Here is a 72089-nt window from a genome sequence, read left to right on the forward strand (position 1 = left end):
CTTATATTATTTAAAAGACCTTGATGCATTTTACAAGTAACATGTACTTGACAATTCAAGACAAAAATCACAAAGACTCAATAGTCTTTGTCAGTTAATTTATTTTAAAATCCTTTAATACTCTTGCACTAAATTGCATTATAGGATATTAAAAAATTACATCCTATCTCTGTACTGTTTAATAATTTACAATTTGATAAGGACAATAAACATTATCATTATCATATAATTGCAAAACAAAGAAGATAAAGTTTAATTGTACCGTATAAAGCAAAGTTAACAAATACTCTCTCACACACAATCTTCAGTAAACAAGTAATGTCTTATGAATCGGTTCAAAGTCAGAACAATGAAATTATGAGAAATGTGCTTACCTTAACTTGTTGTAACGAGACTTTATGGGTTTCTACTGGCGAAACTCGTTTAGGAAAACATGTGCCCATCTCTATTCAAAGATGGTTAAAAGGATGACAATACGATACCTCTTTCTAGTTTTGTGTTACTTACAAAATATTTTGTAAAAGAATGCAAATTGTTATAACGTAAAATAAACAATCGAATAAAATTGGTCAAAGTTGGAAAATCTCATAAAAAATGATTTAATTATACAAAATCTGACTGATCATTTTAATCCATAGAATATTATTATAGGAACTCGTCTGGGTGAGATGCAGTCGCTGGCTGGTCTGGCGGCCGTGTTGCACAAGTTCACCGTAGAACCGTCACATAAGACGCAACGGGATCTCAAGGTCAACCATTGGATGAACGTCGTGCAGGGAGTAGTCGGCGGTATACCACTAAAGCTTACACTGAGAAAGAATTTGAATAAGAAAGAATAAAAATAATACGAATAACATTGAAAATAATCGGCAAATCGTGTACGCCGCTCGTTTGTTTTTTCCTGGCACATCGTCGTAAAGACTGTGAATCTGTCGTGTTTTCCGGTTTGCCCGGGCAAATTACAAATGGATGGCGTACGCAATTTGCCGCCAAAAAAGATAACAGAAATGGTACATATTGGAATGTGTAGAAAGCTTATAAATTTTGCAATATATATTCCCATATAATATTTTATATGTATAACTATGTATGTAAATAATACATTTATAGTATACAATATATCCCTAGTAAATAACATTAAGTAACAGTAATAGATCCATATGAGGAACCGAATCGTAATTGACAAGATTAAATAAGTAAAGACATCTTCAATTTGTAATTTAATGATTTTTCCGAAATAGATTATTATAATTATTAAAAAAACATTTTGTGCATTTCATTATTAAATAATACGAATTCTTAACTATAAACATTCTTCTTCTACTTCTAATGTATAATTAGGTACTAATATAAAATTTCCTTTAATATTGCGTATTAAATGTGTTTTTATTTTGATGTCTCACTATTTTGTATTCGTGAGAAATAAATCGGTACCAATTCTATATAATTGAATCACTGATATCTATAAAGAGTAATGTATCTATTATCTATGGAGGTCAGTGAGTTTATTAAATATTTTAATCTATGATAAATATTGTTTTTGTTTACAAACTGTCAATTTTATCATTTTCTTTCAATATTGATTTTATATAAAGATATATGTAAAAAAATGTTTTGAGAATTAAAGCGATTATTTAATAATTTTTAATTCATTTACTATGTCTCTTAATTATGTAAGGATTTACTATGGACCCTATGACGCATTTCACACTGTCTCTCACAAACCGCAAAAACTGAGAGGACTCAGAGGTTTGTAATAAAAAGTACCTATTTTAGTATCTTCTTCATCTTCAGGTAATGCGTACAAAGGACTACCTAAAAATATTGTTTGTAGGAAGGATTGTGTCCTAGCAACCATTATTTTTAATAGTTGGCCAATCCTATTAGTGTTTTAAACTAAAATTTTGACGATAAACAAGACGATAGTAGAATTATATTATAGATCTTGAGTACTAATTTTCTACAATGACAAGATTAATACATTCTGCAGATCACCTACACAAGCTGGGCTATCGCGTGGACCTAGTCCCAGTCGAATTCGTTAACTACTGTATGCTGGAGATGTGTGGCCATGAGGTATGATGAAATATTTCTAATAAATTGATCATACAACGGACTACAAAATTAAAAAAAAAAACTTATTAAAACAGCAGAGCTCGATTTTAACTCAACTTTAATAGGGATCTCAGTTTGCTTTACCATTGTGTGAATTACATGAATTAAATTGACTTCAAAACGCCTAGTACCCGCAGTTTATGATAAATCTCACTAATTAAACGGAATATTATCCAGGTATTTAGATGCAACATCCAGAACCTTTTATTCAACACGCCAGCGGAACTAGACCCGGTTTGCATGCGGGCTGTTGAGGCGGTGGTAGACGCTTCCGCCAAATTTCTACGCGCTAGGAACTACCTTTGGTTCTGGTCCCTTATAGACAACCAGCTGTTCAGGAGAAGCGAGTTCGCACCAAAAGACCATTGGCCTTTCGATGTGGACAAAGATAGCTACGATACGTGTATGGAATGCACCTACTGTTGCGGTAGTTTGAAGAAAAATAAAAATTGATTTTTTTAATAAATATTATTTATTTAAACATACAAAGATTTTTTGCGCTTTGTTATTTGGTATTGACTAATTGCTTTTAAATAGTTTCGTACGTAATTACCCTAACATTGTTTATTCCAACGCATTCGATTTACTACGTTTAAATTTATAAGTTTTGCATGATAATGACAATAAAGAGCTCCACCTACAGTCTGATGTTATTGTGATTGTGACTTGAATTAATTTCAGTCATAACAAACGTTTGTAAACGTCGTTACCATGATGTGATGACATGCGATATCTAAAGATCTATCACAAATTACAGACGCAATTGACACGGTTATTTGATTTCTTCCGTTAAGATATGTATTTACACTAGTATAACTTTAGAGCAACACTAACTATTACCCGCAACACCGTCCGTGCGAAATTAAAACATTAATAGCCTAGATTTTCCAGACTATGATCTAAATCTATGCCAACTTTCATCGAAATCTATCCTTTCTGGAAATACCTTTTAACAAACATCCATCCATACATTCGCATTTATAATACTAGCTGTCGCCTGCGTGGAATTAAATAAAAAACATGATAAATAGCCTATGTGTTCTTCCCGACTATGTTCCACATCAGGGATCCCCAAATTATTTTGACCCCTTTTCCAAAATGAACTGTTACCTCAGACCCCCATGGCCTAATTACCTACTTTTAAGATCAATTATTATTATTTTCATTCTGACTTAGGTCAATAGAAGAAGATAGAGTGAGAATTAGCAATGCTTTAATATCGACCCCTTTGGGAATCCTTGTTCTACATCTGTGCCGAATTTCATCGAGATCCATTAAGCCGTTCTAGAGATACCTTCAAACAAACATCCATCCATCCATCTAAACATTCGCTTTTATAATATTAGTATGAAGTAAGATTACGTCACTCCATCGATCTAGTATTCCGTCTCTTTGGTTTATACTATGTGCATGCATTGTTTACTCATCACAAAGTACTATATGTCAGTGTAATTAATGTTCTGCATATTAATGATGCAACGCATTAGACATTGTTAAGTACGATCTATATTTACCTCCGCTCCCTTTACAAATTATATTGTATCATTGAGCATTTTCACTGAAGAAACACACGTATAGTATCTCTGTTTTTCAGGCCAAACTCACGGGAGCTAGTCTAGTAGGCGACAGCTAGTCTAATATATAAAATTCTCGTGTCACAGTTTTCGTTGCCATACTCCTCCGAAACGGCTTGACCGATTCTCATGAAATTTTGTGAGCATATTCAGTAGGTCTGAGAATCGGCCAACATCTGTTTTTCATAACCCCCCCCCCCCCATTTTTTAACTGCGTGCGGACGGAGTCGCGGGCGACAGCAAGTCAATATATCAACATATCATCCCTGTTATTATATTTGACAAAACAGAGTTTTCAATATGTTTTTTCTGGAGATTTTGATTTCAGAAATCCAAGGTTACTGAAATTGTAAAATTTAAAATGTTACTATGACATTTGCAACGGATTCCTCAACATTCCTTTGATGGTTACTCAATTTTATATGAATCTTTTTCACGAATATGATTTTAAAAGAAACAATATTGTGATTTTTAATATGATTTATATTTAAATAATAAGTTACAAGGCTGGTTCGTCGCTGGTTCAGTCCGTCGACGTGAGACTGGAGCGAAAGAAAAACTCGCAAACACTACCCTTACACGATAACCCCCTACATCCAACAGATGAAACATTTCATTAGACGATTCGATATTTTTCTTTTACTCCAAACTCTTATACAATATAAATAAACTGGTTACTTCTCGAAATACATAGTATCTAATAATTCCAATCCGAAACCAATCTCGCTACACACTAGCGATATTTACTAACTTCATTTTTTATATAAAAATTCATATTCGATAGTGTATAACAAGCTTTATTTAAAGTATGGCGTAATAATCGGCTACTTGTAAATCACACAAACATTCCGATATATTTTTATATATATTTTTTAAGTTTCACATACTATTCGTTAGCCGTTTTATTGCGCCATGAAGTTTGTGTCGTATAACCTTAAATTAGTTTGGAACTTACAATTTTCGTAAACGTAGTAAAACAATACATCCAATTAAATACAATTTATCAACTAAAGGTAAAAAAGTTACTTAAACATTAAACATGCATTTTTTTACCTTTTATTTTTTAATATTGGACTTCTGTAAACATTTATCCAATTTCTAATAATAATAATTTGGTCAAACGCCACATCTTATTGCTATACGACTAAATCACAGAATATGTTAATCGTAGAGTCATACTGTAATTATATTTTACAAAAACATTGCTTTGTGATGTGAAAACAAATTAGGGATCGAAAATTAATCAAGTGACGTTCAAAGGGGGAAAAGGTTCGGATAAAATCCCGAAATATCACAAGAGGGGAAGGAGAATTAGATGTCACGTGATGGAAAATCACTTACGATTTTCGTCTGTTAAACTTTAGATACATTTTGAAAACATAACCACGTTTACATATTTACCCTACCAGAAACAATAGTAACGGCATGAGTCTTTCCTATACAAGGTATCGTAAATCTTTAAAACCGACAATTTTAGTCGCTTCGTTTTACGCAATGTATTGTCATAGTTTCGTACAAAGGAATACGTTGCCGACATCTGATCGAATACGATCGTCGTGAGAATAGTAACTGGGATTTTCAAAATGGCGCTGTGACTATACTGACCTAAAAGACGTTCGCTTCGATGTTCAACGTTGAGTTAACGAAACGCGCAACGATATAATCGCGACGCAAGAATGTAAGATTTACGTTGCCTTATGTAGGAAGGGACTTAGTCACTAAAAAAACACCTATACAAAACATTGTTGTCTCTATTTTTTTCAAACAGTATGAAATGGGGTGAGAATATGTTTTTGTATATATATTTTAGTAATGAAAACTTCGCAATAAAACCGTTACATAATTATTTAAACAAATTTACAATCGAAACTATAGTAATATAAATACGAACAATTACAGAACTAATATAGATACACCTAATACCGTATTAATATAACAAATAATGTTATTGCATATGTTTTTTATTTAGTGATTTGTTTCTGTTCCTTTCACGACACGACCCGGGACCAAATGTATTATAATATTCAAACTTTATGGGGGTCGATGTTACCTGCGAGCGCATGTGACACGACGCACAGTGAGTGGTGGATAGCGAGCGCAGTGTTCCACCCAACATCTCTATATGTCCCCACTCATGTCATTTTGTTTTGTAATCCGGATTAAGTATCTATCTAAACTAATATTACAAATAGGAAAGACTTGTAATTGTTTGAGTAGGAAATATTTGCATTGAATAAGCTACACTATCCCCAGGAGCCATAAGCTATATTGTTTACTAGATTTTTTAAATTAAATTTCACGCGAACATATTGGGCAACTGCTAATAGGTTATATATCGATGCCCGTCAATATCTAAGAATGTGTTCAGCGCAGTGTCTCGTTTAAAATTGCGAGCCCCCATAAAGTTTGGATAGCATTGTATCTGGCTGTCAAATACTAGGAATATATTAACAATTTTAAACATGTTACCAAACAAAATCTTTTTGATATTGTGCCTTTTTTTACTGCGTATATCATACGATAATATCGTATATCAGTAAATTTCGTTCATCATTCCGACTATCGTCAGTACAGTCGCCAATAAAATAATATTATTTATATCTAATTTTTATATTTTAATAATAATTGCTATCAACTGTACAAACTAGGTTACATTTTTTATATTATTTATTTTCTTAGCAACAGTACATAAATTAAAGTTTGGATAATTTTCAGCCATTTTCAAATATTTCATACTCTGTATACTAAATGCAGATCAAAATAATGTAAAGCTTTTTTTATATGAAATATGTCTTATGTACATAATGGTAATGTAATTTCATACAATTTGATATAAAATTTTTAAACATGACACTTACCATTTGTTCTATTTTCACTTCTTACGATCGAGTTTAATATCGAATTTATTTTAGGCTATTTTCGGCAGTTGATTTTTTCATTGGATTTCAGTGCATTATTTCATCCTTATTAATTTGTATATTTTAAAATACCTAATTTTTTCTTTATTTCTTTCCATAACTAATCTTATAATTTGTAATCGTTCCAAAAAAACTCATTATTTTTAAATAAAAAATTATTTTATTCTAAGCATTATTTACCTGTATATTTAAAAATTTTGAATAGCCTCAATCAAATAACTTATATTCGAAATATTTTGAATTCATAGATAAAACATCTTCCAGAATTATTCGACAACTAAAAAATTATAAAACATTTTTGAAAACTGTAACATTTTATTGATAACAAATGTATTTATATATATATTAAAGCGATTCACAAGAAAGCTATATTTTAGAACAATAGCTATGTACCGTATTACATATATGTATTATATATTATTGTCTCTGTCATGTCAACAAGAACAAAAGAGACAATAATATTGTTACAAGTGACTACAGTGGAGTAAGGTAAGGGCAGTGTCGTGAGGCGTTACATATCACTATAGAGTCCGCTTCCGCCAGCACTAGTTCCAGTGTCCGGCGATAGATGGCGCTGTGAGAACTCACTCACTACTCACTCTCGACTCATTTCACTTGGTTCTTAACGTGTTGTAAGAACTCGTAGTAGGAGAACGCGGACTCAACCCTGTCGTCGACCAGGCGTTCCGTGAACAGCTGCCGTGATGGTGACGTATCCCTGAAATTAAATATTTAGTTAAAATATAATATTACTAGCTGTCGCCCGCGACTCCGTCCACGCGCAGTTAAAAAAAAATGAAAAATAGATGTTGGCCGATTCTCAGACCTACTGAATATGCTCACAAAATTTCATGAGAATCGGTCAAGTCGTTTCGGAGGAGTACGGGAACGAACATTGTGACACGAGAATTTTATATATTAGATAAATGCGAATGTTTGGATGTATGGATGGATGGATGGATGTTTGTTAGTAGGTATCTCCATAACGGCTGATCTCGCTGACATTTAACATAGATGTAAAACATAGCCTGGAAGAACACATATGCACATATTTAGTAAGTTTTTTTTAATTACACGCGGACTGAGTTGCAGGTAAAAATCTGTGCAAAATGTATGAGCGTACCTGAGGATGTGCACGCCGGAGGGGTACGGCCGGTCATCATTGAGCTTGTCTATGAAGGCGTGCAGCATCCGGCTGGTGGGGGTGTCCAGTCGCGGCAGACTGCGCGCCTCATCCGGCAGCTGCGCGTGCACACCCACACCGAACACCTCCGACAGGAAGGCGGGGCTCACGTTGGAGCACACGTATATCATTAGTGTACTCCCATCGTCCAGGAGGTACGCTCCGTTTGAGTTTATACTAAAACATAAAGTTAACACCTTATTTTTCCATTTTTATAACAGCGCCATCTAGTTTTAAATATTTTCAGATATCTTGGCGAAAATCATGGTTCATAGTGACACATACAAGTCAAGATATGTGAAAAGAGTTATACCACATGTGATGTACACCAGAAGTAACAAACTCACCGTTCAGCTGTAAGCTGGAGTCGAGGCGGATCAGGCGCATCGTCCTCCTCTTCATCGTGTTCCGCGTCGTGATCCTGTTGGTCGTTATGGTCGTGTGTGTCATGACGCATGTGTAAATGCAGGTCATGCACGGGGTACAGGTCGGGGTAGACGGCGCGGAGCAGCTGTCCCAGTGGTAACGTCTTCATGTCACACATGTCCGCCACGCGCTCGTCCAGACGGGTCGATGTGCCGGTACGGAATGCTTTCTACAATACAGACAAAGGTGTCAATATTATGGAAAGAATGACTATCGGATGAGTGAAAATGTCATTAGACTTAACAGTGGTAGATCCCACAACAACAATATTTGTTGGGTGCATGCATGGGGAGGGTTGACCGGTGCAATACCACGACCTCACAGAAGAAAGGCATCAAGTGGAAGCAATTCCAAATACAGTTTGATGAGTGTTGTGCCCAAGGCCTAATTTTAGTCCTTCTTCCCTTCCCATCCTTTCCTAATAGGAAAAGGATGAGAAGTGGAAGTGGATTTGGCGAAAGAAGGGACGCAAAGAAAGGGTAAATATTCTCTTCTTGTGCGTTCCCTTCTCCGTTGATTAAAGGTGCAACGCGTCCGCATTTGCGGATGTCTATGGGCAACGGTCGCCGCTCTTTCGGCGAATTCAGGTGGCTGTTTGCTCGTTGGCCACCTTTTAATATAAAAAAATAGATGGCCATAGATTTGTCTATAGTACAATTACTAATTCCAGTCATTAAAATGACAAGTGCAACTGTCACTGATACAAAAAAAAGTGAACCCGCTACAATAGTAAATAAAGGCAATTTAATATTGAATAAAAAAATGTAATCTCAACTAAGTTTGTTGTATTTACATTAATATTTGTTACTAGCTTTTACCCGCGACTTCGTCCGCGCGTAATAAAAAAAATTCACACAAGATAAAAAAGTTCCTATGTCCATCTCCTAGTTCTAAGCTATCTCCTCAGCAATTTTCAGCTAAATCAGTTCGACCGATCTTGAGTTATAAATAGTGTAACTAACACGATTATTTATTTATTTATATTATAACTAGGTTTTACCCGCGACTCCGTCCGCGCGGAGTAAAAAAATGCACACAAGATAAATAAGTTCCTATGTCCGTCTCCTAGTTCTAAGCTACCTCCCCATGAAATTTCAGCTAAATCAGTTCCACCAGTCTTGAGTTATAAATAGTGTAACTAACACGACTTTCTTTTATATATATAGATGATAACCTAAAATAGAACTATGTCCAACAAAATTATATAAAATAATTTGACTGTGGGATCAAAAATTTAAATTTAAATTAATATAAAATAAAAGTAAATAAGTTATGATAATTAAAATTAAAATAACGACTTTCTTTTATATAGATAGATTGTAAAAACGACGATTTTACACATTTACTGACTGGTATTAATAATCTTACACTAGCAACATCAGTGGTAGGAAATTTACTAAGGACAAAGTTTTTTTTTTTTGGTGGGACTATGCTTCTTGAAACTGTCATATGAGGCATTCAATGTATAGTACGTACCCGTTTGAGAAGCGCCAGTAGATATAGTGGCAAGAGCCGCAGCGAGGCGGGCGCGTGCAGTGCGCTGCTGACGGCGCCGGCGGGCAGGTTGCGCGCCAGTCTGTGAGCCGAGAGCGTGTCCACCGCCACGTTCATCAACGCCTCGCGCGCCTCCGACATTGACGCGGACGCGCAACGATCCACCGCTAGACATACATACAGTAATAAAAAATAATTAGGTATATTGATGTCTAACTTGAAAAAAAGATCCTAAAAAAATTCTTCATATAGGAAAAATATTTTTTATTGTTTTTGGAACGAAGTTCCTTATCGCACGTTGTGAAAGGGGGCTAGACGGAAAAAATTCTTACGAAAAGTTGTCACGACACTTTTTGCTATAGTAAGTATGTTAACGACGAATGAGCGCTACTTCACCATGGCAACGACGTGACAATATATAACGAAAATTCATAGAAATAAAATGTACTTCTTGTGAAGACTTAAGTTTTTTATTCATAGAATAAACATTGGTTCCTTCACTAATTAATCGAAACGAACTTCGTTCCATCCGGGTGTCCCTTGACACCTCTCAAGTTATTTTTTTATTTCAATAGATTTTTTACTAAGCCATTTGTATAATTCAAATTGCAATATTGTAGCTTTTTTCGTAATAATGTAAAAATTAGAGTTACCCATTTTGCTGAGGAGTCCTATGATGCACTGCTGGTCTGCGGAGTGCAGTACATCCGTCAGGTTGGTGGCGATGGGTAGCGCCAGCGTGTGTACACGGATACGACGCTCACCTGAAAATGTTAACTTTTATAAATAATAGATATATTTTGCTCTCTGAAGAACACTTAGGCTACTAATTAACTTTTTTTTAATTCCGCGACGACGGAGTCGCGAGCGAAAGCAAGTCTTACTAATATTATAAATGCGAATGTTTAGATGGATAGATGGATATTTGTTTGAAGATATCTCCAGAACTGCTCAACGGATCTCGATGAAATCGCATAGATGTAGATCATAATCTGGAGGAACACACAGCTACTTAGTTTTTTTTTAATTCCGCGACGACGGAGTCGAGGGCGAAAGCTAGTAATTAAACAATCAGTATAATCGTACCTTTACTACTAGTATACAACAAGGCAGCCTGGAAGCAGACATGTTGTAAATCTGACATAGATTCTTCTATAGTTAGCTGCATACCGAAGCCCGCGTCCGGAGATACGTTGGGCAAAGACAGTAAATCCGTAGATCTCACGAAGAAGTTGCCGTGGAACGTGTGTATCGCAATACCCCTAATAATTAGACAATATTTACCACAAATTGTATAAAAAGAGTCTTAAAATAATAAATTCTACACTATCTTTCACATATAAAATATATAATTATCTTAAATAAATAATGGATGTGGGGAACATAAAGAAATAGAAATGTGTATTAGATACATTTCGTTACATGAGAGAGAAGAAAGATATAATTCAAATATTTTGATAGTTTTTTTACGTTTTATAAGGTCATTTATCGATGTTCTAGAGAAGGGACAAGTAACCCCTTATCCAAAATGAACTGTTACCACAGTCCTCTAAGGTCAAATTACCTACTTTTAAGATCAATTATTATTATTAATTCTGACTTAGGTCAATAACAGAGTGAGAATTAGCAATGCTTTAAGTTCGATATCGACCATTTTGAGAATCCCTGTTTTAAAGATTTTCAATATAAATGTATATACATACTTGGTGCAGCGCACGCGCATGACAGCCTCGAAGCCGATCTTCCTGGTGAGATATCTGGTGAGCATGCGCGTGAGTTGTTCAGCCTGCCAGGAGCGCGCAGCACGGAACAGCGGGATGTGGTACACCGTGCCAGCACTGAACTTGCTCATACCACCTAGATAGAATTATTTTAGACAATTAAATATTTTAAGAAAAAAATTCATCCCCTATTGTTGGCACCTTGAAGGTTAAATAAAAAAAATCATATTTATTCATATCAAATTAGCAGCTTTAAAAATAAGTTTAAAGCTTCTAACTGTAAAAATGACGATAATTCCATACAAACTTTAACCCCCACTTTCAACCCCTTACAACCCCTTTTTAGCGTTAAAATGTAGCCTATGTCCATCCTCAGACTCTAGACTATCCGTGTACCAAATTTCATTTAAATCGGTTCAGTAGTTTTAGCGTGAAAGCGAGACATACAGACAGAGTTATTTACGCATTTATAATATTAAGTAAGGATTGTTCAGTAACCATGGTCTTTCGCAGATGAAATGTATACTGACTGAGTGTGGCGAGGTCGCAGTACTGTGAGCTGAGCAGGAAGAGGTCGACAGCGACCTGAGCGCCGCTGCAGTCCAGCGCCAGCCTCTTGTAGAAGTCACTCGCGGGGTTCAAATGTGCCACCTCCTTTGATGAACGACTGTTTGGATCTTCCCTGAAATTAGATTATATTGCACTAGTTGTCGCCCGCGACTCCGTCTCCGTGGAATGTATGATTTATTTAGAAGCATATATGTTCTTGTTGAGACCGTTGAGCCATAACTTCAATCAAACATATATCCATCCATACATACTTTCACATAAATGTGTTATACAGTTGAGGACATTTTCTTTTCTATCCATTTTCATAAAACTGTAGCTCTTATGGTGATAGCTCTAAAGTGGGAAGTAAAATTTTTCGTACAATTTTAGAAAACAGTCCCGATTGTGAAATCAGAAATTAATGAGTGAATCGAATAAATAGTGAAAGACTTTTAACACATCAAAAGTAACAGTTACCTGGATTGTAACGCTCCAGGTCCAATGTTAGGCAAACATGTTTGGAAGACAGTGATTCGTCCTCCAGTCGGTGCCTGAAATAACGAAAAATAATAATTACAACATAAATTCTAGATTAAGATCAATTTATCTTCTATCTAGTCTACATTTTGCTGGATTTCATTATAGACATTAAAAAAAAATCCTAAAATGGGTGTTAACTTCTTTTTTTTAATCTCCACTAATCTTAATTTCGCGCTATCTAGACCTATTAATGGGATACTTAAATCATTATAAAAGTTTTTTGCCTGACCATAAGTTTATAAGCTGCCTGCAGCGCGGCACCTAGCGCAGAGACAGGCACACCGGGAGCTGAGTGTCTGCGAGGCAGCGCCGTCAGCAGCTCCATGATCATGTCGCGGCACTCGCCCAGATTCACCAGCAGCGATTCCGGCGATGGCAGGAACACGTCTGCAATAATCGCACATTAAAACCCCCTAAATACTTCTAGTCTACCCAATCTAGTATCAATCTTTAACTAACTAGATGGATGGGTAGGTTAAAAGGACTAGAATGTAGTCTCCAACATCACAATCATCAGACGAAACGCAGAAAATTTCTACATGTCGCTTGTCTTATGTGAGGTCGCCTGACTACGACCCATGTGGCAAAAAATGGCGGATTCGTTCGTCCATTCATACAAAAATAGTCTTACAGTAGTATACAGTGGTGATGATGATAGTTACCATCAATATCGATGACGGTGAGCTCCTTGGGTCGCGCGAGACCGTCCGCCATCAGGTAGTAGTGCACGTGAGCATCATAGCAGATGAAGCCGACCTGCGTACGCGCATCACCCGGCAATTCATCCAGCTTCTCCTTCAGCGTGTCACAAACCACCTAACAAACGTACCGACAAACAGACATTTAATTTATTCCATGTTGCTACAAGTATAAAACTAAGATATTCGAAAACCAATAAATTTGACTAACCATAACATTGCAACACTAGAAAGAATTCTAAACGATTTCATCTCTTAGAAATTTCCCTCAGTCACACACAAATAACCTACTACATGTTAAATTAAATAAAAAAAACAACACAAAACAAGAATGTATTGCCAGTTTGAAAAGTAAACAAGGAAAGAGACAAGCTACAAACTCAATCATTAAATTGACACTGAGTTATTGAACGAAATGAACGTACTGAAGGAAAGAATGAACTAGTATACCTGTAAATAACCCGAGTCCCTTGCGATCTGTGAGACATCAAATAGGAAGAGGTATACTGCAGGCTGCGGGGGACGCAGCATGTATTCTCCGGGCGCAATGAACTCTATCGTTGCAGACTTGATCTCAGGTCTACGTGTTGGCTCACCGTATGACTTACTGACTGGATCGTACTGGAACTCTTCGGGTACTGGAGAATGTATAAGTATTAAAAAACACATTGAATAACACACGACTTTTTAGCTAAAATAAAAACTTCCGCCTGACTGTCACATGACAATCCTGGAAGAAGTAGAATCAAAAGGAACTCGTCAAAAACGGTTCAGTCGTTTAGACTCTAGTGGTCACAAAAACTCCAGTCGTAAAAAATATTTTTTTTTTTTACTTTTTAGGAACAAAATCTTATATATAATCACTTTATTTTTTTTTTACCTTTTAGTTTAAATTCAGTTTATCTTTATTGATATTTGTTTTTTTTTTAGTTTAATATATTAAAAACTAGCTTTTACCCGCGACTCCGTCCGCGCGGAATAAAAAATAGAAAACGGGCCAAAAATTATCCTATGTCCGTTTCCTGGTTCTAAGCTACCTGCCCACCAATTTTCAGTCAAATCGAATCAGCCGTTCTTGAGTTATAAATAGTGTAACTAACACGACTTTCTTTTATATATATAGATATCATCATAATTATTTTAAAGCAATTTATTTAACGTATATTCTGCAAATCGATATTAACACTTCGAATTCATTTGTACTTACAAATAAAATAAAACATTCACGCAAATGATAAACTGAAGATAATTTGAACAAGGTATACCTGACGTGCTTTTAAACAAGTTCTAAATGCAAAAAAAAATTGGATGGATGAATTGCAATGCCTTTGAGACCGTAAAAACAAGATATTGAGTATATATTTATTTATCATCATCATTAGCTCACTATATGTCCCCACTAAGGGGTTCAGAGTCTACCCTAAGTTAGGGGTGGCTAGAGTGTCGGTGGCTCAGGGGTTAAGCACTTGACTTGCAATCTGAAGGTCCTGGGTTCAAATCCCGCAATGTGCCAATGAGTTTTTGATTTTCGATCTACATATGTACATTTATCCGACGTTCTTACGGTTAAGGAATCGTGATGCAACTTGCACATATCTGAGAAGAATGAAACCTAAGTACAAAGGTCCTTATTGAGGAATAGCCTGAGTCATTTTTAGAAACACAAAGATCGATTTCATAAGATTGTCTGACTGACGGTGATTCATTATTTAGTATTTGCAATATCTATACATATGTATGTAAAACGTGTTTTTCAAATCTGTTAAGACATTTATGTTTCAGAAATCACAATTGAACGACATACATAGCCCATTTCCACTAGCGCGACTAGGCGCTCGACTGATCGGTATGCAAAGTATGTACTATTTTCTCTTTTCTGTTACTATGTTTCTATTTTCATAGAAATGCAATAGCTTGAGGAACATTCGGGTGACTAGTCGCGCTAGTGGAAATAGGGCTTACGTTAACTTACGGTCATTGACACGATAGCAGAGGTTGCACTTCCATCGCTTGGCGTCCACGAAGTATACGAAAGGGTTGATGTATGTACGGCAAGCGCGACAACGAACTATCGTACTGCACTGGATCACTGGCAGGTTCTGCAAACAATGACCAACTATAAATATGTCAAGCAAACTTAGGGATTATTTTCAAGAATATTAGTCGCAAAGATATCACTCAGATGAAGAAGATATTTCACAGCAATAGTGTACAAATTGTAGGTCGTAATAAGTCGGAGGTCGCGACCCATCCGAAAAATTAATAACCTTTTTTCTCGACATCCGTACGAGTTTGTGTTGCAAACTCTACATTATATTTTCCCTTAATTTTATTAAATATCATCTGAACATTTAATCAAATTTACAAAATAAAAATATATTAAGTTGTTGTAACTTACATTAAGATCTTTAAATGGGTGAATAAGGATACCCAAGGGTAATCGACACTTTTGTAGCAACGAATTGGTATCCGGTAACCGGTTTACCGTACATCGGAAGATACTGCAAACAAAAACATCATTATTAATTAAATCATTTATATAATTTTTCTATCTCATCAATTTACGGTAATTAACAAAGCTATAAAATGTTTTAATTTATCGTGGGAAAGGACCCTGCTTATAGTAACTCAAAATATATTTGATGCAATGGACATAATAAATGCAAATTTATTTAAATTACACAGTTTGAGAATTATCAAGACGCTACCAAGAAATATAATACACATTTATTATTATTTATTGGTTAATTTTTTATTTGTAACTGTATTAATTAGACATGATATAATTTTTATTCAATTTTATTATTATAATTATTTTTTTTGTATTAAAATTATTTATTTTCCTGATTAAAAATAATCTCTTTAAAGGCATAAAAAACCCAATTAAAAAAGATGAGATCTATATTAAACTAGCTTTTACCCGCGACTTCGTCCGCGCGGAATAAAAAAATGCACACAAGATAAAAAAGTTCCTATATCCGTCTCCTAGTTCTAAGCTACCTCCCCATCAATTTACAGCTAAATCAGTTCGACCGATCTTTAGTTATAAATAGTGTAACTAACACGACTTTCTTTTATATATATAGATGAAAAATAATGATAAATATCACTAATGTAAACTTGTTAATTGAAAATGAATAAAATCAGCTCATAAAATACAACTCTTTCATGAATAAAGCTCTTAATTAGGTAGTTAAGATAAAATTACATTTCAATGATTTGTACACAATGTTTATCAAAGTTCATGCTTATTACATGACGTGTTTACATTATGCCAGTAAAGTAGGACTTTAGCACTGGCCTGACATATACTATATGAGCTCAGTGACGCCAGTTAATTTTTACATTACGCCAGTTGTATGCCAGCGCTGTAGCACTACTGGCATAATGTAAACCAGACATTATGCAGACAAACAACTTTTAATACATCGTAATTTTTTAAGTGACATTGATACGTAGATGGTCATATTTGAAGGTGAATCGTTCAACTTGACTATAGCTTTAGATTTAATATTTTTTTATTTGTTTAATAAATGAGCGAGCAGCATTTAAAAAACTACTTTAAATTGCCAGAAAAATGTTTTTGAGCTCGTCTTTTCTCTATTAACCTTTGTGATTCTTTACTTTGATAGTAAATCTACTATATTAGGCAATTCAATAGATAGTAACTATCATAAATCTATCTGATAAAATAGCACTTGACATGTTAAATAGTATACAATGTTATCATTTAATATACAACATGCTTGACAACAAAGAACTGGACTTGTATGATAGTAAATTACTTTTTAAAGGTCCGTAAATAGATTGGGTATTAAAGACGGAATGAACTGTGGGCTATAAACTTAAAAAATACTTCGAAAGAAGTCGCCTTCTTTGTTTGTCTGTCGTATTGAGTGTTCACAAATAACCTTAAATTAAGATAAAGTTTGGTAAAGTTTAGACATGACATTAATAAAAAAAAATATTAAATTAATATTGAATATTGGAATGCAAAAAAGGTATAGTTTTATTAATATTTCAAAAAAATCAAAAATGGTAAAAGGCATTGTTAAAGATAATTTTTATCTCAATTAATAAAATTGTAAATTATTTATTCATGTAATTTGAATAATACTTATGCAATAATTTTAGAATTCAAATTGTATAACATAATAACTAACATAATTTTAACATAGTGTGATATATGGTCTCATACAACAATAGATTGTTGGCAATCAATTCATAAATCTTCACATTTCACAATTCATAAGTCACAATAACAAAGAAAACAGTGAATGTAAGTTTATGATAGAATTATCTTGACCTTGCAATTACAAAGCATTTACAACAATACAAACTCCTAACCTATTTCACATATTATATGTACTATAATAATCATCATGGTAGGTCAAGGTTTAGGAGCAAATGATCTCAATAAAAAAAAAATCTATTCTTTTATTTATTTCAAATCTAACTAATTTTATAAATAGAAGAGCTAAAATGATCTCGCTGAAATTTGGCATAGATTTATAATGTGGGCAACACCTGGTAATTATTTAAAAATAAATAGTACTTACTCTGGACTGCAATTGGGAGCATCAGCAAACTGGTGACTGAGCCTTATTTCTGGTGGATCCTCTGGGTACTCGGGCAGTATATGTCTGCATTGAAGTAAGTCCATCATTTGGTGACCCCATAACTGGTCAAAACCTTGCTTTGTCACACTCAGCTGGCCCATTTGCTGTGTCATTGCTTGAGCAGTATATGGCGTCTGGAACTGCTTGCCCACTGGCTGTGGTGGCATTAGAGGTTGCTGACTAGCAGAACTGCTTGTAGGCATTTGTGGATATCTGTTCTGTATGTTTGACTTAGGAGGTCCCGGTAAAGGTCCAGAAGGCGGCCCAGCATTGGGGGTTTGACCCATTTGATTCATACTAGGCTGTGGTGGCAATGGCCCCATAGGTAAACTCGAAGGACCACTGTACATTTGTGGTCTGGGTCCAGGTACACCCATTCCTGCACTTGTCCCTACTAATCCATTGTTATGTTGAGCGGGATATTGTTGACTTCCGAGTTGCGGCCCCATAGGTGGCTTCATTAATCCAGTTGTGGGAGGAAGAGAAGTTGGCCCAGAGAGAAGACCAGTGTTAGGCCTTATCTGGCCAGGCATGGGACCAACTGGGCCATTAACTCCTATTGGCCTTGGATGCCCCATTTGACCAATTTGCCCAGAGGAAATGGGAGGTCGAGTCATTGGTGGACCTGATATTAAAGGACTATTTTGTAAAGGACCTGAATATGAAGTACTAGGTTGACTAGTCAATGGGCCGGGTTGTACTGATGAAGGAGGGTAATAAGCTGGTGGTATTGATGAATTAATTGGCCCTAACAAGTTGGTAGAAGTCGCAGGTGGCTTATTAATAACAGGACTGTAGGAACTTGATGGTGGTGAAGTCATAGGTGGATATTGCATTGTTTGTTGATTTATTTGTTGTGGTAGTGAGGGTGGGCCATTAATTAGTGGTTGATTGAATTGACTAGATGGAATAAGAGGTGGAGTGTTATGATTCATTTGCTTCTGTTCTTGATATTTGGGATGGTAAGGCGAAGAATTAGAATTGGCATTAGCTGAAGATGAAGGAATGTTTTGGAACATGTTTTGATTTGAACTTCCTAAAGTAGGTTTGATTGGTGGTCTCAATGGCGATGAATTGAAAGCGGGAATTGGTTGAGGCATCATTCCCGACTGATTGAAGGCGGGCGAACTGTTTGCGCTCTGATTAAAGTGATTTACTTTGCCCTGGTTAGTGGGACTAATAAATCCAGGCACAGGACTGTTCGAGTTAGCATCTTGCTTTAATATTGACGGCTGTGACGTTGGATTATATTGGTTGGCGTATTGTTGCCCGGGCTGCGCATTTGTCTGTGGCACTCCCGAGATATTGTTGTACGGACTTGGTTGGAAGTTTGACATGTTTGTCAATCTGAAAACGATATAAAGGGCTTTGTTCAAAAATATCACGAAACTTTTAATGCAATGTGTTTGTCTTATGTTTATTTTACGATAAAATAGTTCTTATCGACAAGGATTTTTAATTAATGCTAATTCACTGAAAATGACAGAAGGACATAACTTTAAACTGACTTACCTCAGTCCAGGGGAGGTAACAACACAGGAAATTTATTTTACACTCTTTGTAATGCTATAACATTCTCACATATTATCCCGTAAGGTGGAATTAACGTAATAAAATAACACAGTGAAGGAAAATACAACCCTGACTTACGTGGCCGAGCGATTAAAAGCGCCCTCTACTGGAATAATTAATTGATTTTTGACTTGGCACGTCAAAACTGTTTCGTTTGCAAAGACACCTAACAATAAAATTATCATTTTTATATTTTACATACTGATTTTCTATTATATTTTAATTTAAAATAAATTACTAAATAATACAAATAATTAAGTGTTTCAATACGCATTACACAATTCGTACCGAGTGCATTCAATATAATGCATCTGTTTCCGAACCATAACAGTAGAAGATAGTCGCGATGAAATATAGAAGTCTTCTGCTATTTACAATTACATCTCGCTGTATGTGGTTGACACCGCGCCGGAAGCATGATTCCAGTTATCTTATCTTTTATCTATATTATTATAAAACTATTGTACACCTTAATTATTGTACTATTCCCGACTACTGGTTCAAGCTCACTAGCGCCCTCTTGTCACCGTCAAAACATGTTTTTTATATTATGCTACTAGCTTTTACCCGCGACTCCGTCCGCGCGGAATAAAAAAAAATTGAAAACGGGGTAAAAATTATCCTATGTCCTTTTCCTGGTTCTAAGCTACTTGCCCACCAAATTTCAGTCAAATCGATTCAGCCGTTCTTGAGTTATAAATGGTGTAACTAACATAACTTTCTTTTATATATATAAATTTTCGGATTTTATGTAGGTTTTATCAATTTTCTGACGGAATTAACCGCAATAGCAGGGCTTCTCTCACCGGCTCAAACACCCTTGTTTCCATAACTCTTTTTAATGAAATTGCTGTTGCTATTGCAAGAAATTTGGTTTCTTCTTATATATAAAATTCTCGTGTCACGGGGTTCGAACTTGAACTCCTCTGAAACGGCTTGACCGATTCTCATGAAATTTTGTGAGCATATTCAGTAGGTCCGAGAATCGGCCAACATCTATTTTTCATAACCCCCCCGACCCATTTAGTTTTTTTTTTTAACTGCGCGCGTACGGAGTGGCTGGCGACAGCTAGTTTTCTAATAAAAAGAGGGAAAAGGAATAAAAAATTATTAGGAGAAGAAATGGATAGGTAAAAGAAGTCTTCTATTTATCTAGGTATATTAATTCTAGGCAACGCATCTGCGGCTCACTTTTTTTCCAGGAACATAATGTGGATGTTAGAATTCATTAATTGATGAAATTGGGATTTAGAGGTTGATTAAAACATACTGTTCGAAATTCAAACATTTGTATTTCAATGAGTTTTAAATCAATGATTTAGTCGAAACAAAATTTTAACAAAGTACTGCGACAGTTTCAATTTGATTGGATAAAGCCACCGGAGAGGTTACAATGACATTTTAATTATAAATGAAAAATAAAAATACATAAAATTTGTGGAAATAGAAATTATAACGTTCTAACATAGGTGGCGCTGCGCGAATCTCTCCAATCAAACTTCCGTACAGGATTACAAACTAGCAGGTCTAATCTTAACATTATCTCAACACTTCATTCTCCGATATTACAAAAAGTATTCAAACTGATCACAATTATATGGCAGCTCCATGGAACACCATGCAACACTTAACCAACACTGTTCAAGTAGAACAAAATATATGACATTTCATTTAGTTCAGTTCATAGGTCTCCCTTTCACAAGTACAATATTAATTATATTATATTTCTATAAAAAAAAGCAAAATACTCCCTATTTCTGGCTTACTACATTCGAGTACATGTATACAGATTGAAACATATGAAAAAAATTACATTACACATTACAGAATTCAAAAAAAAAATTTACAAACTGCCTTAATTTGATTTGAAGGAAAAGCAATTTTTTTTAGTGTAAATATTTAACAAAACCATGGAAGACACATTGGGTGTTGTGTAGTCTAAAATTCAAAAGATTCAAAATATTTTGAAGTAGATCCTACTACAAATTTTGCTTATATCTAAATGAGAGATATTTTCACCCTAGCTTTTATATATTGTTTGTATTAATAACATAAATATAGTTTATACATGCGCCGGACTGCAGTCTCGAACCATTCTTAGCCAAAATGTCACATATTTCCCTTGACTCCCGTATAAAACTTAGCTTGATTCAATCTTACATTAATGAGATGTGGTTGGTTGGTAAAAATGCAAAAACAATCACATAACAGACTAGTTTCCGAACACGCTATCGAAAAGTAACAAAATTTAACACATCGTTTTTTTACAACAAAAAAAAAAGGATAGGCCACGAACGGAAGTCGATCACACAATAAGCTCCTCTCTGTACAGCGGATTTCATAAATCCGGAGAGAAAACAAAATGAAAATAATCTGTTATCGAATATATTGTACAGTTCAGCACAACTATGTTTCATATAATACGATTTTATCGACCAACGGTCTCCGCAACAAACTCACAATACAATCTACATATCGATAAAAACTATTCAGTCGTTTTTATTTATCCATAAAAATATATCTTTAAAAGGCTCAAATAAAACTGTTAAAGGTATAAGTACCGTTGACAGTAGAGTCGCGAACGAACATATCTCACTGGAAGAAGTGCTGTCGCCGTCGCATCGCCGTCGCTAGGTCCAGTGGCAGCAACGCCCAACCTATTACTTATATTGCAACTTCATTCACTCGGCTTAGGACAAATATTAGCCGAATTTGATCTCGAAGTCACATAAAAGCAGACATAGTAAATGCCTAGCCGTTCTAATTAATGCTTTATTGAAAATCAATCATGTAATTTACATTCCGGAAAAAAATTCTTTATGATTGTTTTATGCTCTTAACAGAACGGTATTTACAAGTCGTCACTATTTGGCTAACCGTATGATACCACTGGAATTTGAACCATCAATTGTAAGTTAATTTACAAATAATAATAATCTACAAAACAATAAAAAACAACAGCAGTTACATTATTAGGTACATTCTTAGCCCTTCTTTCAAATTATAATATATATAGTTCAACCATCGGCTTCACTTAATATGTTGCGACAAGATTCGGAACATCTACCTAGATCTTTGATCGGACGTTGCAGCGACTTTTTAAATATGTCCTAGGTTGCTTGCAACACCAGCGGCAGATCATTGCCATCTAAATATACTCTCCAAATATTTTTTTTACGTTTTTATACTAACTTCACACTAGACAATTAAAATTTAAAAAAACGAACTTTGCATAGACTTTAGAGGTATAAATTGTACTCAAAGTTTTTTATTAACATTAGAGTCAAATGTGAAATTAGTTTTTTTTTTAGACAAGGATCTTTAGTTGAGGTCGCAAGCAATACATAAGAGGGGGGTCTTCACAACGCGGTGGGGGTAGAATCTTGTTGCGGCGTTCGATGGAATGTGACGGATCACTGACACGCGCTCGCGGCGTGTTCGTTCGCTAGGTGTGACGTCACAGGGGAGACCGAGAAGCACAACCGCACAATGTTGGCCAAAGGCAAATCGGCGGGTACAATGCACAAACACTAGCAAGACATTCGAGTCCTCAGATCCCAAACCGGACACTTTAAGCATAAAGCCGACCCATGTGCTTACAGCTAAAGTTACAGACATATATACTACTCGTTACAAGGTTTACTTGGAATCATCCGCTCACAAACTAGGTAATAGAACTGTCTTTATAGTACGACGTTTCACTTGTAGGTCAGTAGCATGATCGTTGAGGGCGTATCGGTGGCGGTGGGGGGTGGGTTAGTGCACTTGCACAGACTTGTCGGTCGGTTGCTGCAGCCGGCGGCGCAGCAGCTGAGACTCGGCGGGCGGCGAGAGGCCGAGCGGCGGGCAACACTCGTCCATGCAGCGCTGCAGAGCGACGCCGGCGCGCTCCAGCTCGTCCTCGAAGATGTCGGGGCTGGGGTGGCACGACTTGCTGGAGCGCAGCGCGCCCACCGGACGCTCCATGTACGAGTAGTTCATGGAGAAGTGCTGCTGGATGACGCGGTTCACCGCCATCGCCGACTCCGCAAAATTGGATAGGTTGCGAGCCGACATATTACTGTAACAATACAAATGTTAATTAGTACAATTTATAAAGATTTTGCATATTATGATGGTGTATTTAAGTTTCTACTGAAGAAAAGTTTGTAACTACAGCTAGTATCCGTGTATACCGACCGCTGCATGTTGCGCGGAGTGTTGAGCGGTGGCGCGGCGCGGCTATCGGCGAGGCCGGCGCGGCGCAGCCAGGGGTGCTGCAGGACGCGCTCGGCGCTCAGCCGGTGCGAAGCCTCACGCACCAACAGCTGCCCGATCAGCTCCTTTGCCTCCCACGATATGTTGGCCCACTCCTCCTCCGGGAACGAATATCTACCCTCCTGAAATACAAATATACCAAGGTCAAAAACAGAAGATCCTAAATACTGTTAATGCTGCAAATATATGAGTCGTTCATAGATTTTTTTTATTAGATTTAATTGACATTTAAAGAATTCCAAAGAATATGAACGTTAGCTTGTTACTTTTGTACATGGTGTACATTAGAGTTAGGTTATGTGGGAGCACGTACCTGTATGGTGGTGAAGAGCAGCTCCTGGCAGGCGCGGCAGTTCTCGCCGCGCTCCCAGCCGCAGTCGTTGCCGCAGTCTGCGCGGAAGGGCGGGTAGCCGCACAGCAGGATGTAGGCGATCACGCCGAGCGACCACAGATCGCAGCGCTTGTCATAGTGCGTCGCCGCAGACCCCGCGAACAGCGACACCACCTCCGGCGCCATGAACTCCGCGCTGCCCACCTATCATATAAACATATTCTTTAACTCTCGAATCAACGTTTGTTTCTTAAACATGTACAGAGACAAGCAACAATTGTTTTTATACTAGGCACAAATTTGATATTTTAGTTTTATTTAAAGTTTTACAGTGATTAATGGAGTCTTTTGTCTATGACACTAAGACAGATAGTCGTTCAATGTTATAGCAATTTTAGTGTCATGAGTCTTATATATTTAAGTTAGTGCTTTTATGCATACCGGTGTCATGAGCTGCGGTGTGGCGAGCGGGCTGGCGAGGCTGGAGGTGAAGCTGATGCCGCTGCCGAGGTCAAAGTCGCAGATCTTGACGGGGCAGAGTCTATCGCGGTGCACGCACAGGATGTTCTCCGGCTTGAGGTCGCGGTGCGCCACACCCTTGCCGTGCAGGAAGTGCAGCGCGTTAGCGATCTCGCGTACTATCTCCGCCGCCTGCGGCTCCGAGAAATAATGGTGCTCCTGGATACGCGACAGCAGCTGACCACCGTTGATCTGAAACAATACAAATGTCAACTTATTTATTATTCCAACAGATTTTGTTGACCACACCTACCATCTGATAGAATCGTTCAATTCCTAATATACATAAAAATATCAGTTTACTCCGTACAATATAACTTGTTAATGCTATATTCAAATATGGTTATAAAGATTCCTACAATCAAAAACAGTGCTATTGTCTATATGGACAGTGTCACCTTGTCTATTGTGCTAACAACGAAGCTCCGAACATGAGTTGTGTTTACATACATTTGTTTACATCACATTGAGGTAAATCGGGGGAACATTCCCCAAACAATGAAACATTATCATACGCTAAAAGTGTTGAATGTGTCAACAAGCGGCAACAAGCGTCCCTATGTGAGTCACACTAATGTCTGTCTTTAGATAACATTGTTATTTAACTTTTAAAAGCCGTTAACAATATTCGATCATTGAGATTGTTCCGAATATTTTAATTTCTTTATACGAAATGGAGTAAGTACATGAAGCTGAAGATCGACCTCTAAATATGAATATTGCGACTTTTAGATCGGTTAATTTTTTTTGAGAATTTTAAATAGAGTGGATAAGCAAAAATGGTTCGAGATCGAATATTGATTTCGGCTGTAAGTTGAGTTAGATATCAATTCACTTCCGATATTAGACAAGATAAATTTCTCAAAACACTTAAAATTCTAAAAACGTTGCAAGAAAGTTCGATCTCGGTTGTATTGGCACGGAAGTGTTTGGTGACGTAACAATCTGCATTTGTGTTGACAGGCATCAAACACGTAAGCACCTCATATAAGTAAAGCCATGTTCTTTTTTACATGAGTTATTCAACAAGACATTATTTACATACGTGCCTAAAGTAAACAGAAATAAGTACACCTCTACTTATAACTACTTTACTAATGTAAATGTTACAACAAAATATAAGTAATCATTATTAATCAATATTTCATAAATATATATTAAAAAGCTAAACTTCTATTATTGCTAAAAACCTTGTAAAACTAAAAAAAAAGTATGTTTTGTTCGCATTCATCAGAACTAAATTAACCAAAACATTTGAATCAATGTATGAAATATGTTAATTTATACAAATTATAAAGCAAACATATGCTATAATAAAAGAAAAGCGTATCTAAGTGGGCGTGACGCATCGAACTTTCTGGAACGGTGGAATGAACTGTATAGAAACTAGCTACAGGTGTTTGACATTCTAGTGCCGCAGTGTTTACGTCACGTTCACACGATAAATACCTTCGTTCGTAGGGATATTACGTGCTAAGGAACAATACACATGATGGGTCCCAAAGCAAGTAATGATTGAATTCACTTTTATGGATATCTCATCCATAGGGCATCTGATGGTGTTACCATGGAACTTGTAAAAATATCTATCAATAAGGCCAAAAGAATTAAATACCTCGATGGTTTATGAAACAGTACTTAAAGTTACGAATTTATTAAATAAGTCGACTTATTTAACCAAATGCGGCATCTAAATCTAAAATAAACTTTATCATAACTTATCAGTTAGAAGAAACATGTGATAGATATGATGCCGGATTTGATAGCAAAATTTATGGAAATTTATGTGTTTCGATATAAATAACGTATACCAATAACACTAGAAACACTTTAATAGAGTAAAATATTCCTAATCAGATGTTATGTTTATCTGATAAATTTCAAATAATACTCGATGATAATGAAAACGCAGTAGTTTTTAAAAATTATATAAGCGACTGTTTTTGTCGTAATATGACACTTAACAAAGTTATTAAAAAAATTAAACATAATACAATACCAAAACAAATGGTATTTCTTGCAATTTTTGCAACATAACAATAAAAAGGCACTTTAGGCATAACACGAGAATGTAAGTGGAACATGTACACAACATAAACATATATATTAGCCTCTAGCCAAACATACATGTACATTATCGCCGCTAATAAAGATTATCCTTAATTTCCTATACAAAAGCCAATCACACGTATAATGACAAAGATTAGTACCTTTTCAAAGACAAGATAGAACTTGTCGGTGTCCTCAAAGAATTCAATGAGCTGGATGATGTTGGGGTGTCCCTGGCAGTAGTGGAAGGTCTCCACCTCGCGGAACACCCGGGCGCGGGCGTGGCCGGGCACCTTGTCTATGATCTTCACTGCAAACTCTCGACCCGTGTAAATGTTTACGCATGTCTGTACAGACGCGTACGCGCCCTCGCCCAGCACCTCCCCTGTCAGCTTGTACAGGTCTGCGCCAAAAACAATATCATTAGTACCTAAAATTACTAACAAACACTTTAAATTATCTATGGTTCATGTATCTGCTTTTCTATATTAATTATCAAGCAACTCCAAAGGTATATAACGCCCCGCTTCAAGAAAATTTCGTGAGTCATGGAAATTCAATATCTTTTTAAAAACTTTCCAATACACCGTACATAAACAATGATATTATACTATATTTATCATTACGTTTGCAAATTACGCAATATTTCGATGTATTAACATCGTATTTCGTACTAGCGTTTCAACTAGGGTTATACCCTTGACCAATCGAAGCCGCTCAGAGAATTCCACCCTACTTTCCATCAACATAATACAGCTATGTATGACAAAAGCAATTTCATTTCGGTGAGGGTGCGGACTCGACAAAGGCAGATTAAAATTTGAATAATGTTTAATCACTTGTGAACAATTGCTACTACTCTACTACAATAGACTATAGAGAATAGTTCGCAGTTCTCATGACTAAAGGATTGGTCAGTGGTTGATAAATAAATTTCACAGACGTTAAATAACATGAAACTAATCGAACTTAAAAAAATGTAGGTAAATCATATTAACGGATATTTTCTGGTGAAAATATTAACAAATATTCTTCTTTACTGCACGAGAGTACAGTAATGAGAACAATAGCATTGCGAATGCGTATAGCTTATACAACAGTTGAAGGTAAGCAAAAACATCCGACTGAAGCCCTAGCACTGTGTTCGTTATGTCTGGCTCGACAATTACCTAACACGCTGTTACTGTGCAGTAATTATACAGCAGAGGACATTTATTCCCTACCCATCGGTGATGTCATTTGACTCGCACATATAGGTCTGAAATTGTAACAATTATCGATCCTAAGAGGGTAGCGAATATAATTCTTTGATTGTAAATTATTTATCTGCATTGTTTAACTCCACAACAAACACATAACAATTTATCGCAGCATGACTAATACATAAGAAGACAGTATACAGACTGTCGTTTAAGGTACGGTCAGTGGGCGACAACATGACCTAATAACATCCATATATGTGGAGAGAATCCTTTTGATTTTTGTATAACTTTATATGAATTTTGCTTGAATATGTCATGACTAAGAGTTCTTATATGGTAAAAGTCTTACTCTGAACATTAATAACCTCCTACACTATACAATATTTGTAGACTTAATTGCCTTCTCATAAAACATTTAATATTGACCAAAAATGATAATTAAGGAAGTTTTTTCGTTCACACTAATGACCAATTTTGAGGACACTTGCGTCTATCGTAGTTCTGTTTGGATACATAATTTAATTACTCAGTATGACGTCAACTTGTAATGGTTCTATTTTTATATCTTTAAAATTGTATTATTAACATAATTATAATACAATAAGACATCTACAATAAGATAATTTAAAAAGCTATGAACTGAAGGAGGAAAATTATATTTTACTTAGGTATTCAGGTTATTCATGTCTTTATTTCGATGATTTGTTTTAATCAAAACGCAATCTTGAATCGAATGGAATGAGGTCGATTTCATTTAAATAACAAATTAATTTAATTAGCTGGTACAATTTTTATTTTCGTTTAGAAATTCTAGATCATTCCTATTTAACGTCAATTTATTCACCTAAAGTTATTTACGTAACGACTAGAGAGCACCACTTTATAGTTTAAATCATTTTTTTATGGAAATCACGTCGTAATTAAATTTGTTTATATTTGAAAGTGGCAAATGATCAAACGGCTACAAGTTGCAAGGCTTCAGATGGATTTTTACTAGATTTAATACACAGAGGCAGTGACGTACAGAAAGAAGATGATAATACGTATAGAATTGATGATAATTGTAGGTGACCGTATCTTATCGACCCATACGATGAAAACATTAACATTTATAAGAGTAGCAGACATTCTTGTCCATTGTATGGGTCGTAATTGTGCGAGAATTGAGGCTTACCTTGGAAGCACGAAGTGACGACGGAGCTGCCGGAGCGCTTCTTCCTGCGGCGCTTCCTGCGGGCCTCCTCCTTACGGCGCTGCAGCTCCTCGCTGTCGGCGATGGCCATAGGCGCGGAGGGCTCAGCGCGCGCGCCGCTGCCGCCGTCCGAGTCGCGCTCGCTACCCGACTGGCTGCTGCAGCGGCCCACTCCTAGAACAACACAAATTATGACGGTTAAACACTTAGTGTGAAATATAGATGGAAATTTAACTTAATTTTGGAACTGGGTTTTATAGAAATTTCAACCAGGATCGATTAAACTAACCAAGATAAGAAGAGATTTCCTTTTGGTCCAATTTCAGAGCTATTTTAATATAATACTTCAACATCTGTGCGTTGTTTTAGGAACAATGTGCGTCATATTTAATAGTCATGAAATCAACAATTCGCTTCTAAAAGAAGTTGTGAACCATTAAATTAGAATAATTAGAAGGACGGATGAGAAATCCAAATCGCTTGCGTAGGTGTTAAGTTTTTTGCCGACTTATTCACTAATTTGTTCACACGAATAGGTTAGTAAAATTTATAATCATTGCTTACACTAAAAATCGAGATTTACCTTGAAAACTCATTTTATCGCACTTATTTTACAGCTAAAGTTTTAGTTTATACAAAGTTAATAGGATAACTTATTCTCATATCTAAATCGTTCTGTTACTGTTTAATAATAAACCTTATTTAAGAAACTGGAAATTATTATCTCACATTTCACTAGTATAACATATGTGACATTAAAGCTGCGCTGTCATTTTGGTATACATTTTGCACAGATATAACAAATTTAAAATCCTTTTAAAATTCCGTATATTCTTGACGTACGAACTCTTTTGTCGATTGTCTCCCTTTTTAATCTCCATGGCAACTGTTTGTATTTTGCATGTCATTGCATTCGAAATTTGAATTTTATTGCGACAACCGTATATTTAAAAAACCAAAATTAATTTATTTATGAAGTTGATATTTTAACTAATCATTAGCAAGCACGTAAAGTAAATTCACCGTAACAGAATAGCCGTTAGCTGAACGCTTTGTAGGTCTTGTACAACTGATCTAAATTCGTGTATGGATTATTGTATAGAAGACTGATGTAATATTTTATTATCTATGACACAAAATGTTAGAATAATACAACTGAGTATTCATTTATTTGTTTAAATAAAATGCCATATTGAATAATGGGTTAAATTTTTTCCAATACTTATTTGAATTACAAATGTTTTTTTTTCTAATTTTTGTATATTTATCTTACTTTGCTATTTATAGTAACTTAAAATGATGCTGGCTTGATGACCTGACATTGTTTTGACTGTTTTAGCCTACTTTAAATGCTGAATTTTCTAGTAATTCGTAGAGAAGTTGACTAAAGTACATGACAATAATTTTTCTTTGGTCTGCCAATTAATAGGTTTTTAGTGAGAATGTCAGTGATTCATACATTTGTATAATAATAAAATAATAGCTTTTTGTGACTTAATACAAACTATGAATGTTTCGTATTAAATAAATAGTATTGACTGAGGAACAAAAACGTTCTTATCGAAGGGTACATATGTCGTCAATCGACATGAATACGATGTGACGTAGCGTAGCGTGGCGTGACTGCAGCTGAGTTGGCAAACAAAGCGGGGTCGGTGACCGGCGCACCCAGTGGCCGCTGCCCACGTATGCCGCTCGAGGTCTCGGGTTCTACCTACCTTTATACTAGTCAGTTGTAAGATTTAATGTTGTTCGGGATAAATTTAAAGTTCATTCATACGGAGTTAGACATGATAAACAAATAAAACTATAACACAAAATGTTTGAATTTACTGCAATTTAAAAAAACGAATTACTAATAGATCTTATAAGACAAGTCCTAACGCTTCGTATGACTCTTGAAAGCGAAATTATTTCACTATTTGAGTAATACTATATCTCCACGTAACTTTCATTTAACAATAGTCTATTAGCGTAAATTGTATAATTAATGAAACAAAGCAACTTATTATACATACAATAATACCGTACGCAATATCCCTTCGTCAATATTCCTACAATAACAAACTAAAGCAAAGTTCCTGAAAGAATAGTACTTATAGACCCACTATACTAATTGCAACGCTCAAGTGTTACTTGGTGACTAAGAAACCCTTAATGTACATTCAGTACGAAAAGTTTACACTTAGAATTTTTTAAGTAAACATTTAACGACATGCAGCAGAAGTATCTCTTTGTATTATGTATGTACTTATGCCACGTTGTATATTGTCTTCCTCACATTTTACTCAATCTATGTCTTGAATACAGATACAATGATTACAAGTCAGTATATAAAGAATACGTGACATATATATATAGGTATATATATATATATATATATATAAGCTATCACAACAACTGTGTTGTTATTCGAATTTATACTCTATATAAAGAACGTAAAGATTGATATAAAACCAAACTTTTTTATCTATGCGATAAAATACAGTATTCATACTTGTTCAATACTCTGTGGTATTTATAATTCTTCATATATCTTGTATTTGCATCAACTTAAAATGTACTTGAAATCATATAAATCCTTGGCAATTTCTGATATCACTTTAACGAAGTCATATTTATAAGGTAACTAAAATATCAGCTTGCTTGGAGCACAAAGAACATAAGTAGAGATAAAAATTTATTTCTCAAACAAAACATTAATCAATTAATTATAACTGTAGTTTTATCTGTCTAAATATCTTTTAATTTTTGTACATTAGAAACGTAATAGGAATAATTAGAAACGCTTCATGTTAACACTGGTACTATCTCGCAATCGACAATTTTATACGCACACTTCCTGTTTACGAATTGCTCTATATTCCTATATTAATTATGCGAACGGCGTACTACGTTAATTACAGCATTGTTAATAAGTCCTCTCCGCAAACGCCAGCCATTACAAACAATTTATCGCTCTAAAAATTATAAAAAGATAATTATACCTACCTAGAAATCTTACTTAATTCTACAAATCATTGGCTCCTATGTAAACTATCGTATGTTTTAAATTAAAATTTTTCAAGACAGAAATTTTAGGCATTTATACAATTATGATGACGCGCCAAACATGAACACACAATAGACAACCAAAATCCCTAGTTCTTCTTCTTTCTAATGTTACTTACATATTTACACAGAAATTAGTATTTAAGATAATTTAAAAAACATAAAACATATATCGCGTAAATAGTGTCTTACGATAGTCTGTGTGGGAGCCATTGCAATGCGAAAGTTTGAATGAAACGGATCTGGATGTTGAACTGGTAACAAGTTCAAAGGTACAGAATTATCTAAGCATGAGATCTGTACACGGAAACATCTTCTTAAGCTTCATTTGCTTATTTTATAAATAATTTTCTAGTACGTGTTAGATACTAATGTCCTTGCCACATGTTTTACACTCACTGTATCTAATACTTTTGGTTATAGTTTTCAACGTAACAACTCAACGTACCATAACAAAGAGTCGTTAAAAACCATAATAAAATGACTCCTGAACATTGTTATACAAAACCTAATCGTGGTTCAACAAAGAACGGCGCACCTACATCGACTTGATCACGATTAGTTAAACAAATGTCGCATTTAAACTTCAAACTAACAAGGACAAATTGTAATGAAGTACACAATTCAGTTGTTTTTAATTATACCATTTCCGTTGTGACAAATAAATTTGACAATTTTAATGCGAATATAAAGCGATTTTATCTAAACTATAAACATGTTAAATATTTTTTCCATTAAGTGATTCACATTTAGTCATTGTTTATATACAAAGGACTCGTGACTTAGTGGTCTTCAGACTTACTTTGCTCAGAAATTCTTCAGTATTATTTCGAACTCAGCAGAGCTCTAATAACAATAAATAAAGTTGAGTTCGACAAGTAGGTTATAATTATTTTAAATTACAAAATCAACATCTTCATCCAATAATATGCTTATTGCAGCGATTAATTATTTATTGAGTTTAATGCAATCAAAGCAGTAACCAAAATGCATACTCGTACTTACTAGTAATTATACGGAATGTAATCCGCAGACAAAAAAAGCTGTCCAATCAAAGACAAGAGTCGTGTGTGCGTGAGCTCGGTAGCGCCACGTGGCGGTGCGAGGCAACTCGCAGGCAACGTGGCGGTTACGTAACAGATGTCGAATTGATTCAACAGTCTTTCGAAATCGTCAGAAGTCGTAACAGACATGACGAGATTTAAGAGATTTAACAGAAGGCAGATGTTAAGTGGAAGCAATTCCGTGTCTTGTCTGATAAATGTGCTTGCCGGAAACCTATTTTAGTTCTCTTCCCCTTCTCACCCTTTTCGTATAATAAAGGGATGGGAAGATGAGGTGGATTTGGCGGATGAGGAGGGATAAATAGGAATGGGAACTATCCTCCTTCTGTACGTCCCGTCCGCTGTAGATTAAAGGTAGGTAAAGCATATGCAAAAGAACATGAATCGGAAAGTTACATAATTTGTCTATGAACCTACCGTCCTACATCATGATAAACATGTCCGTCTTAAGTTAAGATTAAATAGCCATTTAACTTTAATATTTTTAACGTGAAATTCTTATTCCTTACAATAGTTTTTGTAGATGAATAACAACGAGTAGGCAACGTAGGCTGTTTACAAGCGCTATGAAGGTGAAATCAGTGGAAAAAGCTAGTGAAAATTACTTTCTAAAGTCATTAGATAGTAATAACTAAACATTAAGTATTAGTAACGATCAATAGCTACAGGACCATGCTTTCAGTTTTTTTTATGATGGAAGGAGAGAAGATTTCGCCTGATAGTTGTTCATAATATTCCAAGTGTAAGCTTTTATGTATTTATATTTTTAATGGGCAATTGTCAACATGGCGCCTTTGACTATTGAATTTCTACTTTCTAATCTGGCGGGCATTTAAATGCACTCTCGTTTAGCGATCGACACGAACCCAATACTTTTGTTTACCCTTAGGCGGTATAGCTGCTTTCTAATTGCATATTTATGCCCTTACTGTAACGGATTCTGTATTAAATAAAGACGTTAAGATTAATCACATACACAAAAGATTTACCTACAAGATTTCTGATATCAAATGGTAGTAAGTTCCCAAAAGCAATGAATTAGATGAAGAAAAAAAATAGATAACGTAAAGAAATAGAGAAGATAAAAATACAAGCAACATGCATAAAAATTGTGAATGCAGGATTAATATATTCAATAAAATAGTTGATCTGATCGTAAAACGAAAGCTGAATTAATTGGCAAGTAGGTCTGGCATTGTCAACTCGGCCCGTTATCTGTGGAACAATGATGGGCGCTTTTGATACTGCCTACGCTTTCACCGATCCACTTTGATTGCAAAGATTAATGCCAAAAATGATGGATAATAAAAAAGTGAGGGTAAACAAACCGGGACAGTACCTACTTAGTATATTTTTAAAGTGCAAAAATGCATGACTCGAAAACGTTTCAGACGCATCTTTCGCGTCGGTATCTCCCTTTTATTTTGTTACAAACAAGCAGATTTAATAATTTGATCGTGGGACGTGCTGTTTTGATGTGACTATACAACAGAGCACGCAAAAATTTAGCGATACATTAGACGCAATTCAAAAGGCAATATAGATGCGTTGGTGGTAAAAGAGAGGGGAATGTCAGGGGGTTCGGTGCATGTGTAACGAGAAATCGATTCGCAAAACAGACGCAGCTCTGTACGGCGGCGAGGTATGGTGAGCGCGCGGGGAGGGGTTGCATGACGCGGCAATAAGTCCGTCACGGTCAAGGTTACTCCGATTCGATAACACAAACAAATGTATAATAACATTACCATGTTTAATAAAAGAAAGTAGTAAAAACTAAGTAGGTACTGTTGAAACTTTCCATATAAACACTTTTTGCACTGTATACCTTATGTACTGGTTTAAGAATTCATACAGTTCACACATCATTGAAACATCATAGTTCATATGATAAATCAACCTAGGTAATTATTGATATACAAAAAATACGTACACTTCGCAAATGAGTTAAGCCAATATTAAAACCGTATCAGTAACCTTTAATTCGTAAATACCTTTAACCTTTCACGTAAATTCAAGAACGGTCGTTTAGTCTAAAAATACTTTTAAACATCGAATGCCACGTTATAACAACTTACTCCATTTTTTTAGTACTTGTGTGAATGCAAGTCGAGTGCGCAGTTCGGTGTTAGGAGGTGACCTTGGCCGTAGACGCGGGGCGTCTCGCCCGAGCGGCCATGTTGGAATCATTTTGTCGACTATAATCAAACTATGAAATTATGAACGCATTCCATACTTGAAAATTTAATTTATATACCCATAAAAATACGTGCGAAACGTTTAATGCGAAAAATGTGGATGTGGAAGGCATTTTCTCATACAAAAAATTAATAAAACTCGTCTATAAATAGGATTTCTCTTAAGCCCATTTCTTTGCTTATAAAGTAGGTCCAAAATATTACGTACAGTGTCTACAACCCTGGAATTTATTAACTTGGATAAAATACTTTCCGATTTGCCTTATGAAATTCTTCGTATCGGATTTATACTAGAAATTTAGATTCTAAGAAAATATTTTAAAAATACATTTTTAATTGCGTTTTTTGAAGAATTTCTTTATACTGAACAATATTACAATTAAGCCGAAAAATCAAACTGTAACTCAATGTGTTACTGTTAAAATTTGGGATCGATTAACTTGGACGTTTTCGCTTGATTCATGTGAACTACCAGCTGTTCTGGCATTTGTCGGCTCAAACATGTGTGGAAGAAAAATATGGTCACATGTGCGTTAAAATATAAAATCTTTCGACTATGGTTTACAAGTCGTAGGATTTAATTTTATTCTAATTCAGGAAGATAATTCAAAGCGATTTAAACATGAGATATTGTTTTTGATCAAGGTTAGCCCACATTGTCACGTTTTCTTACTAGAATTCTTATAAATAAACTATTTTTGAAAATAAATAAACTAACGCATCGTCACAATTTGTAGGTTAGAACAAAGATAGAGAGGTGCATTTAATAAAGACAGCAGGGTCGCGCAGACTTTAACGCACTAAACATAATTTTAAAAATATCGTATAGGAAAAAATTACAACAAAACTGTTTATAGAAAGCTTGTTGAGTCTACCTGTACTATAAATGTATCTCGATATTGCTAAAATAAAGCACGCAAACTCGTGTTCCATGTTTCTCAGCTTATCCTTTTTTTTTTAAATTTTCTTTTAGAACTTTTGTCTGTCTGCCTGCAAGGCCGCATTTGTTTCAGGTAATCTACGGAACAGCTGGAAGGATTTTGATGGGTCTTGGACGGGAAGGTAGCTGATGCACGTTTATAGGTTACTTTTTTAATTCAGCGCTGACGATGTCTTGGACGACCGCTAGTCACTCGATAAATTCAGATCTAATATACCGCTTTTACAAGCATAGACTAGAAAAAGCAAATCGTAATACAATCTAAATGAATAAGGTTTTTGTATTCGATTTATAAGTTGATATTTTCGCTGAAATAGAATTGAAAAAAACCTTCTGTTGTTAAGATATTTATATAAACATCACGGATTCAGTGTTTCAAAATAAGGGTATTATGAAACATACGGGGTTCTGTGACCGGTCATCGTCCGGGCGACAAAATGAACTCTGACATTTGAGACTGCTACAATTGACCTTCCTTTGGTTTGTTAAATATCTTCCAACATTACTTCTAATAGTCCAAGACTGTATTGTATTTGATTTTAAAAGCAATTTGTAAATTAAAATTACACTGAAGAATGGATTCAGTGCAGATTGTCCTTTTTTTTCGAAGTGTCAAATCTTCTATGTAATGTTTTCAATTACGTAATCTCGCTTTGCGATGACAAATTAACCCGATTAACAGATCATTGACCTCTGCCAAGTCAGCGATATCGGCCGAATGAAAATAGGACAGCGTTAAACAAGTAGGTACGTTTTCTATCATTTTCTTTTGCTTTTGAAGGTATTAAGTAATCTCCCTTTTATATTCTTTGCTAGTTAAAAACATTAAATCCAAACGTGAATGCAGTAAAAATTGCAACGTCAACATTACGTTGGAAACTGCGAACAATATTATGAAAAATATGAAACGTTATTGGATTACAAGAACTATAGAGGATAGCTAGTTTTAGTGCTTTTTTAACGATAAATGCTTGTAAAACAAAAGAATACACACCTAATTTGCTCAATTTCATCAAAAGTATAATTGTCGCTTTTTAATGCGAATTGTTTTATCAATCCAAACCTTTGACCATGAGCTCACGTTGATAAATCTGTCATATAAGTAATTCCCATAGCACTAAAATATAATCGATTGATCATTACAAAAAAACTAGATAAACGAAAGCTAACGACCTGAATCTCATCTAGTTTAATTTCAATCTTGTTAAGTTCCAACTGGAATTACACGTAACTTGTCTGCAAACGGAAAAATTACACAATAGTCGTGAATTATGAAACGCACTCGCCTGCTCGTCATTACAAACTCGATATAAAAAAGAAGTAACTTACCACTATCTACACTTTCTTCAGATATCTTCTTAACCATTCTGATGTTTGCTTGATGCTTAGATACAGCGATAATAATGTAAGAGTGGGTGTTGGTACTCTTGTATAGCCGCTTTCAAACTTGAGCGGCCACCTTCTCGACGAGAAATCGGAAAGGCGTTGAGACGAGATTTAGAAAATTAATGCGAAATACTAAAAATTTTAAAGCACCGCCGTCGAGAAGGATTCACGGATAGTGTGCCGGAAGGTATTAAACAAACACTGTAAGAAGACGGGATGAAAAAAAACCGAGGTATCTTTAGCTATCCATCCTACACACGCCCGCCCGTTCGATGTTCTGAAATCCAACTGACGAAAAGAGCAGCCGCAGCCGGCTCGGAGCAGCGGTGCGGCGCATTTTACCCCGCGCCCCTCATGCCGCGCTTCCCCTTCGAGCTCTGCTTCGTTGTAGTCTCCCCGCCCGCGCATGCGTACTCTCTCGCACGCTGACGTGTTTACATTTTTTGTCGTTTATTTTTTCTCTTCGTGTTCGTCAATGTATGTTGCTTCGTCATCTTCTACATCTGCATCAAAATGTATATACACATATAATCCAAACCAACCCTTTTAACATCCAATTCTCAAAGTAACCTATTATCAAACACTGTATTACAGCTACAACACATAAATCATTGCATCAGCGGTGTTAAAATTAGTTATCTACCTACTATCTACTGTTTTTATACGTCACTGTTTAAATTAAAATGAATTCAAAATATCTGGGTAGGTATCACTACATTCATGCATCTTTCTTTCACATAAGTACAACCTTTGAGTATATATACTCAAAAGGTACACATAGGACTAGGATGTAGAGTATTTACTATAGTCGTGTACCTTGACACTTTTCTCGTAGACTTCTCCTATTTTAATAAAATATTGAACTATTAGGGTTCTCATAAAAATGAAAATTTTCTATTCAACTATCTATTTATTTAATTTTGCTTCATGCATGCGTCTAAGTAAGATACATTTGATTCAATAACTTAATACCACGGATTTTTTCTTATTTTTTTCTTAGGGTATTTTGTAACCAAGCTTTTGTCTTTAACCCTTCTATTAATGACCTTCACAGGGCGTTTGTTGACAAACAACGTTCGGGAACGGCTATACGACGCAGTACGCAGTACGCACGTGGTACGAGTCGACCAGCCCACCAGCAACCGGCGCCGCCATCTTTGTTGTCACGCCACCCAGTTGTCTCGTTCTCGCTAGTATGTTTTGCTCTATGAACCGATGTATCTCCTTCGCTCATCGGATCTCTCGCTCTTATGCCTACGTGACCGACAATAACATAACCCCAACAAAACTGGTCGGTATGCTTTTAAATACATTTTATCCACAAACAGAATGATTTTAAATTCAATAGCGCTCGAAGCTACTTCCACAAAGTAATCTGTTTGTAGCATACTTATAGCATGGTTTACTTATAAGTAGAAACTATTCTACACTGCACCCACACGATTAGATCAGATGAAGTGAACTCAAACATCAGGTGATTTTGTGAACGTTTATCTCCGAATAACATAGAAGATAAAAACATGTTTTAAAGAAATAGACGCGTCATAATCCTATTTCAAATTTTAAAAGTAATGCAAGATTGATGTTAAGCTCATAGAAACATGACTCAGCATTTTCATTGCGACTTTTTGGATGAGTTTTGCGATGAGTCAATATGTAGGGTAGGTATTTAACCTATTTACATTTTAATTAGTTTACTTATGTTTAGAATAGTCACCTTTTTATACACCAATTGGTATTTAAATTCTATTATCAGAGTAGATGCAGGTTTGCTGTTTCATTTTTGCAATAAGAAACTATTACTTTTTTGTGTAGTAAGCAAAGTGGCACCTATTTAGCCACACCAGCTATGCAATTAACTATAAATAAAAGTTCATATTGAGATCTAACCAGCTTGGTAAATTGCGAACAGTTGCAGCTTTATGTTAAATAACATTTTTTAGGTATTATTACTTAATCTTATTGCTTTTTCAAAATTTCTAATGTTATTGCTAAAGAATCTTTATTAAAGAATCTTTATTGCTATCGCCTTAATATAGCATATATCTTGTACAAATCCTGTAACCTAAATAAGACCCACCTAACGTTATTAGATATTTCTGAAACTTGGTGCACACCTTTAGTCCTGATGACAATGCAATTATTAAATGTCATTTTAAATCCAAGATGGCCGTTATTACAAAATAGCAGATGATATATTGGTATATTTTTGGACAACTTCTCCAAGTTGGACATCAAATGAAAGGTCTTGATGAGCAGAGTATTGTACACTAAGAAAAATTCAAAATGTTTGCCGATATAAAATGGCGGATGATATATTTTACCCGACCATGGGTATCAAATGAAAAGATTTTACGAATAGAACAACGTGATATGATACAATTCAAAACATTAACTAAAAACTTACAAATAAATTGCTAAAAGTAGGAATTGGCTTTAAAATATTTTTCGTTATTACTTGTTCCTTAACCAATCTTTTATCTCGAATTTCCATAATCATTGTCTGTTTTCAAAAATGAATATGGTAACGATAAGTTTTCGTAAAGGTCGTTGCAGTGAAAACCCTTCGTTATATAAAAATTCAACGAACTGTGTAGGTCAGGTTATTGTTGGAAATTTTATGTAAATGCTGTGTTGTGGTATGGTATGTGATAAATCTGGTAGTGTATCATCAATCTTAAATGATTGGTGTGATTGTTTTTTGTTTTGTCACTTTTTAGCACGAATTATGTTCGTAATTGCGATAATCGTTCATATTTTGATCAGCAAATGTTAAGTTTGCAAACAGTTTTATCTGCCTCTCTCATCGGCTAACCTTAATTAGTTAGTGTAAGAGCACACAAAGCTTAAGTTTCTTATATTTCTTGATCAGATACTAAAGCTGATACTTTTTTATCTTTTATGTATTTTGTAAAAGTTTTATCGTAAAAACGTATATTTACTAACATTACTCGTTGTTACCCTCCCAGCGCCTTTAGAAAATAGTAACGCGCGTTCCACATTTAAAAATTAACAACACATTTGAATTTCAACTGTATGCATTTGCAATACAGTTTGTATTTGATTGCAGTAATGGATAATAAAGACATTTATGACTGCTAGGGGTTCGCATGATGGTATTCCCTTGAATCAATTTTTCGTATTCCTTTGTGTTGGATTCGGTCTGTGTGCGAGGGATCACGTATACAATCCGGAACACCTGACTATTAAGGAATGTTAGTCTTAAGTAATACATGTTTGGGTTGCCACAAGTCCTGGCAAAAAATCAATTGATTTTGAATGCCTTACATCCGAGACAAACTTGTCATAACGTGATTTTCTAACATTAAGAGGATAAGGATTAGTTATTCCTATAGTTACATTTTGAACGAACAATCTTGACTTGTTTTTAGCCGACTTCAAAAAGAAGGAGGTTATCAATTCGACTGTATTTTTTTTTTTTTTTTTTTTTATGTGTGTTACCGCGAAACTCGGCCCCTGGTGGTCCGATTTTGATAAAAATTATTTTAATCGAAAGGAAGTGCTTGCAGGTGGGTCCCATTTTTTTGTTTTTTTTTTTAAATAACTAGAAGACTAGTAGATTTTGAATATAGCTTCAAAATTTGTTGCGGAAATTAGGGACATTTTTGCTTTCAGCGCTTACGTAGGCTAAACTATAGGACCTACATAAAAATGATGTATGGCGAATTGTAGCTCTTTAAATGTGCTACATAAAAGTCCGCGATAGCATATATCTATCTTTTATAGTTTTCTCACAATAACCATTTTTTTCTTTAGAAACATTAATTAAATTCATGCCCTATTTCCGACGCTATTATTCAAGTTCAGTATTAACCCTTATGTAAATAAATATGTTCATTATCAAGAGAATTTAATGTAGATTATATTTGCAATTGAAACTATATCATTCTGTCTAATAGTTTAGGAGATATCGTAAGAATAAAATTACGCGGAAACGAAAAATGCTACATCGCGTTACAATGAATAGCACAAATTTGCTTTCTGGGCTTACGTAGGTCAAACTATATGACCTACATTAAAATGATGTATCGAGTAATTATAGATCCTTAAATTTGCTAAATAAAAGTCTCAGGTGGCATATATCTATCATCTATGGATGTCTCACAAAAACCATGTTATTATGAACAAACTTCGATTAAATTGCACACGAAAAACAGCGTCGTAAGCTTACGGCGCTATTATATTATATTCGATATGAATCCTTATCCAAATAAATATGTTTGATGGCTAGAGTATTAAATGCAGATTACATTAGCCTTTAAACTATGTAATTCTGATCAATAGTTTGGAAGATATTAAATTATTAAAAACTACGCGCATTCGAAAAATGCTACTGCAGCGCGCGGCTGGACAAAATTAAAGGTACTCTTCAGACTGCACTAGCGGGTGCGGCGGGGGGCGCGGGCGCTCGGGTCTTGGCGTCTGCGTATTCACAGTGGCGATCGAGCTAGGAGTGTCATTGCACATGTGATAGGTCGTTCTCAAACTTTGCTACGTATTTAGAAGACATGGATGAAGATTTGCTTTTATTAATGGAAAATTCATACTTGAAATGGAAATTTCAATATATGAAGTTTGGCACACACGATTTAAATAAAGGAAGAGAAAATTTTGGAGAATTTTATGTATTTTACGCTGATTTATTACTATTAAATGTTGCAGATGTTTGCTTTGCCAAATAGCAGTGCGATGTTGTACTGCAGATATAAATTCTTCAGTATTGATATCCATGACGATTGACGACGCTTCGGCGGGTGAATCAAAATGGTTTAGAATCACACGCGTAGTCGCCTAACAGACGCTATATCACTGTGAACGATACGGGCGGACTGAGCCATTAGAAACTCCCGCGCAACCCGCGCCCGCGCCCGCCTCATGAAGACGCGCAGTTCGCGGGAGCACTGTGAACGCAAATGGCGTCTGCATACATTTTGATTTACACGCGCCCGCGCTAGCACCCGCGCCCGCCGGCACTCTGAAAGAGTACAAAGGCACGCTACGATGTATTAGTTCGTTAATTTTCAATTTGTATACCGATTTTGATAATTATTTCATTGTTTAAAGGATAAGTGGTTATCTGGTGTATTCTAAATTAGTTTTTGAATTGAAGTACACACATATTAAATAGGAAAGTCCTTTTCTTTATTTGTCTTATTTATGTCCTTATACGTATTAAGGAAATTTGTAATTAAACTTCAAATTCACTAAAAATTGAGAAATAAAACAAACATTTTAAGAAAAAAAAATAGCCGACTTCAAAACAAAAAAAACTATCTCAAACAAAATGCGCTCAAAAGTAACTTAAAAAAAACAATTTCAAACAAAATGCACTCAAAAGTAACGTAAAAAAACAATTTCAAACAAAATGCACTCAAAAGTAACGTAAAAAAACAATTTCATACAAAATTCACTCAAAAGTAACATAAAAAAACAATTTCAAACAAAATGCATTCAAAAGTACCATAAAAAACAATCTCATACAAAATACACTAAAAAGAAACAAAATAATGTCATGAAAACTTCTTTCTTTCTTTCTTCTCTCTTTCAAAAACCCTCTAAACTCTAAAGAAAGTTCTCTTCTTTCTTGTAACATGTCTATATTGTATAATTATTGTTATTTTGGAGTCGGTTTCGGCCTAAGTAGGGACATAAACGTAAGTATGTCTAATACATCTCAAATATAAAATGTCACCTATTTACTTCGGCCGACACCGACTGCGAAATAACAATAATTATACAATATAGACATGTTACAAGAAAGAAGAGAACTTTCTTTAGAGTTTAGAGGGTTTTTGAAAGAGAGAAGAAAGAAAGAAAGAAGTTTTCATGACATTATTTTGTTTCTTTTTAGTGTATTTTGTATGAGATTGTTTTTTATGGTACTTTTGAATGCATTTTGTTTGAAATTGTTTTTTTATGTTACTTTTGAGTGAATTTTGTATGAAATTGTTTTTTTACGTTACTTTTGAGTGCATTTTGTTTGAAATTGTTTTTTTACGTTACTTTTGAGTGCATTTTGTTTGAAATTGTTTTTTTTAAGTTACTTTTGAGCGCATTTTGTTTGAGATAGTTTTTTTTGTTTTGAAGTCGGCTATTTTTTTTTTGTTGGCGCCAACTCCTAACGAAGCTTGGCGATCATCATGGAAAATTGAACTCTCGAGACAGCAACTCGAAATACGGAACTTTACTCTTCGACATTTGTGACAAGAGGTTGGCAAAGTGGAAACGAAAGACGGCAGAACACAAGTATCGCAAACGCTCAGAGGTAATCTGTGAAATATTGAAGTCAAGGCCCAAAGGCAAACCATTTAACAAGTCACGAGTTGTAATTGAATGACGACTCGACAAATATAGTAAATGTTTCATTTCATTGCTTCTCTAACATCACTTTAAAGCTTTGTCAGCTCAACAAAGAAGTCAATGGATATGATAATTCTATAGAATTATAGTATTTCACACGTCACGAGTATGTAATTAAAACAGTAACATTATAATTGCCGTACATTGCTTGTTTCTAACTGTTTAAGTATTTTGAATATGAACGTTAGCGTTGATGAATAAAATACAATACATTGTGTAGTGTAAATTAATAGATTGCTTATTGTAACAACGTCTGCTTTGTAGTCACGTTTTACCTTAACTGCAAATATGCAGTTACTACTTGAACGGATGGCATAATAAACGAGAATGTATGCATTACAATAAGTTCTTATTCTTCTACAAAGGGACTTTTATTAAGCTTATGTTTTTTTTTGTTTTGTGACTGAGTAGTCACTGTTTGCCTTGAAGAGGCATTTACAGCTTCACCGGGCTTGTGGTGGCCGCGCAAGCTTATATTACTTACAACTTAGACTTAGACTAAATCACTTCACGTACATTTATATATCTACTATCTTCATGTTATGTTTAAATCTCTATTAAACAAACGTTACTCCGCATCTTGAGAGTGTCGGAGTTCTAATTTAAGTCCTATTCCCTTTCCCACACTTTTATTATAAGGAAGTAATGGGAAGGGGGATGGGTATTGATTTGGCGAAGGAGTGGAAGCATAGGATGGGATAATATACTCTTTTTGTGCCATCTTAAATCGATTAAAGTTAGACAACGCATCTAAAAATGTAGAACACAAATAGCCGCTTGTTTGTTTGCTACCTTTTATTATAAAAAATCTAAGAATCTGACACAGAGATATTTATATTGATGTTACTCATAGTTCACTTTTTGTGTAAACTTACAATGTTGTTAATAAACTCTTGGACTAACTAAAAGATTAACTTGCTAATGTCATTTTATTCATAGTATTTGCTTAGTCTTGCTTAGTGTTTATTTTATATAACGTAAAACAGTCGTGCAAAGTACCTAGCTGACTAATTGAGCGGACAAATTCTTGACACAGTTGCGAAGTTCTTTATAACATCTAATCATATTTTTATCTTCTCAGACCGATTATTTTTGATAGTGACAATCTTAATAAATTTAGTGATATCATTGTTTTCAGTTACTGTCTAACACATTATTAGATAATGAAACGGCTTTGTCTTCATTTGTTTAGTACAAGAATGATTTAATAATTTGAATGTCTAAATAATCTTACTTATATGATATACTAGCTTTTTCCCGCGACTCCGTCCGCGCGGAATAAAAAATAATAAACGGGGTAAAAATTATTCTATGTCCTTTTCCTGGTTCTAAGCTACCTGCCCACCAATTTTCAGTCAAATCGATTCAGCCGTTTTTGAGTTATAAATAGTGTAACTAACACGACTTTCTTTTATATATATAGATGAGAAAGTTTAGATGGATGAATGGATGGATGTTTGTTTGAAGGTATCTACGGAAAGGGTCAAAGGATCTTGAGGAAATTTGCTACAGACATAGAATATACTCTGAAAGAACACATATAGGCTACTTATTATTTTTTTAAAAGCATAATAATGATGCCCGATGTGGGCACCTTACTAAAAAGATACTCGTACGACTCTACAATATCGCTAATAAATCCATTAAGATTTATAAATCAAAGAGACAAAGTTGCTTATTTGCGCTTTGAAAATCATTTAAATCAAAACACTTAGTAAAATATACCATTGAATAAATATGTTAAACCTCGAAATTACATTCATTGTTTACAAAATGATATGGTAAGCAGGCTCTAGGCGATTCGGTCTAATGTATTGCGAGTGTATTTTCCACTGCTTCACTTCATGTTGACTTATTACACTTCAGTTCATAAAAAATTACAAGGTTTTTATTGCCATGTTAAATAATAGATAGCAAGTCAAATAGAGCAATGATTTTTGTTTTACACGTAATAATTTAATTAGAGATTCTAACGATGAGCAAAATATGAATCGTACAAAATTTATAAAATTTCTAATAGCTGTATCCCTAAGAAATATATCGAGTAAGTTAGTTTTTATTATTGTTTGTTGTTTCGTTTAATAAAACAGATTAATATCGACCACAAACAACTAAAAAGGTAATAGATAATTTTCTTGAAAAAACCACATTAAAAGTCAATAATTCTAAACTAGTTAATCGAAATTTAAATCGAATTGATGGAAAACTACATGACATACTCGTATATGGTATTCGCTTTTTGCAGTTCGCTTCAATATTTTCATTTTTGTTGAATTGTGCCAGTTGCATTGGCCTGAAGTGTACCCGCGTTCGGTCACCGAATTCAAGGTTACGGAAAACTACATTTGCATTGGTGATTTGTACTTTTTGCGCGGACCGTACCGCGGTTACAATGTATTATACATGTGGGGCTCGATGGGGCGACACAAGCCGACAACCTCTTCGGCCATGTCTCTAATATCCACATTTGTCATCTTGTCAATGCTGTGATAGATTCATACATCGAAGATTCTTTATCCGTACCCTAACTCTATTTTTTATTCAGAGCTAATTATAATATACGATAAGGTTCAAAAGTAAAATAAAATAGTCAGGACCGTTCTAACCCTGGTTGCATGGGGTGCTGAGCGACTGAAAGCCAGGTTGTAATGGCGCCCATGCTGCGGGCTATGGTGTTGCCAGCCAATAAACGTGATACAGTTCGAGGCCTCAGCTTGATCTTTGCACACAGATGTTAAATGGTTAAGTCAGCCCTGCATACAGTGCTGTATTTTCGTGATAATTTCGTACAAAAAGAAATAAGGATTACGTATATATACATAGTTATTTAAAGTCTGAATGTTGGTGTGCGATAAGGTTAAAAGAGTTATTAAAACATAAAAACAACTAAGAGGTCGTGGTTAAATCAATACTGATATCCATTTCAGTTTGAATACCTATAGGCTTATCTAATATTTTCTAGTGTTTTGCGTCAAACTTCTGGTGATAGTGATAATGTATTTTGTGCCGATATAAAGTTCACGATCTCGTTTATAAAAGTAAATAAATAAGCCAGAGATTGATAAATTATAAAATTAATTGTTTTGGTAATATAAATGTCTGTTGTGACTTACTGTAATAAATAGACTTTGAACCAGATGACCTGCTTGCTTGTCGCCTTTTTATATTGATAATAATTATAGTTTATTAACATAATGTTTTTAACTTTATAAAACAAAGGCGCTTTACGATGTTTCTATTGCATTTTGATATTTCTATTGAAAATAATAACTTTGTAATATAAAACAACGGCGTCAGAAAAACGGCATTGTAAAACAGTCACGTTTGTCATTCGTGTGTTGTCAGTGACAAATAGTTCCGGAGCTGTAGTATAGTGCGACAAATTTATCTGACCCGGTGTGAGAGGTGATAGAAAATATGTACATATCCTGCTTAAACACTTAAAAATGTCGCACAAGCAAAGATATGATAGGGTACAGTGCGACAAGGATTTTGTCATTTTTTTATTTTGGCAGGGGGTAATATTCTTTTGTAATTTAGTAACTTATACGTACCGTCCGGTCAGATAAATTTATCGGACTATATCGACACGGGCTTTGAGATTGTATTTTTCACCTGCGAGCTTCCTCGTGCCGTTCCTTGGTCAAGGACATAGCAATCGGAAATTTAGATTCATTGAAAATATTTCTCTTTACGAGGGGAACTTTAGTGATACAAGATCGGGGTCATTGACACCATCGTAAGTGATGCGGCGACCGCGGACAAAAACGAATCGCGGAAGAAAACAACTACAAATCTTTATTTTAAATTGTAATTTGCAAGTTATTGATTTTTTTTTTAATTTAAGCATTGTGACCGGAAAACAAGTTTAGCAAAAAGTATCGGAACGGAAAAAAGCTACACGTACTTCGAACTCTTCCGTGATAAATAGTTGACGGAGTGACATTACATTTACTTGTAATGTTTATTCATCCATTGTTTTCCAGTTCGCAAACTGAAGGAGTGGCAACATGATTTTATTAATCGTAGTTGTTTGTACTTACATTTATTTACAGTAAATATTTTAGGGATTCCTACAACAATGAACTGCCACAAATTTTTAGTTCTTTGGAAATTTCTACAAAGTGATGAAAAATCAAAAAGTGTTCAAAGAATTAAGAAAAAACAGAGTTCTTTCTAATGTTCAGAAGCCACGCTAGTATTCTTAGAAGTCGCACTGCAATACTCAGAATTAAATATTAACTTAAGCAGTCTTTAAGTATACACCTCTCATTCTATACTTACACTAATAACTAAAACACCCTGAGTTATTAAACTCCACATATTAGATCATTGAAACAGCGCTCACTAAAACCAAGTCGACTTAGAATAGTGGGTGAGCAAAAGAAAACAAACAATTTTACGAGTTGACTCCTCGCTTGTCTGTAAGCAGCTCAGTAACCGGTCCGACCAGATAATACAGAGGCGGTGACGTCACAAGCATAGGGGTTACATAACCAAAAACACGGCTTAACATCAATCCGTATTCAGATTTACTCTGTACGCTTATTTCGGCTTTTGCGTAGGTTAAGGAAGAAATCAAGGTCTATTACTGTTTTTTTTACTCAGTTTTATATTATGTGACATTATGTACTTTTATGTCAGTTTAATTAAGGTCAAGCAATTAAAAACCTACATTAAATTGTTCAAATATTGTAACGTTATGTTAGTTATTACTTTGACCTACGTTCAATCTACAGAGTAGTTAATAAAGAAAAAAAATATTTATTTTATAAAGCACTCTGTTTAATTTTTTGTCCCCCATATTACTCACTATCTTAAAAAAAAGATATAGATAATGTGGTTCTTACAAATGTGTTAAGATAATTCACTGTAACTCTTTAGTAAATAGGCACGTGTTGTTTATTTATATTCTTATGGGAACTGAACTACTAAAGAGCTACTTACAGACATAAACACGTGTGAAGCTGTACAAAGCGAGGACAGTTGTAGCGTGATACGGTACGTTTGTATGTCTACATATTTAACAAAAGTGAATAGAAGATAGTTGTTAACTATAAGTTGCTGGTGGATTCATAATTCAAAAAAGACTTCAATCTGTATGATGCTATCTACTGTCAGATTATAATGAACCAAACCAAAATGAAATGACAAAATGTTTTTTGAAGTTTTTTGTATAAGTATTGGCAGTGGATAATCACGGTAAAGTACAATTTTGTAATAATAAAAATGCCAAAATAGACACACATTAGATCGTAAGTCTATTTTGTACCAGATCTATAAATGTAATATCCTAAACAATATCGCTTTTCCATGTATGGATTACATATTTTTATGTTTTTTAACAGACGGAAAAATATTACAATAAAGGTTAACGCCGACTCGTTAATAATCGCCCACCCGGCACCGTTCCGCCTCGCGGTCGCCGCGGCATCCATTTGTCGCCGATAGAACATCGTAGAATATAAATTCGTTAGGAAAACGTTATGACATAGCCGTAGGCGTCGGCTCACCAATAAACCGACCATTGCACTATGTCCACCATAGTTCAACTTTATATTTTTATCGCGCTTAATCGGCTACGTTCAGGCATCGGAGACTGAACGTCGTGGCGATCGCGAGGCGCGGGTCGGTGACGAATAAGTAAGGAGTGGATCAATGCGCGGTAACCTTTAATCTGTTCCACTATTTTGATTCGTACGTATTAGACGAACGTCCCTGACCGTGATTTGAACGTTTTGCATGCGCTTGCTTTTTATCTCGCAACAAAAACATGTTTACATCGCAAATGTAATTGTGAGTGTAGCCGTTCTTGTTACTTCCTTCCGTTGCTTCGTGTGCGCGGTAAAAAGATATGTAAAGTCATAGAAAAGAAAGAAAAGTTACATTATATTTTATTAGAACTGCAGTGCCTCGGTTTGACAACATGGGTTATTTCCTAGGCGAGTGACGTCGTATTGAAATGTAAAAAAAAAAAACAGTCAAATTGATAACCTTCCTTTTGAAGTCGGCTAAAAAGTATTAAATGTATATTTTTACGGCTACAAATACGTAGAGAATTAGCCACATCATAACTGGCGTTAAATAATGTTGGAAAAACAAATATTGTCTTTTATAACAGTATTATTTTTTACCATAAATATTAATTTAGTGTGACAAAAACTCCCTTAAGCAAACATTGAGGTAATGCGATGTAAATGGATAAGACCAAACAGGTTTGAACTATCTGCGTTGTAAAAAAACAAACAGACCAAAAAAGAATTAATAACGCGTAGTTGAGTTTAGGTTCTAAATGCACTGTGATTTTATTATTTTTCAGAAAAATATTTTGTAGACTTCATAATAAAAATGTTATAAATCGAAGTTTGCGATCGACAAATATTTTCTTGTCAACTTTCTTACTTTAAATCAATCAAACCGTTTTGTCTAAAACTTAGACTTGGAGCTTGTTATAGTATAATAGTACCTCATTTAACTATCGCTAGTCTGTATCCGCCTTTATATAAAATGTACACGCTCCAAGCGTTTTAGATTGATTGTCTGCTGATAAAGCGGATTTGATAGAAACGAAAATTGTAAACAAGATACGAATTACTAAGGAAAAAAATAAATTTTATTATTTCAGTATTTGATATAAGAAAATAAATAAAAAAAATTCATAAATGTTGCTAAACTTATTTTTTTACTTTTTTATCTAAAATAAAGCATATTTTTTCTCTGTAATAAATTTATTTATAATAATACTAGCTGTTGCCCACGACTCCCTCCGCGTGGAATAAAAAAAAACTTAATTACCAGCCTATTTGTTCTTCCAGGCAATGTACTACATCTATGCCAAAAAGATCCATGCAGCTGTTCTGGAGATACCTTCTAACAAACATCCATCTATGTATACATCCTAACATTCGTATTAACTCTTTGGTATTTGCATATACTAGAACGAGACTGAAGTCAATGGATTCTTCATAGTGTAGTTAGTTCGTATATGTATCCACCGCATGGCTCGAAGCCGACTCAAAGTTAGGGGTGACTTGACCCAATGCGGAATTGCTTGTCTCCGCACACATCTTTGAATTTCTTAACGGATATATTCAGGTCTTATGTAAGAAAGGACTTATATAATTCAGTACTTAACAATAATTTAATAGCTAGAGGTAACATTCCTTCGCATTTCAATAAAAAAAAAAATAGTAAACCTGTTTTCTTCATTTATGCCTTTTAGGTTAAGACGCGTGTTATGATATAATGTTTTCCATAATATAAGTAATCCTATCACATGTTTAATTTAGTGAAAACAACATGTCAACATGTTTTGCCGGTTAACGCGATACTGCTGAAGGTCGGACTAGTACCGGACTCAACAGAACCGGTTGCTAAGTATACAACGAACATACGTTGATAAAAAAAATATGTTACGTAAAATGTAAACAACATTTTAAGATTTTAGTTTAATATTTGTTTTTTAATTCAATTTAATCCAAAGTGGTTTTAAACTACACTGATTACATTTTCTTTGGGACTAAATTAATAAACTTTTTGGAGACATAGTTACTCATTATAGTAAGGAATAAGGCTTTGTATGCAAAAAAATTCAACATGTCCATTCACTTAAGCGTAAGTAAAATTATAATTACATAAATAGAGTTGTCATCATGAGTTGTCTCAGAGTTGAATATAATTTTGTGTAGATAGTAAATTGTGAACAAATCAACAATATAATGTATTACGTAGTATGTAACAACTTTGTCACAAATGTTCTAGTAGATAAACTCCATATAAACATCAGATAAATCAGTTTGATACGGTGTACACTCAAGAGCAGAACAACAGTACATTGTAATTCCGTTTTAATTTTATTTATCAGAGAAGGTAGGAAATAGAAAATTTTAAATACGTTTCAATTTACTTCGATCGTGTGGCTGTTATGTAAAAAGTTTATTTTGTTATATAAATTGTGTTTACTGCTAAACCATAAATAATCGTTAAAGCTTTATTATCTTCACGACTGTACTTACAATTTATCGTTTGTTAACAAATCGGTGACCCTTAAAGGTGAACCATTACGTTCGGAGTCACGTTTCATGCAACATCGTATATAACTAACCTATGTATCTTTAAATAGTGTGTACATAGTGTGTACATAGTTGTGCGATGCGTCAAACATGCTCTGAGCGTTGGTTATTTTATTTACAAGCCGTGACCTGCTTCCAGTTAGCTTGTTGTGCCTGCGTCAATCTTCGTCATACGATACGGCACAGATGCTTGAGTTGGCACGTAAAGCAAAAGAGTACTCTTATTCTAGGCGTGCCAACTCAAACGTTCGGTAAATGCAGCAATCTTACATTTCAATATAAACTAGTCGTAAACCAAGCTCTGATATCACAGGGTCAGTCGCAAAGGGATGCTCAATGCCACTTTTTATTGATACGCGTGACTACAAAATTGTTTTTACTTTCATGTCTACAATAAATCGACTAATAGAGACAATAATGTGTGTTTAATACTAGAAATTTTTATAATACGTGATTATAAGTAACTTAATGGCTAAATAAATTTTATTTACGTCCTCTTATATTACAATGGCACCTACGAATAAGGGCCAATGTGTTAATTGACAACTTTTCAGAAGAGGCTCTCAAAGTTTGAACCTTATAGGATAAGATGCCGCATAGGCCCTTTTACTTTAGCAAAAAAAACACGTTTACACCTGTAAATGTGTGTTTGTGTTTAGTGTATGTTGTATAGACTAAGACGGAGCTTTTAACATACAAAAGTAAAAATCATTAATTTGTTACTTTGGCCCTTATACATAGGATAGGACCCATCGATTAGTAGAAATATGGCTGATAACTTGGGACTTAGGCAACATAAAGTTATGTTGACTATCTAATTTCTTTGTTTTCGTACTTACATATTTGTGCTGCTGTAATACATTTTACTGTACGCATTTAAAATGTAAATATAGATAGTGATAAAGAAAAGGAAAACAAAAGTGGGCCAACATTGTGTGACCTTGATGAAGAGGTCGGTTGATGTCACCGATTACACTGCTGATATATCTGTAACAAGAAAGTATTGTTATCTTTGTTTTGTCAAAGGGAATAAGAGGGACAACGATATGTTTCTGTATGATTGTTTCGTCTGTGGAAACACACGGTGACTGACGGATGATAAGACTGAAAGAAATATTACTTAATGCATCGGTTACGAACACGATGCTAATAAATGGAAACGTGATAATATTTATTTATTACCACGAGTTTTTCAGTGCCGAAACACTTGTATAACAACATATTGTCGTCTCAGAGGTATAAGTTTTTATTATAAAACGACACTTGCACCCGAAATTTGAGCGCATAAAAGCTAGACAAGCAATTAACTGTCACATACCGAGTCATACAAAAAGCGCGCGAGGAAGGCCGTCATATAAGACGTCTGGTGATTCATTCCTTGCGAAATGTACAAAAATATTATCGTCATAAAAGTCACAAAGATCGCATACACTAAATATTTCCGAACTTTTTTTTCTCGTAGACCAATTTTAAAATGTTACTGGTCAGTGAACCAACTACAGCTAATTTTTTTAAACTTGTGACCAATGAATATAACCGTTGCATTCTACGAGTAAATCGAATGTTCTTCACTATTTTGTTAACAACTTTTTAAAATTTTCGACTTTTAAACTCATTATCAATGTAGTTTATAATCTGTAACAAACTTTAATAAAATGTCTTTATGTTTATGTTAAAAAATTTAAATAGAATATAAATACATACACTTCCAAAATTAATAAAAATATCGCGTCAGTGTTAAAAATACATGTGTGATATTTTACAAAGGATTGTAATATCTTCAAGTCTTACTCAAACAAACGGATATTATTCCATTAGTATTACTACTAGGTTATAAATGATTACTAATGCAATAAAAATGCAATGTATAATAACAACATTTTACAATTGTTTCAAAAGATTTCAACAAAAAAATACGAAATATTTCTTTTGATAACTTGAATCATTTCCTTTTTTTATTTAATCTTATCTTACTAATATTATAAATGCGAATGTTTAGATGAATGGATGGATGGATGTTTGTTTGAGGGTATCATCAGAACGGATCAACGGACCTCGATGAAATTTGACATATATGTAGAACATAGTCTGGAAGAACAAATAGGCAGAAAGCTTTTATTTCCTTGCGGATGAAGTCGCGGGCGACAACTAGTAAGTATATAATATCAATAATAACAAGATTAAAGCTTTTCCGTGCGATATTATAATGTATTCATGCGTTACGAAAGCAAAAATGAACAAGTTTTAAATAAATGTCTTCGCTTCGATTCCGGTTCACTTTTGCAGTGTTACTCTAGATCTTGTTCATATCCTTAATAGTCAACATAACCCGTAACCATGATCCTCTTAGGTTATGAACCTCAGTCCAATCAAGTGGTCCTCAACAGGTTGCTGTTGCCGCCTGATTAGGTCCCAGGTATGCCCCACATGTTCCCTGGCCCGACGATAATAATGTAATTATTTAATATTCAAACGATTGCCCAGTAATTTTTCATTACTGGTGCATGAATATTTTCATGTTTCCTTGTAACTACTTGTACATGTTTGTAGTAAAAAGGGAAAATTAAACCTTGTCCATACAAAAGAACAATATAATAATTCTCTTGTTTATATGTAAATACTAAATGTTACTAATATTATGAATTCGAATGATTGAATGTATTTATGGATGGATGTTCGATAGAAGGTATCTCCAGAACGGCTCAATGGATCGCGCTGAAATTTGACACAGATGTAGAACATAGTCTGGAAGAAGGAATAGGCTACTAATTAAGTTTTTTTTTTATTCCGCGCGGACGGAGTCGCGGTCGACAGCTAGTTTAGTATAATATCAATCGAATTTATTTAAAAATCCAGTAAATATAAGGGTAAATCAAATTTAAAATTTGACGATAAAATATCTGTTAGAAGAAATTAGAAGATAATATTTTCCTGGTTTCGTAATTTACAAGCCAAAGTAAAGCAATATATTTGCTAAGTTCTATTCTATTTATAAACTCGAAGACCTTTATTAAAACAATCTTTTACGTAAATCATGCGAACGTGACCAAATACGTAACCAACCGTTGGTTTCTGAGACCACAATATCGGTATAAAACATATCGTCATCCTCATTATCATCAACAAAACAGAGATAAAGTGTTTTAAACAACAATTTTGGTCTTAGAAACCAACGGTAAGTAAACTAAGTAACAAATCAGATACATGTCATATTGTTCAAGTACATTTTGATTATTATTTACATCATTAAAAAAAAAAGTAATTATATAACTTACGCCATCAATTAATACAATTAAATACGGTCGATAAAGCCTTCGTTTAAATAATTTATCGGTATGAAAACAGGATGTATTAAATTAAAGCCATTGTCATTAAATATGTAAATAATGATTACGGCAATTCAACTTTTTATTAGTCATTTATTCATAAATTTTAACATCAATTGTTTAGCCTAAAGAGCGACATATGTACATAGAATGTTGCATAGTAAGTAATCAGTGGCAGCTTAAATGGATAGTGGAAAAATTATGTTCCAATAATTTATTCGTCTATCATCGGCCATTATATTTTATTAAAAATCTTAGTTTCTATAAATAAAGACAATTTTATACAAAAAGGTAGCGGAAACGCAATATTTCATAAGAGACCGTTTCCCATAGACATTAAATATTTGGATATCCGTTATAAATAACACAAAATCATCAGGGTCTTTGCCTCCGACAACAAGTCTCCACTTTCTCCGATCCCGCGCCGTCCTGACCCAGTCCCTGACCTGTAGCTCTCGAAGATCTGTATCCACCTCATCTATCCATCGATTCCTGGGACGGTAAACTGGGCACCGACGACTCGGTACTCGATACTCGTGTATGCGCGTTTGACACCACGACCATCATCCATTCTTTCTAAGTGGCCGAGCCAGCGGAGTTGTTGCGCTTTTACATCGCCAATGATGTTTGGTTTTATTATATACCGACACTCTAATTGGAACGAAGTTCCTTATCGCGCGTTGTGAAAGGGGGCTAGACGGAAAAAATTCTTACGAAAAGTTGTCACGACACTTTTTGCTATCGTAAGTATGTTAACGACGAATGAGCGCTACTTCACCATGGCAACGACGTGACAATATATAACGATAATTCATAGAAATAAAATGTACTTCTTGTGAAGACTTAAGTTTTTTATTCATAGAATAAACATTGGTTCCTTCACTAATTAATTGAAAGGAACTTCGTTCCATCCGGGTGTCCCTTGACACCTCTCAAGTTTTTTTTTATTGTAAATAATAACATCATATTACCTAATTCCGACTGTACTAATTGTATGTTAGCGGCACATAACTAATTTCTATTAGGATAACAGGTGTATGGAACAAATTATATTGTTATCTCAGTTTGTCAAGTATGTATGCAATATAAGTATTTGGGCAATGGAAAACATAAAAAGTATTTTGAAACATCTTACGCAGCTCACAGCTCTTATTACGCTAAAAATGTTGATGATACTTATCTTAATACATTAATATAAATGCGAAAGTTTGAATTTATGGATGTTTGATATGACGTAACTATAAAACGGTTAAAACGATCAGGATGGATTGGAATGGGGATAGGTTTATAGCCTGGAATAGCGTATAGGCTACAAATTATGTTTAACTCCGCACGGACGTAGTCGAGTGCGATAGCTAATTTGAACAGTAAACAATCACAATATTAATCGCCGTCAGTCTTTACGTAATAATGGTTATTAATAACTAAAGATAACAGCTTATTACCTAAAAAACAACGGACATTATCAGAATAACAATGGAATTAATTATAACAAATGTTATTTCATATTTATCCAGACGTTGTTATGTAGGTCGCGTACAATTAATTATGTTTATATGTGCAATCACAATATTATTAAAAAAGGTAGTTCATAATCTGACTAGTAATATTAACTGTAGTTATATTTAGAGCACATTTTGAGCATCCTATTTTGCACGTGACAGTTTAAACCAACCGAAAATCAATCGTTAAATTGCTCGTAATGGACCTCTGCTTCAGTTATTGCTTTATTTGTCATAATATTTAAAAGAAACAATTAATTTGGTGCATACAATTTTCCCTCGGAACAAAATATCGCTAGTGACATTATAAACTTACTCCGTTTACAATTTTACGGAAACATATATAGCTTGTAACAAAACACGTGGCCGAGCAAAGGCACTAATGAGCGGAATCTTCGTATGGCGAGTTGTTTGTTTGTGTGTGCGAAGTAGGTCAAAAGGCGTGGCGCTGTGTGCAGCAGCTGACGCAGGTCAATGACCCCGTCACAACGAGGTCACCGACCTCATCTGGCGCCCTTCTATTCAATGAATAGGGGTTTGTTTATTATGAGATTTGCACGTGTCTGAGAATAAAGAAAATCTCTTATAATTCGTGTAGCAGCAATTTGTATGATTATGTCACTGGGTAATAAATGGGATTCTTATGACATTTTTGTCGTACATGTTTTTTTTTCAATGAGTTTGTTAATTTCAAAACTGTTTTCTTTATTTATAAAAGGAAAACTGGTTATTATTCTTACTTCTTGTGATTTAGATAATAAATGTCGAGGAAATTTTAGGTTTTCAGCTTGACTCAAATATATTACCGTTTTTATTAAAGAAAAACATCAAGGGAGCCCCGAAAAAATAAAATATTCACTAAATTATAACTACTGGGAGTTTTGCGATTAGAAACTGTATCATTGCCTTCATTTTTATGTGTCCAAGGATCATGTAGTGTGCTAAGACTTTATCTTAAACCTAAGCTTTTAAACCCGCGAGTTACACATTTTATCGTATGTTAGATTTGAAGTGAAGACCTGTGTAATGTTACTCCTGATATATTCTCGTCTTCACGGGGTCACGGTGTACGTAACAGCACTTGTTATTTGTAGCATTGAACCTTGAATATTATACGAAGGTATTTGTAAGGTACTCTTCGATGTATAAAAATGAGTATAAAAATTTAATTGCTTTTGTTAAAAATATACAATTTTTGGATAGTTAGATAGAAGATAATTTAATTATTGATATATATACATACTAGCGGTCGAACGCGAATTCGTCAGAAATAAAAAAGTAGCCTATAAATATGCCTGCGTGTATTCCCGTCAAAGTTTTATCTCCGGAACGGTTGGATCGGTCCATTACTATTACCCGGAAGAAACGTGGCCTTGCGAACAGACATACAGACAAACAGACAAAGATTTTTAAATTGGTTTTTCGTTATCAACTACACAAATACATCATTTTTTACAAACAGACACTTCAATTTTATTAACATGTATAGATGTATGTATAATAAGAAATATTACTATCTGTGATCTAAAGAAGACACTTCTAATAATTTTTCTCGTAGACCCTTTCAAAATTTCACCAGTTTCGTGGAACATCCTGTTGCTACATTTGTTCTTCAAATTTTGAACCCCGGGAGGTCAACATGAACAACTTTGGAAAGAACTGATCTAGACATCTTTAGGCAATCCAAACGAACAACGTCTCGTAAATATATTGCATTTCAACTTTTGTTTTCATTTAGTGAGTATAAATAAAGGGTGCAATGAGTTAATTTGAGATACCGTGCAGTAAACAGACAGAACCACGCTACCGACAGCACGTAGGCAAGGGTCGGCCTTGAGTGAAGGCAATAACTGTAAGGTCGCTGCCACACCAATTCAAAATATTCGAAGCTTTTTATTATTGCTCTTGATGTATATTTGCAGAGGAATGCTTTTTAAATTATCGTTTCATTTAAATGTATTCGATATTCTCTTAAAATACGGAAGTTATATTACGATTGTATATGTACATAATGATTGATATAGTATGTTTTTATCATAATTATTATGTATGCTATAAACATTGTTGGAAAGGTTAGATATTTCATATAAAGTTATGTATGTTTCAACTTAAAATATTCTCGACAAGGACACTTTTCCGAGAACATAAGTAAATTCTACCATACTGTTATCTGTCAGATATTTGGTAACGCAGAACTGTGCCTTTCTCGTATTCATTGTTTTACATTTTTATAGTGTACAATCAACTTTATATTAATGACTACACTGACTCTACAAGGAAAATCTTTTAATGATTTAATATTCAGTTGATAAACTATCTTATTAACCGTTTAATTGTTACACAGTAAACACAATAATTTAAAAATAGTTAACAGGCTTGTAATGTTTATTAACACATATTAAATAATTATTTTAGCGTTAGTTATCATGTTTTGTATGTGATATTCCTAGAATTGGATCAGCCTTATAAGGTTTAAATGTGCTAATTAATTTTTAAACATAGAATTAACGACCAAACTTAGCAAGTAAATTTACGACTACCAAAAATTTAGTTTCATTCCAACCGAGCAAATTATCCGAAAACATATAGTTAGATCTTTTTAAGCATGGAAGATAAAAATTTAACGTGGTACGTTTTACACAAATATGAGAATGTAAGTTAGTTAAAATTCGTTACACTTGTTATGGCAACACTGCATATATGGGTACTAGTATAGATGGCGCCGGATCGATGCTAACAGATAACGCAAATAGAAATGTATACGCGTGCAGCGAGGTGCTAAATGAAATGTTTTTCTGTACTTCTACTAGCAGTCTGTCAAAATTGTAATTCAATTAGGAATAAAATTTGTACGGAAAACGATCAGGTGTTTATAACATGAAGTTTCCACAGCTTTCATTCTGTGTAAAAACAGATAAGAATCTATCTTGCTTCTTACTAATATTATAAATGCGAATGTTTAGATGGACAGATGGATGTTTGTTATAAGGTATCGCTAGTACGGCTGTATGGTATATCTCGATGAAATTTGGTATAGATGTACAACACAGTCTGGAAGAACACATAGGCTACTATTTAAGGTTTTTTTTTTAATTCCGCGCGGTCGGAATTGCGGGCGAACAGTTAGATCATAGATATATAGATAGAGTTTAAAACATGTATGGCGTTTTTAAAAGACAATTTTCAATATGTTTTTAGTGTTAGTTACTCAAATGTATACGAGTATAATGATTTTCTAATTATAATTATTTTTAACGTAATATACAGTGTTAATTACTGTTATTTTATTATTATATTATTGAACCTGACTAAAAATTAAAAAATAATTATAAGGAAAAAGGTTGTATTTGACTTATTTTTTATGTAAATTACGTACCTAATGTAAATAATAACACAGGGAAAATTTAAAAGAAAATAGGCCTCCGCAGGTCTTTTAACTTCTCTCACTTTTGTGCTCCTGATTAATAGGAACTGTGAATACCTTTTTGTGATCTTGCTAAACTTTCATCGACCGTTTATTATTTTCACTGATTTTACTGATGGTTACTAATTTTTACTTTTTATGCATCTTTTATGGTTTATTTCGTTATATTCACATATTTAAAACAGTTGTGCTCGCGTTGTACAAAAATTTTGCATCTTTCTAGTACATTGTTGCTATGTTACATAAATTATTGTATTTTCCTCCAAGGACACATTAACCTAAAAACTTGTTAACAATAATTTGTTAGCAAGCGCTATCAATGAAGTTAATTCATATTTTATTTAACAAGTAGGATACAGCTGTGTTCACTGTACCCCTTTTAACGTCTACAGTATTGTAATATATGTGTCTTTATTTACTTGATTGACATCACTAGTGATCTGTCGGCTTACTGACCTTTTTATAAATGGACTGGCTCCAAAGTCCCTATAAAAATAAAGAGAAAAAAAATAAAAAATAAATGGACTGGCTATAGGAAGTGGTATTTTGTGCCTGATTTGATTTTCGCCATTTTAACGCTGGTGGTAGCGGTTTGTATTGAGAAGAAATTCAAAGATATGTGAAGTCAACCAACCCGCACTGGGCCAGCGTGGTTGACTATGGCCTAGTCACCTCTAACTTGGGGTAGCCCCCTCAGTGAGGACGTATAGTGGGCTGATGATGATGAATAGTAAAATTTTCCCATTTCGTACTTTTCTCAAAAAAGCGTATTATTTCAACTTGTTACAAAATGTAACTTTATATAAATGTGCAATATTACACAGTCGAGAGGTATTAAAGTTATGTATTAGGAATTATTTACATAACATATTTCGTGAAGTTCCCCTTCAATTATTATTTTAAATGTATTTTATTTACCGCTAAAATTAATAACGTGCGCGATGAAACATTTTATCTCACCATATTTTCCATTACGAGGCAATTAACGTCAGAATATTTTTAAAACCTGGAAGTAATTGTGGTTCATATTTATAAAGTCATATTAAAAGAAATATAAGATATAAAATTAAGAACATAAAGACACATTAAAAGAAATCTTAATAATAAAAATAAATAACGATGTACAGATATGTACATACTACTACATACATACTAATACATACGTACCATCACAACGTAGAGAGTTGTGTCGACTGTAATTTATTATTGTTATTGAATATTGAACTCTGAACACAAAAATAGGCTAAAACTTTCAACTTTTTGCTGCATCCATTCGCGTTTCTGTACCTCTTACACTGCATACATAGATTTTTTACAATATCCGTTGCAATTTAATTTTTGCCGTGTTTATTTGCACGAACATGTAAATTGTTACTGCCATAATACATTATGTATTTCTTGAGTATTTATTTACTTAAAATTCTTCGTACATAAGGTTAATAGTGATGAACGTTGGTAATAGCTTTAAGATTCATCATGATCTCATTACGCCCCTACCCACTGCCGCTGAGGTCGTGCCATACATTTTAATTTAATTACTTGTCGTTAGTACTAACTATAATAAACTAATAAGTATAGATTATAATTCAAATTCACATTGTAAAAAAGTAGTAGTTATTGCTATTGTAACATTGCTTTAAAGAACACGATATGGAAAGATTTATAGAGAAGTTAGTTGCCATTGATTTCAAGAAAATAAAAAAGTAGCCTATGTATTCTTTCAGACTATGATCTACATTTGTGACAAATTTCAGCGAGATGCATTGAGCTGTTCTGGAGATACCTTCAAACAAACATCCATCCAAATATTCGCATTTATAATATTAGTAAGTTAGACAAATGAATAGGTAAAATACATATATGTTTTCGTATCCCAACGTAATGAAAACAAAAACAAAAGCAGCGGCTCTATTTAGAGACAAGTCAGTTTACTACGGTCAGTCAGGCCAGATCTACTTTCGCAAATCACTTGGCAGCACTAATCGAAAACAACCTATCCAGAGAACGTATTTCATTCTATCAAAATAATTTATTTAATTAATTATTTCCGAGCCAAGTTTGTATGCAAACATTTATGAGATACGAACAAGAGCATAATAGTACATTTCTTTTTTAAACACAGACTTGCTAAGATGAATTGTGATAACAAACTAATAAGTAACCTTAATTGCCAGTGATTTTAATTTTCATTGCAAGAAAAAAATATCATTATTATCATCATAAGCTCACTATACATCCCTACTGACTGGCTCGGAGCCTACCCTAAGTTAGGGGTAACTAGGCTATAGTCAACCACGCTGGCGAAGTGCCGGTTGACTTCACACATATCTTTGAAAAAAAGTAAATCTCAATAATTTTTACCATATTTTTAATTCCATATTACTACACAAATTGTTTAGCTGTACCCTAAGTTAGGGTCCTTAAGTTAAGTTACTGACCTATATCATTAAAACCAGGGTTGTCACAAATATATTTAACATCAAATAAAGGTTCGTTGTGTTGAGTTTACAAGAAGAGTTTGTATTTTACATTACTATCCGCGGTGTCCCTAGCACCTGTGTATACAGACAATTTGAAGCAAGTCATGCTATGTAAATTTGACACAATTACAGACTGTACATTGTTAATTTTATATTGTTTGGATCCAAATGTCATAACAGTGAGTCATAGCGCCATATCGTTTAATATCGGCCTACGTTAAATGCAATATAAGGTAGAATACTAAACAGATGATGCGTAAAACACTTAATAACAATAATTAAAAATAACTAATTGTTTAAAACTGAAAAACCCTAATAGCCTGATTACACGTACTGAGTAGAGTGGCGAGACAGCAAAATTTTACTTTACTTCTCAGCTGTTACAGTCCTCAAAATGTTACAGTGCTTTATTTACACGTATGGGTGTATATAAGCATGTTAATCAAAAATTAAGAGTCAATTGCACGTAGAATATAAAATGAGTTTTTCTTTTCGAGGGCGTAGGTCGTAGGGCTTAGGTCTCCATGAAACAAGGAAAATTAAGCCTCAATGTAACAACTAAATCTCAGTAAGCAACAAAAAGTAAAAATCGATAAATATTTCAAGATATCTTTTGTAACAATTGTACAAGTTTTAACTTTTTAATAAGGTTATGTCCGTACATTTTCTATCACCGTAAATAAATACTTTTATTCTGATATTTTTCAGCGGAATTAACGATGATGTTTATAAACTTTCAAACCAAATATAACATTACGATGTGTTGCCAAATTTCTGACTTCAGAGGGCGTTGGACGTTCTGTATCAGTGACAGTAAAAGGTATTATAATTCGCAAATGTTGCCAAGTTATTACGTTTAATGGCTGACGACATATCTATTTATATTTTGTTTCTAAAACTACGGCATTTTAAACTATATAGATAATATATGTTAAGATGTTTTGTGTACTGATTGCGTTCATCTCTCTACTGTATCAATATACTTATACATTTATAACTACTGTTTGATTTCATGATGAGTCTAACAATAGGACCAAACAACTTGTTTACTCTAGGACTGTTTATTTCCTATCGCACAACATTCCACGGTCTAAAGTACGTTTGGATAGAATAATTCGAGAACCGATTTCCGGATTGGAGCATGAAATGGGCCAAAATCTTAGAAATCTGAAATTATTTCGCGCCAAAAAAAATCAATCCAGGAAGACTACGTTGTTTTATCTAATTATAGGCAAGTAATACTATTATAATAATAAATATTTAGAATCTGGAATATTCTAAAAGCAAAACAAAGAAATTAGAAATAGCGCAACATTAGAAGCGAATGTAACTGACTGCCAGAGCGCGCTTGGTGCAACGAACTTTACCTTAAAATACTAACACATGTAACGCGAATGGCATGAGAAGATAATGTTTTAATGGAATATCTAGCCGTAATACTTAACAACTGACGAGAAATACTCATGAGCTACAGTTTATAAAAAAAGTACCTAATCCCCGTCTTAAAATGTCATTAGGTTCATGTATTAGTATTAAATAACTAATATTTATAATATTACTAGCTGTTGTCCACGATTCCGCCCGCACGGAATTAAAAAAAACTTAATAAGTAGCCTATGTGTTCGTCCAGACTATGCAGACATATGTGTATTTCATCAAGATCCGTTAAGCCATTCCGGAGACCTTGAAACAAACATCCATCCATCCATCTAAACATTCGCATTTTTAATATTAGGAAGATTATTTTTAAAATATGACTATTGAAGTAAAAATTGATTCGAATTCGTAAAAAACAAAATGTCAAAAAATAATTGACATTCATTGTGTCTTTTGCGATTAATAACTGACCAAGTTAGAGTGAATCGGTCTAACATCCATTAAGTTAAAGAATACTTCATATATAACGTTCTAATAGTTTAAACTTAACTGTTATTCAAACTAACTTAACAAGTTCATCGACATCTAAACAAGGCAACGTCCATATTACGTGAAAGTCAAGCCAAGATGCGCAGTGCATAATTTAAAAATTAAACTAATTTACTTGTAAAGTTTAAAAATTTACTTAAATCAAAATGGCTAATGCCTTATTAAATATTTTTTTTAACTATTTTTCTTAGCTTTAGTTAGACTTAAGGAAAATATGAATGAATGACGATTTTAATTCTTCAGTAGTAGGATCACAAGATTGATGACAGCAGAAAATAGGATTAAAGGATAAATGCTATGAATAAAAGAACATACGTCTGGTAATAAAAATGCTATGTGAGTGTGGATTTTATTGAAAGGAAATGAGTCTTGATGATTACAGAATATGTGTAGATAACTTTAGGTCTTGACTGTCCAATAAACTATAAGAAAAACTATTTTGTCTTCGGTTCTAATTATACTTTTCCGTACAGCTTCCAATTTAATAACAAATAGAACTAAACAAGTAATACTTTGCATCAGACTTATATTCGCCCATATATTGCAATATTCCAGAAATTTTCTGGGAATCCTTGAAAGTGTATAATGATGCAAGCAAATTTATGGAGAACTAACTAACATGCTCATTAACTGTCATGCGAACTAAACACACACAAACACACATCACACTGTAACTCTTAATAGCAAAGTTCTGCAGAAAAGATTAAACATTATCATTATTAATTAAAATCATAACCACCTTGTAAAATTTGATTGTAATATGTTTCATTTCAATTGTATATCTTTGTGGTCTGTGGTGCGGGGACCTGGTGATCCATCACACAGAGTATCACCCTAGTTTGAACACCAGTCCCTTACCCATAGGGAAAAACAATAAATACATTTTAAGTTGACTCCGTCCGCGCGGAATTAAAGAAATCTTTATTAGTAGCCTAGTGTTCTTCCAGACTATGTTCTACATCGGTGACCAATTTCATCAAGATCTCTTGAGCTTTTCCGGAGATACCTTAAAACAAACATCCAACCATCCATTTAAACTTTTGCATTTATAATATTAGTAAGATAGGAAGACTAGTGAGATCGGAAACAGAAGGCAGTAATGTTAGTAAATATTAATAATTGACACTCTCAATAACTACGACAGAGCTATACAGTATGATGTTCTTTCCCCTTCCTCATTGAACATTCGTTTGTTTCTGAGATCAACGGCAGACTAGATTAGCTAATAATTGTTCTATTTTGGAAGTTTATTAATCTGTGCAAAAAAAGCACAGGCTAATAAATTAATAGAAAATGAAATAAAATTAAAATTGTGAAAACATTACGTACGGTGTTGGTAACTATATTATGAAATATTTTTAATAATATCCGTTTAAAATTATATGGTTTCAAATAAGGTGTTATGCGGTCTTACTACAAGAAAACGACATTTACAACTACGGAAGCTATGCCGGCGCCGGCTAACATAATATACTATGAAATGTACTTCCTTGTGCATATGTATATATGTACTTATCTGTTGCAATGGAGAGCTGTATTATTAATCTATATAATTACGATTTAAAATCACTAGCATATTATAAAAATATATACACACAATAAAATTAAAATAAAAAGAAGTTAAGGATTTATCAAGTTCGTTTACATACATTCACTGAGAGTGAGGCGTTCTTTGCGTAAACCGTATAAAGAGAACTGATTAAAAAAATGTTTCTCAAAAAATGTACCGATAGAAAATAACCACAACTTATGTTACAGTTAAATGTTGAATTGTTTAAATTCAAACAGAAAGTTTGTATAAATGTGAGACGGCAATGCCACGTGACTTTATGCATTAAAGAATTAAGTCTCGTGTGTTGCCCAGTTTACCACGCATTGGTTATCAATAGTCTGTGGTATTTTTCTCGGGCGCCGCGAGTCGCGAGCCGCGACTACTGCGCAGTAGTCAGCTGATTATTCAATTAACTACCGATAGATAAACAATCATCACGCCAGACTGTTTTATTGACATTTTTTATCACACCACTTCGACCGGTCTTTGTCTTAGTGTTGTCAACTAAAAGATAATATCGTGTTGACTTTTTTTTATACTTCAATGTTTAATTTATCTGTGGAATTATTCATTATCTATTCCCTGTCTACAATTTTTCTCTATAATAGAACTGTAATAGGTTATATTTTGTGATATAGGAAATCACGCTCCAATCCATGTTTGTAATCCTAATAAAAGAAGCAAAGATTTCTTGGTAAAATTAAAGAAAACTTCCGCAATAATTTTCTTTGCGCAATCTTAGTCTTAACTATTTTTGCACCACGTGTTCCGACACGGACTGAACGGATCATGAATTTTTATTACCTCTTAGGACTTTTAAGAAATAACAACTAAGAATAAAATTCTTTAATTCACAGATTAAAAAGTCTTTATTGTATTTTTTCAACATTTGATATAAACAGGTTTTTAAATTTATAATAATTTTAATTTTTACTTTGTTTTACTTTTATTTGCATCCTTAAGTTTAAAAAATGCTTATATAACTGCTATATCTATAGGAAATTATGTTATAATGACGTTCTAAACTAATTTTACTTATCAACTTTAAAATTCAGAATTTTTAATATTCCTACTTAGTTAATACCAGATCGATTGTTAAAACGATCTACATTAAAATAGAATAATTAGCATAAAATAACTATATTTCCGTCACAGAGACGAATAAAAACGTCGACGTATATAAATATATTATAGGTTATTTTTAGCTGTTGCTGCTACTCTCGCGCTGCGCAGTTGTACTTTTGGCGGGAACAGCTGACATGTCGCGCGTCGTGCCACGTCGACATTACATTGCCTTTGTCGTAGATTATACATATATTTAATAATTTTTTCCTTTATAAAATTGTCCCTTTTATGTTAAAAGTGTAATCGTGTTATACTTCAATTTTATTATTTTCAAATAAACCATTCGTTTTGAGTTCTATAATGAATTAAAATTACTTGATAAAACAATTATTACAAATGAGTTTTTGTATTAACGTATTTTTATTAAACCATAAATAACAACAAAAAAAAATAGAAAATGATATAACAGCGTTTTTAAAAATTAAAAGATAATTTAAATAACCAATCAATTCGAAGAACAGGCGATATTAAGTTACAAAGATAATAAAAATAATATTCGAAGGACATCTTGTATTGATAAAAATTAGGTATGTTACTCGGATCACTCTGTTAATACATGATTTTATCAAATATTTTTTTTAAATAAAAACGGCTTTTAATCTATATAACTTTTTATTTGGAAGATTGGAAATAATTGAAGTTTTCCTTTTTATAAGTGACGTTTCACTATGTATATTTTTGTATTTTCTAAATTGATTTTAAATAAGTTTACTTACTTACGTAGCACTACAAAGGTGATGTTACTCGTTAAGTCATCTCAGTAGCGATTTGCAAATAAAAGGATACGAACTCAAAATATTAATACACTTCCGTCCATTATTATAATTTATGGTTGCGAAACGTTTTGTATACTAATAAGATTGTGTAACTGTCGCTTAATGAACGCCACATACACACAAAACTTCGCAAAGAATCTTTCCTTTCACTATATTTTACCTTACGTTTACACTGATGGCAACTCTGAGTAACGTCTTTGATGAAAATTCTATGCCATGTTGAATTACTAAGTTCTAATTAATAACTAGAATTTTTGGTTTACATTAGTAATCAACTAAATGTCATACATTTTTAGTGTGAGCTGTTTAATTTGATGTGGTTATTTTTTGCCTCATTTAAGAAACTTTAGTAATTTAAGCTCTAAAGCAATCATTTTAACTTTTTTACAACATGTAGGTACGTAGTTTAAAAATATACATAGGATATTAAAAAGGTTAATCAGAAAAAACAAAAGAGTAGCTTTTACTGACCATCATTTACACGGTTTTATTACCTTTTCGAAATGACATGAGGGTAATTAAAGGAGCTTACAGGATGCATCAAGGGTGCATAATAAAAAGGCCACGCTCACCGTTAAAATATTTTTCAATATTACAAAATATTCTTTTACACATTGGTCAAGTCTTTTCTGCATAAGTGATAAAGGTTGCAATAAAAAGACTTAATAACGCTACTGCATTTAAATAGTGAACATAAATAATAAGTTGAAAGTATATTTTGTGACCTCCGCTACAAGTCTACATTATATCATTAATTTTCATTTATCATCTACAGTAAAACAAACATAAATTCATACTGATCATTCGACTATGAGTTTCGACATCCGAAACACTTCTACAGAAATATATTATCTTCCCCTAGATATCAACATATTCTTGTACTAGTGTTTCAGCAGCCGAAACTCATGAATCATGAAATAAATGTTATCACAATCGCCTGACTGTGATATCGCGTGATGCGCGAAAACAAAACAAACACGATCTGACGTCAGTATCGGTACTAATATTAAATATTATAAAATAATATTTTATGTGTTAATGATTTAATGACAGAAACTTTTCTGTGCCCTTAGGTCTAAAAAAACCGGTAACAGAAAGTACCCGACATAACTTATCTTTACCCCTATAAAGATAAGTATGCGTAAACCATTTCCCCATATAAAAAAGGTCTAGAAACCGGACTTAGAAGCATCATTGACTGGAAAATAGGTACTGTTTTTTTACGAAGATGTATGTTGTTTCGGTTATTATCTACTGTATTCAGTATTTTTAAAAGAGATGTCATTCAATAAGACGGTGAACACTTTCTCTGCTGTGGCAAATAAAATCATTGATATATTATGTTCACTGAATATTCTGCAGAGTCTGAACTCGCCTGTTATGCAATCCGTGCAAGGGAAGTGCTCTATTTTGATAAGGGGTCACCGACTCTGCGTGAACGATACAATCTTTCATGTTTTATCAATGCTACAATATTTGCATACGTGAGTATTCTCACATTGTCACCATTATGTCTGGTTGTGAGGCACCAGTACCTTAAAATATTCTATATTTTTTCCACCAAGGTTGAACTACTCAGAATCGAAGCACTTACTTATCCATCGTTTTTGTAATTAGGTTTTAGGTTTTTATATAGCAATAGAGGAAGCAGACTGAATAAATGATAAGTTAAATATCTAGCGATAACGCAAATGTGACTTATTCCAAGTTTTGTCTAGCTAACTGGAGTGTAGACAATTAACCTCTAGCTCCTTATCTGTCGTTGTTGCTAGACTAGTGATGACAAGTGATATAATACTTTGCAACCTTTAGGACGGTTCGCAATTTTGCACGAGACGATACGTGGAACATAACTTTAAGTATCTGTAAGGCGTAAAAGTATGAGGGCGTGGAGTACACAATTAATCACGCTTTCCATCGCCAGCAGTTAGCTTACCTGCGCAAACAAGCGCTTGCAGATAACCATGAACTGCTATAAAGTTTGAATCTTGTAATACTAGTATACCGTAGGCGATAGGGCGAGAACGTGTCGCGGCGAACGCAAATAGCCGCCCCGTTGTGCGCTGGCATTGCGCCCCGCTGCAGGAGATCAACTCCTAAATTCGATTCCTTCTTATATTTCATATCTATACTAAAATTATAACAAAGAAAAAATTTCAACATACAAACATTCACAATCAGGTGAAAAAGTTGGTTTATTTTTTCGCTCATTTCAATAAGTTCTCTTTTAGGTGTCTTTGTCATACTGAAGAGACTGAAACTAAAAAACTAAATTTATTTGTGTAAACATTTATTCTTAAAGTCACTTTTTAGACTTGGCACGGTGACGTACGGTGCCACGTCTCGTCTGTAGTCTAATTGGAATTAAATATGAGAGAGGTTATTTATGAATTCAATTTCCTAACACATTCGTTTGTCTTAATGTGTGTATAAATCAACATTGCTGTCAAGATCACATTTCTTACACTTAGTTCTCTTCAATATTTTAGATGTTTCTGGCTTTCTAAAAAGTGTACGAAAATAAAGTCAATAAAAATAGATCATAAGTGCGCTGTGGTTCAGTTCAAATTTCTGTTTAAAATCTAGATCGTTAAAATAACTCTGAGTGCTTTAAAAATCTGGTACAGATCTCGTTTTACATTGACTAGAACATTCCAAAGTCGTGACAAAGAAATTAAGAAAAGAAAATACTCGTAATTCAATAAACTGTAATAGTGATGGTGGACTATCCAACTTTCACTAGTCTTCATTCATCATCAGCTCACTATACGTCCCCACTGAGGAGCTCGGAGCCTACCCCAAGTTAGAGGTGACTAGGCAATAGTCAACCACGCTGGCCCAGTGCGGGTCGACTGCACACATATCTTTGTATTTCTTCGCAGATATGTGCAGGTTGCATCACGATGTTTTCCTTCAACGTTAGAACGTCGGAAAAATGTACATATGTAAATCGAAAATCATATTGGTACATGGCGGTATTCGAAGCCAGGACCTGCAGATTACAGGGCAAGTGCTTAACCCCTGAGCCACCGACACTCAGTTATTATGTTTTAATGAATAACTGTTGTTTTTGTTTCGGATTTTTAAAATGCACTGCAAACACTACGAATGTTTTCCGCTATATTATTGCTCTCCTCTAAAGTTGTGGTTTAATAAATATCACGTTTTTCTTGTAAAGTGGCGATAATACAAGATATATCGACAAAGAAACAATAGACTTAGTTAAATCCCATCCCTATTTCTTGATATATTGTTGCCGCTTGAACTGTTCGACCCGAGATTATTTTCAGACGACGACATAGCATAGTAGAGTACAACAATGTACACACAATATTCGAGCATTGCTAACAGAACATGGTTTATTATATTGTCTGCAAAAATGTATAAAATCGTTCAGTAGCTAGATAGAAATTGCAATAATATTTTCACCAAAATACTTCGCTATTAAATCTCATGGGAACATTTATTTATTATACATAATAAATTAATAATTTTGACTCATTTTTATTGTTATGATTTATTCAAGTAAAAATTTTCCTAGCACTCAAAAATAGTCCATAATAATTCATAGTGGCAAAATAGAAAACATCGCAGTGGCAGATATTAGTCTTTGGAAGCATTATATTTGCCAGTTCGGACGCACGTCTGTTTGTCTATGGAAACATCTCGACTTTATTTTTATTTCTCAACGGGAGGCAACAGTTCACAAATGGTTTTGACGCAAATCCTAGCCGAGATCGGGCAAACGTCCAACTTTTTTTAAAATGGTCTAACTCTCTCCGTGCCCGTCCGCTTTTAGAATATTATAAACCTTTGATAGATAAGATCACAATATTTTACTGAAATCTGTGATGAAATAACAATTTTTTTTTTAGTTTTGGCTTCGCTGGAGTTAGAGTCAGTTTTATTACGCACCTACATTTACATTTA

The 72089-nt window shown here is 34.1% G+C and overlaps 4 protein-coding genes and 1 long non-coding RNA gene across 5 annotated transcripts in view; 2 read left to right on the top strand and 3 right to left on the bottom strand.

Moving 5' to 3' along the window:
• LOC106709847 (cytochrome P450 6B6) overlaps positions 1-950 on the top strand; it is a 2992-nt gene extending 2042 nt beyond the window's left edge. The window contains exon 2 of the mRNA XM_014501732.2: positions 652-950. Coding sequence (XP_014357218.2) covers positions 652-839 — 188 coding nt within the window. The 3' untranslated portion in view covers positions 840-950. The remainder of the gene's footprint in view (positions 1-651) is intronic.
• LOC123721063 overlaps positions 1-5472 on the bottom strand; it is a 20370-nt gene extending 14898 nt beyond the window's left edge. Inside the window, exon 1 of the long non-coding RNA XR_006756140.1 lies at positions 5346-5472. This is a non-coding gene — a long non-coding RNA (uncharacterized LOC123721063). The remainder of the gene's footprint in view (positions 1-5345) is intronic.
• Positions 1591-2586, top strand: LOC106709910 (UPF0728 protein C10orf53 homolog). Its single transcript, XM_014501827.2, has 3 exons — positions 1591-1749; positions 1991-2076; positions 2293-2586. The coding sequence occupies exons 1-3, from the start codon at positions 1659-1661 to the stop codon at positions 2566-2568; spliced, it is 453 nt and encodes a 150-aa protein (XP_014357313.2). The 5' UTR covers positions 1591-1658; the 3' UTR covers positions 2569-2586.
• Positions 5473-6975: 1503 nt separating the features above from the next.
• Positions 6976-19520, bottom strand: LOC106709930 (protein transport protein Sec24A). The gene is made up of 16 exons (XM_014501854.2): positions 19350-19520; positions 17778-19184; positions 15617-15719; positions 15191-15317; positions 13669-13856; positions 13183-13336; positions 12750-12907; positions 12458-12531; positions 11962-12113; positions 11414-11567; positions 10797-10972; positions 10364-10474; positions 9693-9877; positions 8138-8385; positions 7731-7967; positions 6976-7325 (listed from the first exon to the last, which is right to left on the bottom strand). The coding sequence occupies exons 2-16, from the start codon at positions 19172-19174 to the stop codon at positions 7214-7216; spliced, it is 3576 nt and encodes a 1191-aa protein (XP_014357340.2). The 5' UTR covers positions 19175-19184; positions 19350-19520; the 3' UTR covers positions 6976-7213.
• Positions 19521-20681: 1161 nt separating this feature from the next.
• Positions 20682-37893, bottom strand: LOC106709923 (MAP kinase-interacting serine/threonine-protein kinase 1). Its single transcript, XM_014501844.2, has 7 exons — positions 37539-37893; positions 28942-29133; positions 26727-26968; positions 24439-24708; positions 23980-24201; positions 23589-23788; positions 20682-23469 (listed from the first exon to the last, which is right to left on the bottom strand). Exons 1-7 carry the CDS (start codon positions 37573-37575, stop codon positions 23166-23168), a joined length of 1467 nt encoding a protein of 488 aa, XP_014357330.1. The 5' UTR covers positions 37576-37893; the 3' UTR covers positions 20682-23165.
• Between the last annotated feature and the right edge of the window lie 34196 nt (positions 37894-72089).

This window comes from Papilio machaon, chromosome 6 (genome assembly GCF_912999745.1).
Source record: "Papilio machaon chromosome 6, ilPapMach1.1, whole genome shotgun sequence".
Lineage (NCBI taxonomy): Eukaryota > Metazoa > Arthropoda > Insecta > Lepidoptera > Papilionidae > Papilio > Papilio machaon.

What these genes read in the sequence shown, in the direction of transcription:
- LOC106709910 (XM_014501827.2), top strand. Translation starts at nt 1,659, where the DNA reads ATGTCTCTTAATTATGTAAGGATTTACTATGGACCCTATGACGCATTT. An exon ending in AAAACTGAGAGGACTCAGAG is followed by an intron (nt 1,750 to 1,990) that starts GTTTGTAATAAA and finishes TACATTCTGCAG; the next exon opens with ATCACCTACACAAGCTGGGC. An exon ending in TGGAGATGTGTGGCCATGAG is followed by an intron (nt 2,077 to 2,292) that starts GTATGATGAAAT and finishes AATATTATCCAG; the next exon opens with GTATTTAGATGCAACATCCA.
- LOC106709923 (XM_014501844.2), bottom strand. Translation starts at nt 37,575, where the DNA reads ATGGTTAAGAAGATATCTGAAGAAAGTGTAGATAGTG. An exon ending in TCTATCTTGTCTTTGAAAAG is followed by an intron (nt 24,709 to 26,726) that starts GTACTAATCTTT and finishes GTATTGTTTCAG; the next exon opens with ATCAACGGTGGTCAGCTGCT. An exon ending in CACCGCAGCTCATGACACCG is followed by an intron (nt 24,202 to 24,438) that starts GTATGCATAAAA and finishes TTTATATGATAG; the next exon opens with GTGGGCAGCGCGGAGTTCAT.
- LOC106709930 (XM_014501854.2), bottom strand. Translation starts at nt 19,174, where the DNA reads ATGTCAAACTTCCAACCAAGTCCGTACAACAATATCTCGGGAGTGCCA. An exon ending in GGGACTCGGGTTATTTACAG is followed by an intron (nt 13,337 to 13,668) that starts GTATACTAGTTC and finishes TACGTTTGTTAG; the next exon opens with GTGGTTTGTGACACGCTGAA. An exon ending in CTCCAGCTTACAGCTGAACG is followed by an intron (nt 7,968 to 8,137) that starts GTGAGTTTGTTA and finishes TTTATGTTTTAG; the next exon opens with TATAAACTCAAACGGAGCGT.